Below are 72089 nucleotides of genomic sequence, written 5' to 3' on the forward strand. Positions count from 1 at the left end.
GAGAATTGAGACATCTTAATAGGCACGCATAACAGATCACCGGCTAATGCTTGCCTTGGTACCACTCGTTGATATGAAGTTTCCTTCTAAGTGCACCGATTGAACACACGTCGTTTAAAGCTCCAGAAAATATAAGCTGCACATTTTCTTCTCTCAGGAAATATTTCGTGATTCAGGCATTGGGACTTCAATTACTTCCGTTCTATATCTCCATAGATGATCAATATATTGGCATATTCGTCACTTGAATAAATCGTAAGTGTATAATAGTAAAAACAATTATGTTCGCTCTTACCGCACGTATTAATAAATAAGCTATTTAACCCGTGAGGGGTCGCGTCCGACCGTTTCAACCCTTTCTGTTTATTTTGATCAATCCTTCCGCGAACACTGTTTATTATACTTCCTAGCTCTCAGTAGCATTCAAGGGACTCGTCCACCACTTCTGTCACACCACAGTTATCCCTCTCAGCTCCTTCAGTGGGTGACAAGCTGGCTATCCGGTCGTTTTGTTCGCACGCGACTTCTAACGTTACCTGTCTCCGTTCTATTGAACCTTACGCGACTCATGGCGTAGACTTATCTATAATGTGGGAAGTTCACTGTTATCATTCATTGTTGAGAAGGAGCATTGTCTAGATGTGTGTTAGATTAAATTGTACATCATTTTAAAATTATTCTCCATAAACAGAACTTTAACAATTTTTTTCAATTTCATCAACAAAAGGCAATCACATTATTATAATTATTATGTTAAAAAGTGTTTGTCTGTGCTTAAATGGCATTATCTTATATTATTGTAACAATAAATAGCGTATTAAGTAAGCATTTAATGTTTTGTTGATTTCCTGTCGAAACGACCGTACGCGAGTCCTAACGTTAAACTCGGCACGCGACCACTCGAGCGTTAACAATGGCAGAGTTCAGGTAACATACATGCTTAAAATTACACTGTGTTATTGTCTCAAAGGAGACACTTTACCGTACATAAGTACAATGTACCTGTCAGTATATTCGTTAAGAATATGTTGAGAAGGAAGCCATGATTTCCAGTCTCGGCTTTGTTAAATGTAACTTGAAAGCTTTTCAGTCAGCCGAATACACAAGTTCAGTATACATATTACACTATAACATACCTGTAAAAACACATTATTCTTTTTAGAACGAAACATGCTATTCTTTGTTTAATAGTGTGTATGTTCATTCCTTGCTCAATAGCAGTGTTGCCAACTTATATATTCAAGATCCGCTAAATAGTACTAAAAATCCGCTAAAATTCCGCCAAGAAATCCGATCTCAAATAATGAGCAATGAAAATTAGCAATAATAATAATAATAATAATAATAATAATAATAATAATAATAATAATAATAATAATAATAATAATAATAATAATAATAATAATAATAATAATAATAACAGTACCGGGCGAGTTGGCCGTGCGCGAAGAGGCGCGCGGCTGTGAGCTTGCATCCGGGAGATAGTGGGTTCGAATCCCACTGTCGGCAGCCCTGAAGATGGTTTTCCGTGGTTTCCCATTTCCACACCAGACAAATGCTGGGGCTGTACCTTAATTAAGGCCACGGCCGCTTCCTTCCAACTCCTAGGCCTTTCCTATCCCATCGTCGCGACGGTGCGACGTAAAGCTCCCAGAAATAATAATAATAATAATAATAATAATAATAATAATAATAATAATAATAATAATAATAAAAGTAAATGTCTGCACTCACCTGATCTGTGAGTTTCACTGGGATTAACTCCCTGCCTCGAAGCCAGCGAGGTAAAACTTGTAGGCGTTTTAATTCCAGGTGCAAACTAGCTGAATCCCTTACCTCAGTTCATTAAACGGTCTTCCTTCATAGCATAAAATAAATGTTACTCTCTCACAGTTTCATTATCTATCGTCATTCGTCAACTAAGAGATAAGTAACCTTTCCCCACGCATTACAAATTTTTGGTACAATGATCTCATAACATCAGATCCAAATAACATGTTTTCCTCATGTGACTGCTAGCTCCTGACAAGAAATACGGAATAGCTCGGAGACAGACTGGAGTACAAATTAAAAAGAACGTAAAATGGACAAAACACTAAATTCCGCTGTAATAAATCTAGAATTCCGCCAAAAAATCCGCTGTCCGCTAAATGATATATTTCTCCGCCGACAGTCTTCTAATTCCGTCAAATTTAGCAGAAAATCCGCTAAGTTGGCAACACTGCTCAATAGTATGTAGCAGCCAGAGAGATGTCGACCTTAAGGATTAGGAGAGTTAGATGAGTTCTATATCGTCATGAACGATAAAGGTCTGATGGACCACTTTATATACTACCCTCTGATCCTCTTCCGGTTTGTCATGTCCATCCGCAGCTGCTGATCCATTCTATTATTCCAATACGCACGTCCCTTTTCTATTTCTTAGTAAATTTATTTCTACACTAGCTGATGTACCCCTGCTTCGCTACGGAGTTCTACAGTGTATATGAATTCTAGGTTAAGTAATGTACACGTAATTGGTAAGATTGTATTAAATTGCATACCTCTTAACGTTACCCCAGAAACGCGACGGGGAAGTCACCGTACGCTTTTTTCATGTGAAGACTGGGTTAGGGAATTTTCATTGTAATGGCAGGCCCACTTGTCTACTATCAGTCACAATCAAGTTGGGGAGTTTTCGTTATGATGGTAGGCCCATTTGCCTACTGCCAGTCACAACCGAGTTGGGCAGTTTTAATTTAAAGGCAGGCATCACTCTCTAGCTTAAGCCAGTGAGGAGGACGGACGTGTCGTGTGGCGTGCGCCTGCTGAGTGGAGTGGATTAAGAGTGAGGAAGCGGTAAGGTCAAGCAGTCGGCAAGGAGATAGATACGATGAATTGGGTAGACGTAGAGGTTATGAGGAAAGTAGTAAGAGAAGTAATACAGGAGGTATGTCCGTTTGAACAATTAAAGAAAATGCTTCAAGAACAAGGCCAGGAGCAAGAAAAGACGAGACAGTGGATCCAGGATTATATGAAGAATACGAAGGCGATGATAGAAGGCAGCGAAAAAGAACTGGTGTCACTAAGAGAGAAAATAAAAAATATGGATGAAGAGATGGTAAACCTGAAGAAAGAAATCGAATTCTGCAGACAGGAGCGCAAGAAGAAATCCATATTTATTTATGGGGTGGAGGAAGACAAGGCAGAATCTAAAGTGGACATTATTTACAAAGTGGTAGATGTTATACAAAAAAAAAAATGAAAATAAATTTCAGTGAGGTAGATATAGACAATGTGGAGAGAGTTGGCAAGGTGTGAGGGCACAGGCCCATAAAAGTGTCGCTGCTATCTTCATTGATGGCAGACATAGTGATAAGGAACGCTGGTAATCTACAGTGTGAGAACATTAGAATTAAGAGAGATTTCGGAAGAGAAGAGAGTAGAAATTTCAAAATTCTTAAGAAACAGCTTGTGAAAGCAAAAATTCAGGGATTGAAAGCGTATATTAGTGGTCAGATACTCGTGGTGAGCGACAGGAATTGGACCCGGAAGTGGACAATATCGAAACTGAAATTAATGGATGAGAGTTTGAGGCAAGAAGAAACTAGCAGGGCTGACAGTTCGAGGCAAGAAGAAACTACCAGGGCTGATGTACATACTGTAAATGAAGGAACACTGAGTAGATGGGGTTCCTGGGAAGAGATCATGAAAAGAGCTGAAGAAAAAGTAAATGCAAGAAGGATGGAAGTAGTCAGGAATTTAATGGACGAATTAGTGTCGGAAGTCTGCGCGAGGGAAGAAAAAGAACCACAGGGGAAGACAAGCGGACAGAATCGGAGCGAGAATAATGGTTTGAGGGAGGAAGCAGAAGTAAGAAGTGCCGTGATCAAAGGGAGAAGCTTGAGTTTGAAGGACCTATGGGACACAAAAGGAAAAATGGAAGGAATAATTACGAGAAGTAAAAAGTCAAGTAACAGTAGTAAGTAACATAGTTTGCCTATGATGGAGGACAGAAGCGTAGTTATGGTGGTGTTTGTATGTGTGTATTTACTCAAGTAATGGTGCCTGTATGTGTAGTAAAATTGTAATTGAAGGGATGGTGTCTTTAGGTAGAAGATGGATAGACCAAGTGTATGGTATTTATTCAAGTGATGGCATGACGGAGATCGTATTGGTGAGTGATTTATTAGTTAATGATAAGAGGTATATATGTAAGGATATGTGGTATAATGGTGTCTTGAGATATAAGATGGATGGATTGTTGAGTTCGAAGGGCATTGTAATGGTTAAAGTAAAGAAGTGATGGTATCTGCATGTGTATGGTATGATGGATGAATGATAAGAGAGGTAGCGAGGTGATAAGGTGTTTTTAAGTGTACTGTAATTGTATGGTACTTATTCAAGTAATGAGACTTGAGATATAAGATGGATAGATTGTTGAATTCGATGGATGGATGAGAAGAGGGGTAGCGAAGTCTAGATGGTATTTATTCAAGTAAAGATGTCTTAATGTGTATTATAATTGTAAAGTGAATGAGGACTGGAATTGAAGTGTTAAGTATGACGATGATGGATGAATGTTAAGAGAGGTAGCGAAGTTTAAATGGTATTGGTAAGTGATTTATTAGTTAATGGTAAATCGGCAAGCAAAGTTGGTTTTAGATGATTATTTAATTAGATTAAGCATGGTTGAATAAGATGAGCAGGAATAGGTAGGTAGTGCAGTGATAAAGTTGCAACATGAGTAGAATACGTATTAGCAGAATGTGAGTGCAACGGAAGTATGGAATCAGCAACCACGAGGGAGTCAAGTAGAGGAAATGTAGTAGGAATGGAATGTGCTAAGGTTAGCGTGTATGGGGTCTGTGACATTCATAATACCGCTGAAGCATGGAATCAGCAACCCTGAGAGAGACAAGTAGAGGAAATGTAGGAGGAATGCAATGTGCAAAGGTTTGTGTGTATGTTCAGCAGGGGCATGGTGGCGAATGGATGATAAGAAAGATAGCGAAGTTTAGTGGGTATTTATTCTAGTAAAGGTGTCTTTATGATAAGAGGTAGATATGTAATGATATGTGGCATGGAAATGAAGTGAATGATTGTTGAGTTCGATGGATGGATATTAAAAGAGATAGCGAAGTTTAGAGGGTATTTTTTCAAGTGAAGGTGTATTGGTTTTGATTTATTAGTTAATGATAAGAGGTACTAGGATAGAATTAGTATAGATTTAATGTTGTAATTAGTTATAGGCTTAATTCAGATGTAGGGGGGGCCCTAGCATGTGAGCTGGTCATCCGTCCATGTTAGAGGCAGCTTAGGATAGATTAGTATAGATTTAGAACTAGTATAGATTTAATGTTGTAATTAGTTATAGGCTTAATTTAGACGTAGGGGGTGCCCTAGCATGTGAGCTGGTCATCCGTCCATGTTAGAGGCAGCTTAAGATAGATTAGTATAGATTTAATGTTGTAATTAGTTATAGGCTTAATTTAGAGATAGGGGGTGCCCTAGCATGTGAGCCGGTCATCCGTCCATGTTAGAGGCAGCTTAACAGATTTAGCTAGGGGTGGAACCTTGCATGGTTGTCCGGTATTCCGCCTGTGTAGGGTCCACCAAGTTAGTAGTATGTAATTTGGCTTAGGCTGGACATTGTTATTTTTCTTTATAACGGATCAAATGGGTATTATTACTGTAGATCTAAAGAAAAATAATAAATCTAAATCTAAAATCTAAATCTTAACGTTACCCCAGAAACGCGACGGGGAAGTCACCGTACGCTTTTTTTCATGTGAAGACTGGGTTAGGGAATTTTCATTGTAATGGCAGGCCCACTTGTCTACTATCAGTCACAATCAAGTTGGGGAGTTTTCGTTATGATGGTAGGCCCATTTGCCTACTGCCAGTCACAACCGAGTTGGGCAGTTTTAATTTAAAGGCAGGCATCACTCTCCACCTGTCTTTTTAATCCTCAGAAAGACTGTGTTTGTGGTTTTGCCAACTGAAATATACATAGGTCATTACAATGACCTCAGTGGGAATGTCACGATTAAAAGCAATGTTATCATTTTATGAAATGAAATACCGCACATTTCTCACTTTTAACGAACAGTACTACGCTGCTGATCTACCAATCGAAAGTTCCAGAGCTAGAATGACCAGGCCGCAGAAAGCCGTGAACACCCCTCTGCTATTATGCCGTTAGTGTGCACACTATTCAATCCAATCAGCGCCTCAGAGTAGGGATCGAATAGCTGGAAGACTATGATGAACCAGTGTGTTAAGTATCTGTAGTATCAGAAAATGTATGAACCAGAGGAATGGCATGCTAAAGAAGAAAGTTAACAAATTCCCCAGCTACTTCCCGCCGATGTTCAGGCAGACTGTCATTCTCGGTACGCAACAGCAGTCCCATCTGTCCGAGATCAGTGGCAGCGGAAGAGACAAATCACTTCACAACTGTGGTCAATGTAATGTTATTGTTGATCAGTTTTATGAGCTTTCGCTGTTGTAGGCCTTCACGTTTAGTTTTCTTCCGACTCTGTGATATTAGGGCATGTAATGTACGTAAAAGGAGTCCCTTCTATCATGAGACTTATTCAAGCTATCGTTCCTTTAAGTTTTTTCTCATTTTTATAACCATGTTCACAATTTTCCTTGTCGATATGGACCGATGACTGCGTTTTCACACCTTACGACAATCATGAAAAAACTCATCGCCAGTTAACACTAACAGCAAAGCAAAGTCATCTCCGTACAGGCCATGAAGGCCCTTGGAGGGGTGGAAGGTAAAGGCTTCCACTATCCGCAACCTCGGCACTTGATGGGGTAGAGTGGTTAGCTCTACGCCCGGCCGCCTTTCTCTCCAGGAATTAACCTGGTACTCATTTTTGGTGTAGGCTGAGTGAACCTCAGGGCCATGTGCACCTCCGGAAGTAGAAATCTCATTTCTTAAATGTTACGACTTCCTGACGGGGATTCAATCCCACGTCCTTCCGGGCGAACCGAGCACGCCTTTACCGCCTCGGCCAGGCAGCCCCTCCCAGTTAACACTATTGAAGAATATTTCCATGTCAGCAATGCTCGGCGTTGGTGTGGACTAAGCAACAAACGTATAACTTTAGGTAAATTCATGAATCTCCTTACGATAGTTATCCCTCCAGTGGGTGGGGGCTGTAGAATTACACCCACGGTATCCCCTGCCTGTCGTAAGGGGCGATTAAACGGGGCCCCAGGGGAGCTATGAACTCGAGAGCGTGGGCTGGCGACCACGGCGCCCTTAGCTGAGTCATCGCATTGCTTCCACTTACTTGTGTCAGGCTCCTCACTTTCATCTATACGATCCGACCTCCCTCGGTCAACTCTTGTCCTTTTATGACGCCGACATTATTACGTATGGAGGCCTAGGGAGTCTTTCATTTTCACGCCCTTCGTGACCCTTGTTTTTCTTAGGCCGATACCTTCATTCATCGAAGTGTCAGACCCCTTCCATTTTTTATGATTAGTGTTATGTATAGGATGGTTGCCTAGTTGTATTTCCTCTTAAAACAATAATTACCATCGCCACCAGTCTTATGATAGTCGGTGCGGTAAGACCGTATAAGACATAAATGTTCGGATATTGTAATTTCTAAAACTTTTGCTGTGTAGTACTTTTCGATAGGACCAATAACATAGGTAATTAAAAATTACATTTTAGGCGTCTTCACATTAACTCCCATTTCATCAGTGTGGATAAAATTATTTATAGCGTAGACTGTAGTTCCCCGACTTTACATACCGATTTTCACACAATTGTATTACCCATTTTCTCGTGACTTGGCGTTGATATGGACTTAGCACCAACAATCGAAATTCATGAATTATATCTGTTATCATAGCCGGTCCGGTAAAAAATGTACGACATTAATGATCGGAAATTAAATATTATATCTTAAGTTATGTAGGAACTTCCATAGGAACACGAATAGCATAAATATTTGAAAATTAAGTTTTAGGCCTTCTCTAAACTACCATTTCACTCAGCGTGAATAAAATCATTTATAGCCTAGATTGTAGTCACTTATTCCCTGATTTTACATACCGATTTGCATTAAATCCTCTTCAGCCGTTTTCTCGTGATGCGCGTACAGACAGACAGACAGACAGACAGACAGACAGACAGACAGACAGACAGACAGACAGACAGACAGACAGATCGAAATTACGGAATATTAAAAAGTGCATTTCCAAGTTACTGTAGACACGACCGATACCGAAATACCATTCTTTTAAAATTCTGAGCAATGCACAGACAAAACTCTTCCTCCAGGTCTGTTACCTATGAAAGTTCGTTCGAAATACACTCATGGAGTCCTATTTTAAGCCACGCTCTTCATAATATGATCACAGCAACACCATCCTTTGAGTTCTAATGGTTCAATCATGTTCTCTTCCCAATTAAATTGCCATCGTATACTCTACTTTTTAATGTTATACAGTTTTGATTTTTAGGACAACTTCACTTTAATTAACTCAAAACGACTGTTAGCTAAATGATTCCAGGCGCGAAAGACAGGGAAGAATCGGGAAGGGCGTGAATGTGAAAGACACCCCATGCCTTGAAGACGTGATGCTTTCAGTGTTGGAAGAGAACAAGAATTTACCGAGGGAATACAGATAGATGGGGGAATGAAAATGAGTCGAGTATCATAATGAACAAATCTTTGACTCAGACAGGGGTCCAGTTGTGGTCACCACTCCACACTACCAAATTGAACCCGTGGAAGTGTCACTCCCTTTAGTAGCCTCTTACAGCAGGTTTGGGATATCGTGGATTTATATTATCCCCAACTCACAGCGAGTGATGATCTAAGTGACTTTCTCTTTAACTGAATAAAGAAACTGTCATTTAAACAACCTACCTTCAATACGCTTTTTATACGTAATTATTACTAATCATGAGTATTTATTGTTCTCGATGATGTCGCAAACTTTCAGGGTGATGGAGGACGGGAAATGGATCAATTTGAGATCAGGAACCGTAGTCCGGGAACGGTCGAGTCGAAAGTTACTCATAATCCATGTTAAAACATTTAGGCTTTTTCAATCGTGAAATTACCAGCGTTTAGCCCCAGTGTAGCAGTGGGCTCATCAGTTGGATAGCTACACCTTTCCAAGACGCTGACGGCTGGTGTGCCACTGCAAGCCTCTTATGTAGGACAATGCAGTGACGGTGGGCTAGGGGAAGCATGTGCTACCACTTGTATAAATGTCTGCCTTTGTTCTTTATATCAAAAACAAGTTTCCCAGAAGGAAACCATAATTTCTGAAATAACCCAAGTTGTTTAACGGCCGTCCGTTCTTAACAGATGCCGAGGTGTCAGAATTTCGTCCCGCAGTAGTTCTTTAACCTGCCGGAAGTCAACGACATGGGGTTGTCACCATTAAACACCCTTAAACGCCACCGACCTCAGTCTTGGGAAGAATTCTCGCTGCCTGCGACGCTGTTCAAACGACACCGGGGATATTCGGACGGGTACGACAGAACTCTTTGCGGGCGATTGAAGTTGGGGGACACCATTTTGAACATTTGTTGCAAATGGAACAGCTTGTGAAACTTGTGCAGGTAAACGGACTTAGATGTGTAGAATTTTGCTTAACTTTTGACTCGATCATTTCCAGAATATGGTTCCTTATCTCAAATTGATCCATTTGCTTTCCTCCATCATCCCTGAAACTTTGTAACATCACCACGAATACACCCTGTATAAGTTACTATTAAGTCTTTATAGATACTTAAACGCCAATATGCTATTCCTTTACTTTTAGTACTCCGGAGTTTATAGCTGTCGTAAACCAAATCTCTCTGCTCTACAGACCTCATGAGTCCTCCCTGAGCCCTATGTGATCAGCTCGGTGAATCACACAACCATTCATTTTAGTTTACTAGACAGGGATCACTTTTTGTTCGGATCAGATAGCGCATCATTGATCTTTATAAAGCTGATTGAACCTCATTCCAAACCCTTCAACTGATCTTTATCGAGAATTAAGCCAGGTATTCTTAGACTGCAGATTTCAACACCAGTCTTAAATAATATTCTACAAGTCATATTACTCAGTAGTATACCTCACTTAAATGAACAAGAATGAATAACCCAGGAGAACAGTAACATTGATAATATTAATACTCTCCAGCAGGGTTCAGCCAGCAGGGTTGAATCAGGAAGCTAACAAAGAAAGAACTGCTAAACTGCAATGGGCTTACAAAATCACGTGGAAGAGATACAACAAAAGATGTATATCAAAAAATGCAAAATTACGACACTACAATACAGTCATCAAACCAGAGGCACTGTATGCATCTGAAACACTGATCATTGGCGGCATGTCACAAATGAAAAGCATTGAGAAACAAGAGAGGAAAATTCTCAGAAATATCCTCGGACCAAAGTTCGAAAATGGAATTTGGATGAAAAAGAAACCATGCGAATTTTTTCAGTTCACAGAAAAAATCACAGATACCATCAGAAAGAGACGACTAAAATTCTACGGACACCTACACAGAATGGATAAAAACAGGCTGACAAATAAAAATTTAAATCTAGCTCTAACCCTGAAAATCCGCAACGATTGGTTAGCAGAAATTCATGAAGATCTACAAGGAATGGGTATTGAGGACGAAACCATTCAAGATAGAATGAAATTTAGAAGCTTAGTAAACAAACATAAATTTGCAGAGAAACCAAGAAGAAAAAATACAGGCTGGACAGAAACACGCAGAAAGGAACACAGTGAAAAAATGAAGAGATATTGGGAAGAAAAGAAGAAGAAACATTGTGCAAAATAAGTTCAAAGGCGCTCCACAGTTGGGCACAACGAATCAAAAAAAGAATACTCTCCAACTCTTTTCCTGGTGGTCAGCATTGCGGTATTCTCTTCAGAGAGTTCCAGGTTGGATTCCGGCAAGTTTAGGGATTTTAGGTGCATCTGATCAATTCGTGTGGTTCATGGACTGTATGTTTGTGTTTGTCTCATTACACACCCCTTCATTTACAGACGTCATTCCGAACTACTAACCACTACAGGAACACACTTAATGTGGCATACAGTACAATCGTCCACCTACGGTTTATTGATTTATTTATTATTGTCTCTTTTTTCTATAACGTGGCTGAGGCTATAGAGCCCGGTATTGTGTCCAACTATTATACACTGTTTAATTTATGTTATATTCTACAACATACTAAAATTGTGTAACTTATAGACTAACTGGAAAAGCTTATCGTCTAGTTCCTACGGTTAATATTTATATGAAAAACGTACATTATCTTAGATATGTTCTATAGCAGAGATTCCCAAACTGGGCGATGTTAGTACGCCATTGGGTGACACTGACAAAATGTGAATTCGATGGGCGATTTGAAAAAATTGATGGGCCAATTATTCAGTTTTTTACATATACAATATGACCGAGAAGTTTTTGCCCATAAAAACAAGGAATAAAATAAAATTGTAAACAAGTAATTTAATTATATCAAATAATGTTTCCTTTTTAATCTATTTACAACTACAGTAGTATATTAAATGATTGTGTTTACATTTTGTGCACAGTGCATACAATAGATTCTGAAAAACTAAATGCTTGTGTATTGTCTGCGCCTGCGCGCGGCGATTGCAGCGCTCTGCTCCGGGCGAGAATTTGTAAGTTTACTTTACTGTTCTGTTAGTCTCCTGCCGGCATTCACAGAGTTATGCTGTTTGTTATTAGTGTCGGTTATGTCTACAACTAAAAAGTGGCGTGTAGTGTACACAAATAATTGACATTTTACGTTAGAGTTTTAGTGTTCTGATTATAATGTCTATTTAAACGTCGTGTGTTGATTTGATTGAGCAACAAGGTAAATTTGTTTACACTATCTTTTTTGGTTAAGTTTGCAATTGTATACGGTGATGAATATTAATGTACCGTCCGTATAATTGTATTCATTATAATTATGTATTAAGAGCGATAGTAAATAGGCGTACCAATCTTTCGTATAATTCCTAACCTTACTTTCTTATTCGTAAGGCAATAAGAAAACGTGTTAAGTCTTAGACGGGTTAGTTTTTAACGTGTGAAGGTCACCAGGTAAGGTAAGGTAAGGTAAACAATCCTTCAAGCCTTTTAGTTATATTTTTAAAATATCGATACCCATTAGTTTTGTCCCCTAATACTCCGGTACCCACCTATGCCTTGAAGAGTTGACCCTCTGAAGATTGAAGATATATTTACAACAAACAAATGAAGGGTACCAAACGTGGTAGCCTAATATTGGTTTTTTATTTCATTTCACGTTTTAGGTTTCAGGCCCTCAGTGCAAGATAAACCATGTAACCTAGGCTTTTAATGAATTGTATCTTAACGTACTCCAAAATTTCAGTGAAATGCTAAAGGTAATTTTTATTTCTGATTTCAGGAAGCAATTTAATATGTATGAGCCAAAAAGAAAATGCGCTGTAAGACAGTATAAATTGGATTACTTAAAGTACGGAATTGTTCCATTTAAAGCTGATAAAACTAAACCAATATGCCTAATGTGTCTAAAAACCTTCACGAATGAAGCTATGAAACCATCAAAGATTGTGGACCGTTTTACCAGGACTCATAACAACATGAAAGACAAACCCCTGTCTTATTTTCAAAATCTGAATGCTCGTTATCTGAATAAGGCCACTGTGACTAGTATGTTTTCTGCGGTTCCAAAACAGAATAACGATGGCATGCGTGCATCGTACAATATTGTATTGATGATTGCTAAATCAGGGAAACCACATACGATTGGGGAAGAGTTGATTTTAACGGCTATTAAAGAAGTTTTAACAACAATGCTCCATACACCTGCCTTTGATGCTACTAAGAAATTATTTTTGAGCAATAATACAGTACAAAGAAGAGTTGACGAGATGTCAGAGAATATTGAAGAGACACTGTGTGAGCACTTGAAAACGACAAGATTCGCAATACAGCTGGACGAATCAACACAACAAAGAAACGAGTCTCTTTTGCTATCTTACATACGGTTTATAAAGGGGAAAATGCCAAGAATAATTGCTTTCTGTCAGAACATTAAAGACTGACACGAAAGGGGAACGAAAGGTAAACTATCTTTAAAACATTGGAAGATTTTGTTCCTACAAAAAGAAATACCGCTAACCAATATTTTGACTATAGCTACTGATGGTTGGCCGGTACAAAGAGCTCCTCGCATATATTCATACAATTCATTGTGTCATCAATCGACAACACCTCGTGGCAAAAATTTGAGTGAACGACTGCACAAGTCTCTACAGTTTGTTATTCAGACGGTAAATAAGATAAAGACCAGTGCTTTCAGTAGCAGGCTACTTAAACAACTCTGCATGGAGAATGAAGATTTTTCGCGCTTACTTCTTCACACTGAAGTAAGGTGGCTGTCCAGCGGAGCTTGCTTCGAGAGATTCTACTCTTTACTAAACTCCGTATTGGAATTCTAAAAAAGGAGAATGATACTGTTTTGCACGGATACATAATGAATTCGACCGGTGACATTGCGTATCTAGCAGACCTATTCAGTAAGTTCAATGAAGTAAATTTGAAGCTGCAAGGGAATGAACTCAATTTAATAAAAGCAATAGAAGCTGATGTTTTGGCAAAGAACTCTTGACCGAAACGAATTAAGCCAATTTTCTAGCCTCAAGTTAGAAACCCCGACCAAAGAAGACCTACTTGCATACTCCCAGCATTTGGAGGTGCTTCATTCAGATATGTGTACAAAGTTTATGGATATTTTATCCTTGTAAATACCCGATTGGAGGGGCTGCCTGGCGGAGGCGGTAAAGGCGTACTCGGTTCGCCCAGAAGGACGTGGGTTCGAATCCCCGTCAGGAAGTCGTAAAATTTAAGAAACGAGATTTCCACTTCCGGAGGTGCATATGGCCCTGAGGTTCATTCAGCCTACACCAAAAATGAGTACTAGGTTAATTCCTGGGGGCAAAGGCGGTCGAGCGTAGAGCTAACAACTCTACCCCATCACGTGCCGAGGTTAACAATGGTGGAAGCCTTCACCTTCCACTCCTCCAAGGGCCTTCATGGCCTGCACGGAGTTGACTTTGCTTTGCTTTTGCTTAGCTAAATACCTGATTGGATTCTTGACTCTTTCAACAGTTGTTCTTCTGAAGGTGATCGCAGCCCGACCCTTGAAGAAGAGCTGATAGAGCTTGTTGTAAATGAAGAACTAAATCCCAAGTCCAAACTGGGCTACCAAGCATTTTGGCTTCAGAAAGAATTTTTTTTTTGTAGCTTTTCATTCTTCTTACATGGTTGAGAGAGGGTTTAGTGCGGTAAATAATATTGCCACGAAGTCTAGAAATAGGTTAGAAATTGAAAAGCGAGGAGATCTTAGAATTTTTCTAACAAAGATGGCTCCTGATATCAACAATTTGATTGAAACTCATCAAATTCATCCCTCACATTAATTAGACATAGGTTTTCATGTTTTTAATTACTTCGATATAAAAATTCAGGTAGTTTTAATTTTAATTTTTCCTCTAATTCGTTTCATTGATTGCTATTCCTTTTTCAGACCTATTATTTGCAAAGTTTTAATGTCACAAGTGATCAGCTTTAACAGCTTCATTTCAAGTAATACTAATCCCGTATTGACTATAATCAATCAATGAATATTCAAGATAAATATTATAATTGAGCGGTCTGCCTATTCAATACAATATATAATTTATTAATATCTAGGACATGTTTCGTCCCCTATGGGTCATCATCAGCTAATAACAAATTAACATTAATATATCAGAAATAAATATTAAAATTGAAAGATCTTTGAAGATCTTATTTTAAATTGTCTAAAATTTTAATGTGTCTTTCCAATTTTAATATTTATTTCTGATATATTAATGTTAATTTGTTATTAGCTTATGATGTCCCTTAGGGGACGAAACATGTCCTAGATATTAATAAATTATATATTGTATTGAATAGGCGGACCGCTCAATTATAATATTTAAGTTTATCTTGAATATTAATTGATTGAAGTTTTAATGTACAAACCTAAATAAACATGGTGTACCTATTAAGAGAAAAATGCCCGCAAACGTCCTCATTTCTCAGCTTATATGTAGGTATTTGTATGTGTTAGTAATTTTATGATTTGTACGTTTTTTGAAATCAGGTGGGCGAAAAAAATTGTAAATCTCGAAAGTGAGCGATGGTCAGAAAGAGTTTGAGAAACCCTGTTCTATAGATTATGTTCTTATATGTAAGTAATGTTTGCAACACCTTATTTTGAACACCTGAGTAGAGTTTTTTCTTACAAGTTGCAGTACGCCGCACCGACACAGATAGGTCTTACGGCGACGATGGGATAGGAAAGGTATAGGAGTGGGAAGAGAGCGGCCGTGGCCTTAATTAATGTACAGCCCCAGCATTTGCCTGGTGTGACAATTGGAAACCCACGGAAAACCATATTCAGGGCTGCCGACAGCTGAGTACTAGAATGTCTCTAATTTCAGCCGGCAGGGAGTTCCACAGGTGGATACGAGTAGAAGCGGGGGTGGGTGATTCACTGTAACTAGTAGTGTGATGGGTAGAGACTCAACTTAGCAGGGAGTTAGTTAATGACCTTGTTTGGAGATCATTTCTGTATGATAGGTACTGAAAGTTATCTCTCAAGTAAACCGGTGTTTTGCTCCGTAGAACACTATGGGCCGATTGCAGAAACGGTGTTTAGACGATGTCTACGCTTAAACAACGCATATGTATGGCTGCCGCATTACAGAGACGTTATTTACTGTTTAAAACCTATGTTTAACCGGTCATGTTTGAACACTGCCGTAAGCACTGTTTAACCTCAAATGCGAGGAGTGAATCACAATCACAGGTTACGTACCATAAAACATGTAATTTGTATTATCACGTTGAGACGATTCCGGGAAGAAAGGTTAGTCCGACGGCCTCTCTGTGAGTCGTCCGCTGCTAAATCGCAGCAATTCATTTGACATGTATGGGGAGATAGATCTTAAAATCCTGTTTCGCTTTTCAAGAGACTTGTTTCTTGAGACTGACAAAAGGACAGTCCGGTAACTGTTAACTTGAATACTTCTTAGCAACCGATATATTTTATTATATATAGGGGGTAATTTCCACGGAATTATAGGTCGCTTCGACTTCATACATGTCAGAATTACTTCTCCCAATCGTCAGAGGGCGGTCACATACATCAACCGGGAGGGATTCACTTATATTTACTGCCAAGTAAACAAACATAATAGTGAAAACTAAAAAGTAGGTTGTATGTGGTTTATATATATATATATATATAATCGTATAAGTTTTCGGCAACTATCAGATAGGAAAATGAAGGTGGTGGTGGTGGTAATGTTTATTGTTTAAAGAGGAGGACTGGAGAAGAAGAGCCGTGGCCATAATAATAGCCCTAGTATTTGACTGTTATAAACATAGGGAAACTACGGAAAACAATCTTCGGGGCTGCCAATGATGCGTTTCGAACCTACGATCTCCAGAATGCACGCTACATCTATATGGCCCGTACAACACATTCGGTTACACATTACTATTACCTAATCTTCCCTTCGTCGAAGCTACCGTATTTACGAGTAGATTACACTCACTGTAACAACTCTGTATAATCAAAGCTACACTTTGCCGTAAGGTGGCGTGTCGCTTTAGTGTCGATATAATATTATGATATTTAATTTCCACCAAAAGTTTGTCAGGCCTTCAACGACTTACAAATTTACAAAATACGCTGATGAATGCTAATATTATTATTGTTATTATCATTCGGTTCATTTTGTCCTACTAGGGATCACGGGGCTCGTCTTAACTCTTGGCTAGGGTCTTCTCTTTTTTTTTTTTTGGCCCAGTACGCTTTCATTTTTTTGGCTGTATGCCTGCTTTCTTCCATCCGTCTACTTAGGTTTGGTGGTCCCTGGACTCCTTTTGCTTGTGAGGGACAGTAGTAAGACTCCCTGTAGGATGTCCTGTCGGTACTTAGATCGGATCTCTGAGGCTTCTAATGCGATCTGTAGTTCCGCTAGGTCTGATTGTACTAAGGTGATCCAATAGGTCTTGGAAGCCGTTCCCCTACTTGTCACTATGAGGATTCTGTTGGTAAGCAAGCAGGGTTTCAGGCGGGTCATGTGTCCATAGAAGGCCAGTCGCCTTTTCCTCACACATGTGACTATGACTTCCTGATTTTCGTAAAGCTCGCTGTTGTGCATGATGCTGTACCTGCCATCCTCCTCTCTTATGGGTGCTAATATCCTCCTTAAGATCTTCCTCTCTTTAAGTTCTAGATTTCTGAGCGGGCCCTTTCGATTCATCAAGAGGCACTCAGAGGCGTAGAGTACAGCGGATCTTACTTCTGAGTTATAGTGCTTCAGATGTATGTTCTTGAAGAGTTATGGGAGGTGTAGAAGCTTTTACAGGAATGATAGACCCCCTCCAACTTGGTGCACATGGTGACTAAGTACTTGACTGCAGGAATTTTACTTATGGTGTTGTTTTCTAGTGATATTGTAAAAGGAGCTTGCTTTATATTAGAGATAAACTCTGTCTTCTGTAGGTTAACCCTCAGGCTGATTTTTGCTGCAATAATATAGAGGCTCTGTAGTTGGTGAGTAGCCTCCTCCATGCCATTGGCCAGTAGGGTGAAATCATCAGCAAAGGCTAGATAGGATACACTGCGGTTGTCTTTCTTGTACCCAAGCTTCAGTTCTGCTTCTGATGATAATGTGGCAGTCCATTCCCTGATAATCTTTCCTGTACACATACACAGTTGGAGAAGATACAAGAGGGGCCATCTCCCTTTCTGAATCCTATCTGGATGGGAAAGCTCTCAGACAGCTCACCCCTGAACTTAAGTTTGGGGGTAGTGTTCGTCGAGGTAGCTTGGACCAGTCTGGTGGTCTTCTCATCAAGGCCTAGTTCCCACAGGGTCATTGAGTCATATACCGTTAGGAAATCCACCGTAAGGACTACCCAGGGGTGTCCCCCTCAGCTCTTATATGTGAGGATGGTCAAGAGGTTTTTTATCTGTTCTGTGCAGGGCCTACTGACGTGGAAACCAGCCTGGTACTCACCTAGTTAGGAGTCCAGCTGTTCGGTGACTATAGTTGTCAGGGCTGTAGAGAAGATTTCGTAGGTTACAAGCAACAGGGAGATATCTCTGCAGTTGTTGAGGTCGGTCTTACTTCCCTTCTTGTGTAGTGGATGGATCACGACATATGTCTTGGATGTTCTGGGTGATACTCTGTTAGGACTCTTCATTTGCATGCTTCCACATCTCTGCAACTATACAATCTTCTCATGGGGCCTTATTGCTCTTGAGGCCTTTGGTGATCTCCCCTATTTCTTCCCGATTGGTTGGTACAGAGTCCTGGTTCCTGAGAATGGGCTCGGTGAAGGTCAGCTCTCTTTATCTTCTACGCTGAGAAGTTTTTGTGAGTACTCTAGAAAAGTGTTCGTGCAGTATCTGTTGTTCATCTGGAGCCTCCCATCTGACTTTCGGAGATGTAGTGTGGAGGGGCCGTTGAACTGTTTCTCCTGAAGTATTCTTCTGCCTGTTGTAGTTCCTCTTAGTTTTACGGATGATGCTCACTGTTGTTTTCCTTTGCGCAATGAAAGCCTGATTGTTGGGCTCATCCTTGCGCTGGTTCCACATGATCCAGGCTCTGCGCCTTTAATCTATAGCCTGATCGCACTCTGTGGGTCACCAGGAGTGCTTGCCTTTGTTGGTGGAAGTAGGAATCGTTTCTTGAGCGGCATCAAGTAGAGCCTTTTGTAGAGTATGTCATCCGTGTTTACGTGCATTCTTCTCAAGGGTGGTCTGGAAATCACAATCCACATCGTTCAGCCATTGGCTGCTGAACCTAAGTATTTAGTTGCTTTCCTCAAGGATTGTAGATTAGTATTTACTAGGGAGAGATAATGGTAAGAGTCGAGGTTGGCTCGTCTCAAGACCTTGACGTTCTGTATTTCCATGTGGCATCTCCTGTCAATGTCGGCCCCTTGTGTAGGTGTAGCGCGCGTGCCTCTTACCTGGAGGCTCCGGCTACGTCGGGGATGTTTACCTGGATCTGAGGGCTGGTTCGAGGTCCACTCAGCCTACGTGATCAGAATTGAAGAGCTATCTGACGGTGAGATAGCGCCCCCAGTCTAGAAAGCCAAGAATAACGGCCGAGAGAATTCGTTGTGCTGACCACACGACACCTCCTAATTTGCAGGCCTTCGGGCTAAGCAGCGGTCGCTTGGTAGGCCAAGACCCTTCAGGGCTGTAGTGCCATGGGGTTAGTTAGGTTAATTATTTCCTATCAAAATAGCCACATGGTCTATCTGAAATTCACCCAGCATGTAATATGGACTCCTCCAGGCCATGGCCTTCCTAGGCAGTCGCTTGAACGTGGTTGATTTTAGGACCAGGTTGTATTTATCAAGAAGGTCTAAAAGTCGCTAGACATTTCTGTTGGACCTTTTGTGGGCTGGGTGCCTGCCTACTATCCTGCGGTATTTCTTCTCCTTGCCGACTTGTGCGTTGAAGTCGCCCATGAGTATGTTGGCGTGGTGGTTTGGAATATTGTCTGGATTCTATTCAAGAGCGTTCCAGTAGTACTCCACTGCTTCCAGACCTGTCCTATTGGTGTCGCATGTTACAATTTGCTTTACGTCGCACCGACACAGATAGGTTTTATGGTGACGATGGGATAGGAAAGGTATAGGAGTGGGAAGAAAGCGGCCGTGGCCTTAATTAAGGAACAGCTCCAGCATTTTCCTGGTGACAAAATGGGAAACCACTGAAACCCATTTTCAGGGCTGCCGACAGCGGGATTCAAACCCACTATCTCCCGGATTCAAGCTCACAGTTGCGCGCCGCTAACCGCACGGCCATCTCACCTGGTGGTGTCGTTTGTAGGTGCATGGAAGTTCACTATGGTGAAGAGGATAGTGAGGAGGTTCTGCCATTGGGCGAGATGAATTCTAATATTATGATCGACCATTCTGTAGTGTACGGCAAAGCCAGTACCCAGGTGTGGAACTGTCTTCATCACCCTCTTACACGGTTTCCCTTTATAGACCCGGTATCCTTGGGTTTCCATTGCGTCCTCATCTGGGAACCGAGTCTCTTGTAATGCTGCTATCTTGATGTTTTACTTATCCAACAAATCAAGGGTATGTTTGAGTTTGCCTACCTTTAACAGGGAATTCATGCTACTGTTACTACGTAAGTAATGTTCCTTTAATAATGTTCCTTTACCTTTTCTGTTATTGTTTATGTGAGGGCAGTAGTGCTGGAGTACATGAAGGTGCAGGCTCCCCAGAATACGTTGACTTGCTTGCCCCATCATGACTGGGGGTGGATTAGTTACCACCTGGGATAATATTTTTGTTGATATTTCTCTTCATGTTGAGTCCAACGAGTATATATGTGTGGTCACCCTTGTAGGTGATGGTTGTTAACTGTCAAGGTTGTTAGCCCTTAGGTATATTTTATCAGCCGACGGACTCGGTTTGACTCTACTCCCCGTCTCACTAAATTTACAAAAGGAGAATTTAATTACCCCACCTATACAATAATCCCGTGAGATCTCCTAAGTTAAGCAACATTGGGTGTGGTCAGGAGTTGGATGGGTTGCCACGCGCTGTGGGGGGGGGGGGGGTAAGGGAATGGAGGAGCGGAAAGGAACTGGCCACCCCACCGCTCAGGAACACCTCTGCGGAGGTTCGGACCTGCCTTCAGGCAGAATAACCCTTACTTACCTATACAATAGGTTTTCTGGCAAGTTCTCCTGTATGTGCCAGTTTAGTGGTATGGGTTTTCTTAAGTGCAGATTAGTTTGCAGATCTCTGTTGATAATTGTAGCAATTTGTCTACAGAGAGTTGCTTTTCCATTACCATTCAGATGTAACCCATGCCTACTGAACATTTGCCTGCCAAGTCCTAAAGTATCTACTACATAGACATTTCTAAAACTCTTACATAATCTCTTGATTTTTATATTTACATTATGTACAGCTTTGTTCACACACGAGTCCTCTAAAAGTTCATACCTGGGTGGCACATTATCTACTATTACTTTTGAGTCAGGTAGTTTATAAATCTTACCTCTGAGGGTCGTAATTAGTTCCTCACCTTCATTTGCAGCAATGTCATTTGTACCACTCACAATCACCACATAATTGTCCTTCTATTACACAGGTTCACAACTTGAAAGGACGTCTTCAGTTTTGGCACCTGGTTTTATTAGTCCTAAAACCTCACTTTCTGGATTCTGCAGCTCATCCTTGATGCCTTCTGCCATACCCCTCCCTTGACTGTCTGCGTAGAGATGAAATTTTGGCGATCTTGACTTTCGGTTGGTTTTCTTCTTCTGTAGGATTTAAAATTATTCAGAAAACTTAATGTGTCTTCTTCTGGAACTTGTTGTAATATTTCTTCTCCTATGTTTTCTTTATCTTCCAGTTTCATTATTCTGTCCTTTAAGCTTCCATTTTCAAGTTTTAGAGCACATAAGTCTTCTTGTAGCACTCCCAAAATCTTACGTATAGTTTCGTAAGTCTCTCTTTCTTGTTGTTCTGCCTCACTATCAGTTTGTTTACACTCGGGACACAGCCACACACTTTCTTCAATATCAGTCTTATTTACAATATTTGCACAACGAAAATGGTACCGTTCATCACACTTACGACACAGAATCCCATTTTTTACCACTCTTCTGCATTTGCCACATTTTTCACTGCATCTTACACTATTTTCCACTACGGATACCACGGACTCACACACAGTAGTCGCCATCTTGAACTCCTCCGCCCGAAGCCGTTGGTTCTCTCATAATCGAAGGGTATGGGGAAAGACAATGGTAACCCTCAAATTTGAATATTTCAAGGTAAGTAGTGTAATACAATGGTAACCCAATTCTACACTAATTGGTGCTACGAGTTCGTCTTATTGATGACAGATGGCAGCACAATATTGGTTTGTTTCTATGGGAACCCACACTCTCTAGTGAGAGACAATGGTAACCCACAAATTCAAAATGGAGGCAGCAGCTGGCAGTAGTAAGGGAAGTTGTGATATTAATGCAATTTTAAGTGAATTGTCTAGTGATTCCAGTGATTCTGACTGTTTTGATGACGACATTAATGATCCAGACTTCAGTTTACAGAAGGAGATGGAAGATTCTACTAATATTAATTCTAGTACAAGTTAGGTAAGTTTTGTTTTCCACGACATGTTGTTATTTGCTGGTTACCATTATCTTTGTGCGGGCTAGTTAAGCTGCGTTTCTATTTGGATTTTATTGGATATTGAACTATTATACGAGATCATGATACTGCGATACAGTTAATATATATTTTCATACAACTATACTGTAATATATAAATCACACGATGCTTACAAATGCAGTATACTCGTATTTGTGGATTACCGTTTTATTCATCATTTCATTGACGAGGTTACCATTTTATTGATGTAACGAACCTAATAATTTAAAATGCCTCTTTCTATACAATATCATTTTGTTACCAGAATGAAGAGGACCACAGCAGGATTGACCCTCAGAATAAATACATCCCAATGAAGACATCAAGAAAAAGGAAAAGGAAAGTGAACAAGCAACAAAGGAAGAAACTTGCAAGGAATAGTGGACTTGAGTACACTACAAAAAAAAGGTACAGTGATCCAGGTGAGAAATGTACCTGGTGCGTCTTGTAAATGTCCTAAAAAGTGTTTTGAACGGATTGGGGAGGGGCTTATACAGAGTATCGATAGAAGCTTCTATACGATCTTGATGCTGCGTTTAGAGCTGAAAGATTTCCTTAATGCTCAGAGTAACGCAGTTGACGACGAAGGATACCTGATAAGGAGTCTGGAAACGTCGTCTTGAGCACTTAATGACATTCATTTCAGCATTTATCTGTGCAGCACTCGAGAAGAGTTTCCAAAATTACGCGCTTCGTCACTGAGTTGTATTTCATTAAATTCTTAAATTACGGAGAAGCATAAAGAAAACTACCATCTCATGAAATCTTATGGCGCAACATTTTCGTCATAAAATACCGCTGATGTCTTCTAGGGAGCAAGTGGTTGGTCATAACGTGTCTTTCCCAATACTGCAAGCAGTGTGACGTCAAAATTTCGTTTATGTTAAAGGAACAGGAACCAGTCTTTAGTGGAGTGGAAGAGTGCCCGTCTCTTATTCGGAGCCCCGGATTCCGTTCCCTTGTCAATCCAGGGATGTCATGTTTTATGTTTTTTATGTTTGAATTTTATTGGTCTTACGTCGCACCCACTCAGACAAGGTTTACGGCAACAAAGGGATAGGACAGTGCCAGGACTGGGAAATAAGCGACCGTAGACTTAATTAGGGCAGAGCCCCAGACTTTCCCAGGCGTAAAAGTGGGAAACCATGGAAAGAAGACATCTTCAGGGCTGCCAAAAGTAAATCTCTCTCCTTTTTTTTAGAAGTTCCTTTACGTCGCACAGGCACAGGTAAGGACAGGAAAGGGTTAGGAGTGGGAAGGAAGCGGCCGTGGCATTAATTAAGGTGCAGCCCCAGCATTTGCATCGTGCGAAAATGGGAAACCTCGGACTGCCAACCCTGGAGTTCGAGTTGGGATTTTGGGTTGCGCCCACGGGGCCCTTAACTGAGTCCTGGTATTGTTTCCACTTACTTGTGCCAGGCTCTTAAGTTTCATCTATCCTATCCGACTTCCTTTAGTCAACTCTTGTTCTTTCCTGACCCCGATGTTGTTAGAGCATTTGAGAGCTAGGGAGTCTTTCGTCTTCACACCCTTCGCGGCCCATGCCTTACTTTGGCTGGGATACAAACATTTTTTGAAGTGCCGGTCCCATTCTATTTCCTCCTCTGATTAGTGTTACTAGAGGATGGTTGCCTAATTGTACTACCTCTTAAAACAATAATCACTACCACTACCACCACTATGGAATTAGTGGTAGATTATTACGGGTGATCAAAGAAATGTATATCGACAATCATGCTGCAGTGATTTGAAGGTAGAATCAGTTATTGGTTCAAAGTAGTTAAAGGCTATTGTCAAATCTGTCTTTCGCCTTACTTGTTCATAGTATACATGGATCACTTACTGAAAGGTTATAAAATAGGAGTGAAGAATCCAGTTTGGTGAATATATATGTATTACAAGATGCTTTATGTCGCATCAACACAGATAGATCTTACGGCGACGATGGGGCAGAAGGAAAGGCCTAGGCGTGGGAAGGAAGCGTCTGAGGCCTTAATTAATGTACAGCCCCAGCATTTACCTGATGTGAAAATGTTAAACCACGGAAAACAATATTTAGGGCTGTCGACAGTGGGGTTCGAACCCACTATCTCCCGGATAAATACTAGCCGTGCTTTAGCGACTGCAGCTATAGAGCGCGGTGGGTGGAAGTGTAGCCAACAGTTTGGCCTAGTGTATATCGATTATTTGGCCTTAATGGCAGATTGTGCCGAAAGCCTGCAGTTTGATACGTTTGAACTTGAAGAGATGTGAAGCGAGTATGGCATGAAAATCAGCGTTTTTAAAACTAATATAACGCCAGTAGGGAATAAACCTAAGAGGACTATATGTCACGTCAGAAACAGGTAGATTTCATATATCTGAAATGTGTATTCTCCCAGGTAGTCAGAATAGTATGTGAAATTGAAGCAAGGTGTAGTAAAGCTAATGATATGAGTTAACAGTTGGGACCAAGGTATTTCAGTAAGAAAGAGCCAGCTTCCTGATGAAACTAACTATCTATGGGTTCGTTTTCAGACTGACTTTGTTGTACGCGAGTGAAAGCGAGGAAGATTCAAGATATATTATTCATAATATGTTGGAAGCAACAAGCATGAAAATAGTGAGAATGATTTCTGGTACAAAAAAGTGGGAACAATTACAGCAGGATATTCGGTATGTGGAGATAAAGGCTAAGTTAGGAATAAAATCTGTAGATTGAGATGTAGGGTTTGCACCTAAACAGGTTTCGGTAGTGGGGTCATCTGAGGCGAATAGAGGAGTGTGGTTACTTAATGATATAATGGACTCTACCGTGGAGAGTAAGGCAAGTAGAGGGTGACGACCAAGACAACGGTGGTTGGAATCTTTTTAAATGATATAGGTGTGGAACTAAATGAGGATATAAAGCTAATTGTAAAGCCGTTTACGGATATGTTTAGTTCATTCACATAATCTTGCAGACTGAACGCTGAATAATATGACTTTCTCTATTTAAGATGGATAGTGTACAGTGATTCTGTATTAAAGTTGTCTTAATATTCTTGCATACATACTGTGCCCTTTTCAAGGCAACAACTGCGGTGAACTCTTCCTTCTTCTGTGCGCCAGCTGCTCCTGTAATAAATGACATGTAAATGATACTCACCGCTGCATGTAGACTCTTCTTCCTCAGTCGTGACCGTCCGCTATCCCCGGAGAGAGGCCACCCGTCGATCAAGGAGTGAGGGAATGAAAAGATGGGGTAAACTAAACTATAAATGACGGTACCCAAAGACTGAATTAAAATTTAAATAAAAGACTGATTTATTGAATAAAATGCAAAATGCCAAAAGTGAACGTAAACTGAATTGGTGAAAAATGAACACAAAATGAAGTAAATGAGATTAAGAAAAATTAAGATTGAGATCCTGCCTTACAATAACCCCACTATCTGCCTAATAAACTGACTGAAGGTCAATCACATTAATTAAAATATTCCAGACTATGTTGACACTGTCCTCAAGTTGATAACGTGAATCAATTGAAAACTCTGGTCAGAAAGACCACCTTCTTGAAATACAGAATATATTACGTAGAAAAATATCTCTCAAATAAATTGAAAGTAGTTGAAACACAATGAAGTAATTAGTTACGTCATCAAATCCACTGTCTCAGAGGAGCTATCAAAAATTAATCACATGTGGCTCATTTGGGAAAACACCCAACTTTAAAATAATCATGGACTGCACTAACCAAGTGTATCACATAAGGAATAATTCGAAGAAAACAGCCATGAACATCACACTTCATTTGCCACATAACCATTGTCTTATTCAAACACCTCATGATTAAACAAAATAAATTATTGAAACATAAATCTGAGTGTCATAACCACTCATCTAATTTTTAAACTTCACTTGCATGTCTGTGATAGACTGGACTTCTAAAAAAAATAATCCAAAAGATTAGGCCAAGTGGCTCACGTTAACATTTCAAATGACAGCGATCCTTGTACATTAAAATTTCTATTGAATTTGCCGCTAACTGCATTTCATTATCAACTCATTATTTGTGGTACCACCACTAGATGGAGGCAGATGCCATCTTGTTCACCTCATTCATTGCGGCAGTTTTTATACAATTGGTTTATTAAAGATCGCTTCATTTTCTAAATAAAATGTAGTGGATTTTAAAAGGTTTGGTAATTACTAAATGCCTGGTATGAGCATACCACTACTATGGTTTCGACTGTGACTTAATCGATGATCCATTAACCTAACATCTGAAATCTTATTTACATCATTAAATCTGTTAACGGAGAAACACTGCTCCGACAAAGAAAATACAGAAAACAAAACTAGCCTATCTACACCTATCTATTTACATCAAATCAAATATAAATAATTCACATACGCTCATGTCCTACAAACAAACGGTAATAAAGTACACTCAGAAAGAAAAACAAATAAGCAAAACTAGATCCCACCATCGCGGCCTACTGGAAATTAATAAGGATGGAATGCGCAAAATAAAATTGGAGTCTCCAGAAAAATATACCACGCTGCGAGTAGCAAAATATTGCGAATTTGACGACAATCTCTAACCTCAGACGATAAATGTCTGGACATGATACTATTTAACCTTTCTGGACAATAATTACTGTTATTTCATGTCATCCATGACTTTACATGACTATCAAAAAATACCACATTGACTCGTCGCTCTGCTCACATGTACAATGGCTAGCATATTTGCCGAGCATCTACTTTCCCTGGAATTATTTAAACAAATACAGGCTTCTGCCTACAATCATAACCCATGTCGTAACACATTTAACACTCTTGGTTAAATTATTCATTTCACAATTCTATTTACTCATTAATTCTCGACGTCATTGTTATCCATTATTCTCACAATACGGCCTCGCTCGTATCCGGCGGGCGAAATATCTGTCGTGCATATTACGATTTCTTACGACAGTTCATGACATGGTCCAAATATCACATTTCCATTATCAACGTAGATCATCAGGGATATTATTCATCTAGCTCGATCTCTCGATCATTCTCTGCTTCACATATCACAAAATATCAGAGCTGACTCATCAATGGGTTCCTGGCACTCACTGTTTCTTTAAAAAAAAAGACGAGATTGCCTCTCAAAACACAGATGTTGAAACATGTGTAACCGCAACTACACAGAAATAAATACTCGCGTCTACCAAAAATCGTCGCAAAAATACACGGGATAAGTACTACCAGAAACGGTCATCTGAAAGATGATCCCCAACATAAACAAACTGAATGCGCATAAAAGCAAAAATAAACATAAAAAACAACGAGGCGGCGTCTACAAGATCAAAACTCCAACGATCTAATAACATGAAGAATATATAATTATAAATAAATCGGCGTTACACTCATAAATCAAATATCATAGCATCCTAAACTGTCAACGTGACATACTACAAAAATAATCCATGACAACACGCAAACAACATCTACCTCAATGAAATGCACAAATAACTCTAGCTGAAAAGTGCGACATTATTATTATTATTATTATTATTATTATTATTATTATTCTTATTATATAAAAGTATTATAAAACTGTGAATTATTTACAATCCTACCTAATACTCTAAGCTACATTTGATCATCGATTAGTCACGGCCCTACATATTTATTTACATTATTTATTGATGCTCATACCTGGTGATGGAGGCATGCTGGCTCACCCTCCGGACTCGGTCATGGTGAATTAGAATACCATCTTGAAGCTGCTGTGGTATTCCAAATTTTCACACACGCAAATTTGACACATTTTTGTCATGCCGTAACACACGCTTACATAAACATAAAACACTCGCATTTCTCGCACTCCAGTGAAGGTTAGACGATAGCACTGTAGACTCCTGTCGTGAAGTTGGCCGGTCGTCTCCGCTATCTACCTGAAAATCACCTGTTGGTCTGCCTTCCGGTCTCTCAGCTTTTGTTTACCTAGAGCTTACCGAACATTAACCCCAACGGGACATAACTGTTTGCTCAAGGTCTACCACTGCGGCCTTCATTAAAGAAAAGTCATTCTCCTCCCTGTCTGCCTTTACTAGTCTCTCCCCGTAAACATCTCGCTTGCTAAACAGCTTATTAAATGGTAAAAGCAAGCTAAAATAAAGTTTCAAATGTTGTGGAGAAATTTATGCTGATAACAAGTGTGAAACTACCCTTGGGTTAGAGAGGCTTTATGTCATTGTGATGAAAACATGGACTTGTTCCTCTCGACTCGTAATGTGAGTTCATTTAAGCCAAGTGTTGAAAGTGTAGCTCTTGCCTGTTATTTCTGCATAAATAGTAGAAGTTCGTTAAAGTGTTCATTCCTGAAATGTTACTCTCCCAAGTAAAATAATACAAGGCTTTCTCAAAATGCCTACAAGTGTCTCTAATCGCTTTCTTACCAGCTAAAAGTAAAGCTGACTAACTGAATTAGCTGTCACCCCTGTCACACTGTCGCTCTGATTCACACTGTCAAACTAAATACTCGAGAATCACTGAGGAGACTGAAGAAACACACTGAGAATTCTGAAGAATCACTGCGACTACTAAGGAGTCACTGAGAATCTGAAGAAACACTGAGAATTCAACCCCCTGGTCGCTGGGTTTTGTAAAGAGTTCTCCCCCCACCATGAAAATAGTTTTGTGGAAGGGATGTGGCGTAGTGATCTAGCCCTCGGGAGCGCTTTATCGTACATCCGTAGGTTAAAGTTTTCAAAATTGATGTGCAAAACTTCCTAATTTTTGTCTGACTTACATGTAATATTGCGTCGTAGTAAATGATCACAGGTTAATCCACACGACGGCGCGCGTCACTGGTGTTATTTTCTTCCGGTGAATGGCTCCATCCCGCCATGACAGTTCATTCTTCTGGGCACTATTACCCCTCCGTGTGGAGTTAAATTCTATTAATTAGGCACTTATTAACCACAGATTCGCACTGATAAATTTCCAAATATTATAGAGAAATCAGGACACTGTTTTTCACCACCACACCGGGCTTCAGATAGCGAAATACTGACTGTAGATTCCCGCTATGACAGTTCATTCAAATTTAGAATTTTGTGATTGGCTGAGACTTTCGCGCTCTTCGTAGCGTGGATGCTTCCATTTCCTCCCCAGAGTTGGCGGGTATTGTCGTTGTCCCTTTGTCCTAGCTAAGTAGGTCAGGCCTCAACGCGTGATTTTCTCGTGAGAACCAGATAGAAAGTCGCCACTCCTAGGCGGTATCATAAAATTTATTGGAAGGAGTACTCAGGGCGGTTTACAAGTTGGTCGTGCTCTAAGAAGAGTTTCGAGGATTCTACTCGCCGTCACACTGGCGCCAGAAAGTTCCTTTGTGACTGCTAGTTTCACAGCCTCCTGTAGTATCCCATATGCGAAATATTCAACATTTAATTTGTAAATTAATTAGGTAAATTCGCTTATGGGTGCAATACATACATACATACATACATACATACATACATGCATACATACATACATACATACATACATACATACATACATAGGCCTACAAACATCTTCATTATAGACTACTATGGCTTTCAGCGTTCAGTCTGCAAGCCTCTGTGAATTTACTAAACGCCACCACAATCCTCTAAATGCAACTAGTTCTGTGACCTCGTTTGGTTCTATACCTCTTATCCTTAAATAGTTGGAAACTGAGTCTAACCACCGTCGTCTTGGTCTCCCTCTACTCCTCTTATCCTCCACGACAGAGTCTATTATTCTCCTGGGTAATCTATTCTCCTCAATTTTTCTCACATTACTCCACCGCCGAAGCGGGTTTATGCGTACAGCTTCATCCATCAAGTTCATTCCTAACCTAGCCTTTATCTCCCCATACCGAGTACCCACCTGCCACTGTTCCCACCTATTTATAGAATATCACTTTTGAATTCTTGAAGATGATATCAAGAGTTTTACTAAAACCGTATTTTGACTTACACATATATTGAATGTTGCTCTTCTTCATTATGATCTGCTTATATAGAAGATGATGAACGATGTGATCAACACAAATGTATTACCGAACTTGTACAGCTTTTGAAATTAGTATACCCGTGCCCTTTACGGTAATACCAGCACACGATGAGTTTAAAAATCCTGACATTAATTTTAAATACTTCTGCGAAGTACTTCCAGTTGCACAGATCTAAATGCTTTACTGAAAATCCAAAACCAAACCATACCGCATGACACTACAGCCCTTGAAGGGCCTTGGACTACCAAGCGACCGCTGCACAGCCCGAAGGCTTGCAGATTACGAGGTGTCGTTATTCTTGGCTTTCTAGATCGGGGCCGCTATATCACCGTCAATTCTAATCACGTAGGCTGAGTGGCTCTTGAACCAGCCCTCAGGTGGGTAAAAATCCCTCACCTGGCCGGAAATCGAACCCGGGGCCTCCGGGTAAGAGGCAGACACGCTACCCCTACACCACGGGGCCGGCTTACTGAAAATCCGATAACACATTTAATGCTGGATTTTGAGGCCTAAGTTTAATAAATAGGTTACAAGATTACATCTCGTTCCAGTGACGTGTATTTTACTTCTAAAATTAGCCCCCTACCGAGCTCGATAGATGCAGTCACTTAAGTGCGGCCAGTATCCAGCAATTGGGAGATAGTGGGTTCGAGCCTCACTGTCGGCAGCCCTGAAGATGGTTTTCCTTGGTTTCCCATTTTCACACCAAGCAAATGCCGGGGCTGTACGTTAATTAAGGCCACGGCCGCTTCCTTCCAATCCCTAGGCCTTTCCTGCCCCATCGTCGCCATAAGACCTATCTGTGTCGGTGCGATGTAAAACAAATAACAAAAAGAATTAGCCCCTTTTAGGTGCAAGATGACTATTCAAAAGCACGTACTATCGACTAATTGGAACGATCTCACATACAACAACTCTTCAAAAGGTATGAATGGATTCAAATTCCTGCTACACCATTTTTAACTGACCAGAGATAAACTATGCAATTTGAAGGTACGCCACACATGTTGCAAATATACATGCAGTTCCATGAAATCCTAATAATTATAGGCCTATTCTATTTTATTAGAAGACCGGATATTTTCACATTCCAAGAACACATCAATAATTGGCTAATAATGCAATTCCAACTGCAAAGCAATAAGAGCCTAGTTTAGATAACTGATATGGCTTTTAAAATTGATATTGGTATATACCTGTAGTTATTATTATTAGAGATCCATCATTTCCAGTATTAACCTACACCATATATGATCAACAATGCGCTATATATACAACCACATGTTTCCCTCCTCTATGAATTATAATTACTCCCTTTGCCGATCTCATTATTCGTGGCACTATCCGACAATTTGTTTCATAATGACGCTTTCATGATGGCAGTAAATAGTAAATTACATCATAATTATCTGTGATTAAATTAAATTTACAGTGATTCAGTTAATGCAAAGTGTGAAGTTTGATAAATTGTATCCAATCCCTTCATTTATGATTGGTTTGTGCGTCTAAGGAAGGATAACTAATCTGTAGTAGGAAAGGATTTCTATTTCAGCGAGAAGGAAATATTTTGTCATGAGACGGAAATCCTTCTGCTCACCATCTCATTAAATGTCAGCTAATGAGATTAATTCTGATTAATCGGTTGATTTAATATTTGATTAATTTCATCTCTAAAGATCCTTATAGTCTTCAATTCGAAATCCCGGCTCTTCGTAAATTACAATTTTCTGAAGCTTGCGCCACGTTCATTGAAGAGAAAGGCATATGGAACAGATTTTCTATTTTTCATGTTTGTGTTGATCTTTGAAAATAAAAAGGTGCTTTGAAGTTTCCTTTATCCAATACTTCAATGAATGTTAAAAAAGTCGAATCCTAACATCGGAATAAAATTCCAGCACCTCTTGTCTAGTAATTTGGCCCTCATTATGTCATATTTTCCTTAGCACGCTGTAGGATTACTGTACTGAATAGATCTGGTTAATAGACAACTGTAACACCAGCACTGTAATAGAAGAAATTAATTCAACATAATTAAAAGTAGGCGTAATATTACAATAGAACATGCTGTTGTGATCCATCCCGTGTCACTCCGTGCTCAGTATTAGCCGTCTCTTTCATTCCTTCCCGGACACCTTCCTATCCTGGTGCGATGGTTGGAAACTCGAAATTAATATTTTTGAAACCTACTAGAAACCTTCCTACCCCCACCATAGTGACACTGAATGAACCTACATCGAATCTACCTTACAAACTAATACACCACTTTCCTCAGGCAGCCTTCCCCAGGTCACTTCTGATAAACTCCTTACTTTCCGCTACAAAAACCTTACGTCAAAATTTTACCACAGACCCCGCATGGATTTGCGTGAAGACCAAACTTTACTTAACATAAATTCCTCTGAACTGTCTACGACCACTCCACCTCTTTAACATTCCTTCACTCCCTGGAATGGCGTATAGCGTGGCCAACCTTCCCTTCACTTTTTGTTTCCCTGCTTCCGAACACAATAAAAACATCGCCTTCTTTAAACTGGACATTTCCGAACTCTTCCAATTTTCCCTACAATATGATCTTGCCCTCTGACTCCTCCAAATCATACCCAAATCCCCTCGGACATTCACTTCCCCTAAAATTACATCTTGGCAATAATCAAAACCACACACTGGCTGCGATAGCACGACACAAATTTCACAAGTCTCAAACTTCTGTACGCTCGGGAGCTATTCTCTTTCTTACATGTGTATACGTCTGCCGTACGACTTCTTACTTAAATGGTCACCTCATTATCCTTCGGTTGACGATCGGAGCGGGAATTTTTTTGTGGGGTGTCACGGGTTTCATTGCTCGTCAGGTCGAGAATTTTAGCCGCGTCTTACTTATTATTCTGTGTTCGGGGACGAAAATGTCCCTCCACATAGAGATGTCGTCAGGGAGGACATACGATCGTAGAACGGGACAAATATACACGTAATGCTTACTCCAAATAATTCGGTAAAGGCCAGGAATAAGTCTATGTTTATGTTTGTTTGAATATGTAAACTGAGTGGACCCACGCTGTCAGGAAACTGGTCCAATTCCCAGGCTGCTGCACATTTTATTCCCTACTAGCAGATGTACCTGTGCTTCGCTACGGAATTCTACATTGTACACAGAATTGTAGGTTAGGTAGTGTACACGTTGTGAGCAAGATTGTATTAAATTGCATAGCACTTAACGTTACCCTAGAAACGCGACGGGGAAGTAACCAAACGTCTTTTCTCATATGAAGACTGGGTTAGGTAATTTTCTTGTAATGGTAGGACCCCTTACCTACCATCAGTCATAATCAGGCTGGGGAGTTTACATTATAATGGCAGACACTCACTCTCCACCTGCCTTTTTACATCTACAGAAAGACCGTCTTAGTAGTTTTCCCAACTGAAATGTACATAGGCCATTACAATGACGTCAGTAGGAAAAGGCCCGGTTAAAAGCAATGCTTTCATATGAAATACTCGATCAAATGAAAAACCACACATTTTGTCACTTTTAACGAACAGTACTACGCTGCCGATCTAATAGTCCAAAGTCCCAGAGCGGCAATGACCAAGCCGCAGACAGCCGCGATCCGTGAACAGACTTTGTCTTCTTTGGGCCGGGTGGGAGTGTCGAATAGTGGAGACTCCCAGGGCAAAAACTATGCCCTTTTACCAATCTGTTTCCTCCAAGCCAGAGGAGAAACCCCCTCTTCAGTGCTAATTTGGAATAAAATGAATGTAGAATTTAATACAAGTGGAGAGGAAGAAGCTTTTCTTAAGAATCAGCTATTTTCAGGGTTGAATTTTGAGTTATGAAGTGAATTGTGATGCTATAATTTGGAATAAGCCTAAATTGTAGTTCTAGACCAGATCATACTACTACTAATACTAAGTGAGCCTCTGCCTTAAGTATGCACACTGCTCATTCAAACCAGCACGTCAGAGTAGGGATCGAATAGCTGGAATACTATGATGAACCAGTCCGTTTCGTACCGGTAGTTTCAGACAATGTATGAACCAGAGGAATGGCATGCTAAAAAAAGAAAGTTTTATAACTCTCCAGCTGTTTCCCGCCAATATTCAGTCAGGCTGTTATTCTCGGTACGCAGCAGTAATCCCATCTATCTGAGTTGAGCGGCTGCATAAGAGACAAAGAACATCACAACAAGCAATGGTCAATGTAATGTTATTGTCGATCAATTTAATGCACTTTCAATATTGTAGGCCTTCACATTAATTTTCTTCCGACTCTGAAATACCACTCTTATCATAGTCGGTACGGTGAAATTGAATAAAATTGTATTCTCTATAACTTTTGTTTTGTAGTACTTTTTGATAGGACCAATAACATAGGTATTTAAAAATAAAATTTTAGGTGCCTTCCCCTAAACTACAGTTTCATCCAGGGTGAATAAAATTGCTTATAACTTAGACTGTAGTTTCTTATTCCCCGACTCTATATACCTTCATTAAATTCTGTTTACCCATTTTCTCGTGGCTCGGCGTTGATACGGACTTGGCAAGAAAAGTACAAATTCATGAATATCTGTTATCAAAACCGGTATGATAAAAATGTATGACGTAAATGATCGGAAATTTAATTCTATATAACTTTCGTTATGTAGTATTTATCGATAGGACCACTAATAATGTAAATATTTGAGAATAGAATTTTAGGCCTTCTCCTAAACTACCATTTCACTCAGCGTGAGTAAAATTATTTATAGCCTAGATTGTAGTGGCTCATCTCCCGACTTCACCTACCGATTTTCATTAAATTCTCTTCAGCCGTTTTCCCGCGATACGTGTACATACATACATACATGCATACATACATATATACATACAGATAGAGAGACAGACAGAAATTACGAAAAAGTAAAAATTGCATTTCCTTGTTACTATGGACATGATCGGTACAGAAATACCATTATTTTCAAATTGTGAGCAATTTACAGACAAAACTCTTATTATGTATATATGCCGTATAAGACGGATGTGGTATGGCCACACACCTACTTATTCCAACGAGTGAAGTTTTATTTGGTCCTGAATGGTCCGGTTCAACCACGACGTGCTGGTTTGTAGGCAGAAAGCAGGGTATTCTGCATAACCAGCCCATCATGTGCTCGAAATGTTGGTTTATACAGATTTCAGTACGACGTTGTAAATGCATTCTTGCTCGTTATATAAGGTGTGACAGCTCGGCATGCCTCGGTGATCAGTTGCTGATGATGACCAGTATTTCCAGGTTCCTGAGCATCCACTAACTGCTTCAAGTCTCCAGCAACTCTGGGAGTTCATTTTGAAGAAAATGAAGGTAGCGTGTTCCCGCTAAGTGCCTTCGAATCAATATGTCTGCACACAGTAGTTGAAGCCATATGAGTATTAGCGCGTCACTCAATATCTATAGTTTCTATTAAGGAATGTTGGTTTTTACTAAAGAGGATGAACAAAAGCAGAGTTATCCAAAATTGTTTCTCAATTTTCACCCTTGTTGATGATGAAGACGATCGATAAAGATCGTCAATTATACACCAAACCAAACTAAAACCCATGACGCAAAATCCCTAATGGGCGCTAGCCTACAAAGCGACCGATGCTCAGCCCGAAGACTTGCAGATTACGATGAGACTCATAGACCGACGAATCTTCCGGGACGCTATTGTTGGCTTTCTATACCGGGGCCACCATCTCACCGTCAGATAGCTCCTCAATTGAAATAACGCAAGAATAGTGGACCTCGAAACAGCCCTCAGATCCAGGTAAGATTCCCAGACCTGATTGGGTATCGAACCCAAAATCTCCGAGTAAGAATCTAGCATGCTACCACTTGACGGAAGGACTGGCACCAGTTATGTTCCACCATATGAAAATCGATCCCTAATCAGTGCGAATTATGATATTACAAAATTGGTTCCCCGTTTTAAACAAACTGTAAAGAAATAAGCGATCTAATGCTTCAAATTTTGGAGCAAAGCGTCTTTCATGCCATTTAGTATTCTCCACTGGAGTTCAAAGATTGGAATACTTGTCAGACATTAACTGCTAGTTTTCCAGCGGCAAAGTCCAGGTTCAATCCTCTTTTGGAAATTTTCATCTGAAAGCATACTGGGTGATTGGAAGTGGATGCAGCCTTAAACCTCTGGTCAAAAGTCCGGTACAGCAATCCCGGAAATAACAGAGACCAGGAAAAAAGCGGGTGAAAAAGTGTATTTGGCTACCTCAGTGGATCAATGTTTGTCTGTGTCTTGATCAGGGGTTACATACCGGCTGTGGAAGTCAATTTTTGAAAGGGATAAAAGTCTTGACCTTCCATGGTATTATTTCTGGCTCAGTGTCAACCGAGAGAACTTAATTAACTAAGCTGTAGGAACAATCCAGTAGAATTCCGCTTTCGTTGCTAATCAACACGACACTTGAAATGTCGAAATTTGTAGCCAGGTTTGCCAAGATGGCTTCATTTCAAAGGTCTGCGATTCGGTTTCTGAGGTCACATGATGAAAATGAAAATCCACAGCCTGTTTGCAGTCATTTGACCGGGTCAGGAATGGAATGAATGAAGCCCCCATCTAGCGGCGAGGATAGGAAATGTGCCAGCTGCCGAACCCTGTCGCACTGAGGTCACACTATTATTATTATTATTATTATTATTATTATTATTATTATTATTATTATTATGCCTATTATTATTATTATTATTATCGTCATCATCATCATCATCATCATCATCATCATCATCACAGGAGTTTGAACTCTTTATTCCCCTTCTGTCAGTCGATGTTATGCGTGTATTATGTATGCGTATATGTATGTATGTATGTAAGTTGGATGATCAACCCGACAGCTGGTTGCATCCTTAACAGCTCCGCCATAGCTGTTATAATTTACTTAGATATCACTGAAAATTCGTACAAATTAAATAAGGAGCGATGTAGTTGCCCGTTGCTTTCCTCACCGAGCCAGATCGCAACATGTAGGAAAGATCACAACATGAAGATAAAGCTGGAATTCAAGAGGACAAATTGGGGCAAATATTCATTTATAGGAAGGGGAGTTAGGGATTGGAATAACTTACCGAGTGAGATGTTCAATACATTTCCAATTTCTTTGCAACCATTTAAGAAAAGGCTAGGAAAACAACAGATAGGGCATCTGCCATCTGGGCGACTGTCCAAAATGCAGATCAGTAGTGATTGATCGATTGATTGATTGATTGATTGATTGATTGATTGATTGATTGATAGATAGATAGATAGATAGATAGATAGATAGATAGATAGATAGATAGATAGATAGATAGATAGATAGATAGATAGATAGATAGATAGATAGATAGATATTGCTATTACAAATCAGTCTGCCAAGTCGACCGTAATGTATGCACCAACCAACCCTGGGAGCGACTTTTCCACACCATTCAACACAGGCTGCACGGTATCATGACGGACTGATAAAATCTTTCCTCTTAAAAATAAAGATCATCACTACAATCACATGTGAAAGTACGTCCATTAATACACAAAGAGGAAAGTGAATCCTCACGTGTTGCAGGATAAATCATACTGCCCATCAACATACGTGATTTATGAGCTGCGTTATTAAATCCAACTCCATATTCATGAAATGTGTGGTCGGACACGTTTCACTTAGTTAATAGCATTTGCCAGCGTTGGGGCGATAGTGAACTCAGGACGTTACACTGGAAATCAGTTCCTTTAACTCTATACAGTAAGTGTCACGTGTCTGACTACGTGGTGCCAGAAGAATCGTTTCGATTTTCAGTACTATTATTTTCATCTATGATATTATGCTCGACGTCAGTAACTGACATTTAGAGAAGCAAATCTGTACATTTGAGGAAGCTGTTGGAATTTGTTGATTTAAAACTTTCCTTAGATATGTATAACAAATAGGAAAAAGTTGAAATAACTGGAAATAATATTTTGAATAATCCACCTGTGACTATTTCTTGACGGATACAGAATCTTTGCATCTGTATCTTGGCTCAGGCCACAGCAAGAAGTAGCTTCTACCGGAATTTCAGAATCATTTGTGGCTGCGATAGTATGGAGCTGCTGAGGTATGGATGACGCTGAGTAATGACATTCAGACCATAACAAAAGCGTCTGGACATTACGAAAGATGCTTTTTTCTTTTTTTGCTAGGGGCTTTACGTCGCACCGACACAGATAGGTCTTATGGCGACGATGGGATAGGAAATGCCTAGGAGTTGGAAGGAAGCGGCCGTGGCCTTAATTAAGGTACAGCCCCAGCATTTGCCTGGTGTGAAAATGGGAAACCACGGAAAACCATCTTCAGGGCTGCCGATAGTGGGACGAAAGATGCTACACACAGGTCCAGTCAAGATTATTTCCAATAGTATCAGACCTTAATACAAAATCAACATGACTGACCATTCGGTTAAGTGTAAAGAAGCCTGTGATACATGCACATGACCTTCTGATTATCGTATTTAATTGCTTAATTCTCATTAATAACGTACAAATTTAAATATCATCACATTAAGTTCAAATAACAAAATGAGGAGGTCCATCTGAAAATATAGAGCATTTTAGATATACCCCGCGATGTAGAGGTAGCGGCCCCGGTCTAGAAAGTCAGGAATAACGGCTGAGAGGATTCGTCATGCTGACCACACGACACCTCGTAATCTGCAGGCCTTCCTGCTGATCAGTAGTCGCTTGGTAGGACATGGCCCTTCAGGGCTGTTGCGCCATGGGATTTGGTTTATTTCAAACTAAATGTGGATACTAGACACATGTAACGCAGAAGCTTATTTGTAAGAAACATATTTGTGCACAACGACATCGACACATCACCGATATTGTACCACCAGGGTTGTCTCAAGCTGATGAATTAAATGTAAAACGTCAATTATGAGGTAATATAGTATATAACAGATTGAAACTATTTTAGCAGGGAAGGTAAATACAACTATTACACTAATTTACTGGATATGATATTGAAGAAATTAAAACTGACGTCTCCTCTATGTTCTACCATACGCAGGACGTTTAATCCTTTGCAGGCCATACCCCACTACATTCCCGATTCTTAAAAATGTTTACTATTTTCATTCAAGAATCCTTCACTTGGGGTAATAGAAAAAAATGCTGTCTAGACATATATTTTAGATAAGCAATATGTGGAAAATTAAAAACATAAGTACATTGTATGAACTAGTATAGTCCAGGAAATGGGTAAAATGGAACTGCATTCTAAAATGCGGTAACAGTTCTCTCACTCGAAGTAAAGCTGTCGCAATGCTATGTCCTTTCCTGAGGGCGAATTGAAGGGCGTTGAGGAGGGAAGCTTGATAAGGTATTCAGTAACTTGTGTGTGAACTAGACGTTCAAGCACCTTGGATATGTGTAGTAAGATGGATAATGGACGATAATCTGAAGGAGAATGTAACTTGGAGCTCTTCGAGGCGGGTGTAATTAGTGCACCTTTCCAAATATATGGGAACACTCCGTTTGTCAGGTACTAGTTAAATATATGAGTTAGCATTGGAAGAACAGCTCCTATGATATCCTTATTCAGCGACATAGGAATGTCATCAGTACCTGTGGCATTGTATGTGATAGAGTACTGCACCCTTTAGCCGCTCAATCCGATGGGTGCAGTATTGAACCATGTCATATATTGCTTCAATTTATCATTTACAACACTGTGGCATAATTTTATTCAAGCGCTTAATATAGTCGCGGTGAATGAAGGAAAGAACCCTCGACGCCCGTGCCATAGGCTGTGAGAACCCCGTATTGCTCCGGTAGGAACGAATTCCTCTAGTTGGACCTGAGCAACAAGCCGTGATTTCGATCATGAAGACCGCATAGCCGCGTCCCCACACGAACAGCAAACTTTGGAAGGGATGAGATTTGAACGGCGGGATGCACCGAACATTTGCCACAGGTTGACAAACTTCATTTTTCCAGGACTGGAATCACCTGAATTCTAATCAATTAATCCATCACTAAGCTGAATTCTACAGATCTGACACCACACGTACTTAAGATGATAATTATAGAGTAACAGGAGCTGATAAAACCATTCACTTGTGCCATGCAGATATATATGCTTATTAACGTGAGCAGCCGTTAGCATTTGGCGAGCTCTCACAAAGGAAGAGGGCTTGTTTGACGTTACTTACCCTTGGAGCCGGAGACTTTTTGAGACTATAAAGTCTGGGTAGACAAGGGAAGCGCTCTCCTTTTGCATTTTGAACCGAGACAGTGAAACATCGTGACCGCGAGCAGATAAGACAATAACTTTGTGAAGTTTATATTAGACTTGAACTTGTGATTTAGCTTACAAGAGCTGGTGACGGTCTACATATATAAATAATATATGGAGCGTAGGCGAAGTATGAAATTAACGTGTACGATTCATTAATATATAACCGCTAACAAAGACAGATAGCAACCGGGTCCACTTCCCTTAATTTAGTGCTGTATAGACCGGACTTACATCTCAGCGGTGGCTATAGTAAAATTATTAGCCAATGCTAATGTAGCGATCGAGCTTTCGAGCACACTACGCAGAGAAGTAGATGGTTAATTTAATTAAACAGTTCCAGACACAGCCCCACATCAAAGAGACAGTAGCCATGAACTACCCAGGAGTCGACACGATGACCTTCATCTCTGTGTTGTGTGTCGTATTCATGGGCTGAGACCGCATGGCATAGTGGCGTATGATTCGCCCCTGATGGAAAGGTTCCCATCAAGTTAAGTCCTTAGGTTCTTTAAGCATGTGAAATAATAGCTAGATTCACTAGCAGAGACCATTTTAAATAAGTAAATGAACTTATGGCATTTACATTGCTCATTTCAAAAATGTAATTACGTTTAGGGCTGCTTGGATGCTAACTACCCGAGCTATGTATTGTAAATATTTAGATGGGTAATAATGGAAAGAATAGGTTAGATATAGGTGTGTGTTATTGTTATTTGTATTTTTTTCAGTTTATTTGAGTTAAGATAGAGTCGTATGGGTAGGTACTTCATGAAAATTCTAGTGGAATGTACGCCACCAGTGTCGAAACGGGAGAGAGGATTAGACTGGAGACAGTATATACTAGGATCTTTTGTTGCACGTTGCATGAACTTCAGCTGTGAGAAGGCAAAATGGGAGACTTTTCAAAGTGGAAAGTACAGTAGGGTCTTGAAGTGTAGTGGCAGGCAAATTCATGGATATGTAATGGTCGCCGAACCGAGGTTTATTTATATGTGACGCTAGAGAAACGCCTGTGGATATTTACTGGGGATGAGATCCTAAGATATAGGCTACGAAAGCCGTGATGTTATGTTTGGAGCTGTGGTGATGAGATAATGTACCGGCCTGTTAAATGTGAAAGTATGTAAGGCTGTGAGTTGTATTTACTGGCCAGATGTGTGTGCACATCTGTAGCACTGGAGATGTTGTCAAGGCCGGATAGGCCATTTATTCTTGCCGCAGGTAGTTGAAGATCCTCGACGTAGTGTACGTTGGTTAGAGAAGGGTAGTGAGATTTATAAATAATCACGTTACGTTTGTGAACTGCCTATGCCACAAAGACCTGCTACTGCTATACTGCATCTACATGAAATATGCGACGACCAGTGCCCGGATATGTTAGGTTCTTGACCCGACAGCTCCATCAACTTTAGGGTATATATTTTGTGTGCTCCATTTTCCAGGTTTTGTTTATTTCATTTGTGTTTTTGTATGTTGTGTCCAGTATGTTATTTCACTGTTGTGACGTTGTCATTTCTTCGATAATGGGGAGACATAGCCCGATGGTTATTTTTGGGAAGAGAGGTTATGACCTCTGTGATCATGGGTTCGGACTCATACGGTAGAGTCTGTGGCCATTTTGGAAGGGTGATTTAGATGCAGTTCTGAAAAAAATATTTTATATCGCATATCATGAACGGTTTGGAAATCGAGCCCTCGGGCAAAGATCTAGGGACTTAACAAAGCGCGCAACTTTGAATTATCCCATGCAACGAGAAGCTCTCTTAACATCTCAGGTTCGTTACCTGCATCATTTGTAAACGATTCGTTTTGTAATTGTAATTTATGTAAAAATTCATGTGATTTTTCTTTGATTGACACAACCAGTGATCGGTTGTTTTACATGATTTTTTGTTTAGAATGGTTTCCTAATTTAGGAATGAACTCGATGGATGAAGCTGTACGCATAAACCGGCTTCGGTGGTGGGGTCATGTGAGGCGAATAGAGGAGGATAGGTTACCTAGGAGAATAATGGACTCTCCTATGGAGGGTAAGAGAAGTAGAGGTAGACCAAGACGACGATGGCTAGACTCGGTTTGTAACGATTTAAAGATAAGAGGTATAGAACTAAATGAGGCCACAACACTAGTTGAAAATCGAGGATTGTAGCGACGTTTAGTAAATTAACAGAGGCTTGCAGACTGAACGCTGAAAGGCATAACAGTCTACAGTGATAATGTATGTATGTAACGGTTTCCTTTCATGTTTTTAATTTAATAAATCCATTTTACCCGATTTCTCAAGTTCTCATTCACTAGATTTATATGTACGTATTACATATCCATGTACTTTGGTGTATTTCATAAGGTCGAATTTCTTTTATGTGTTGCTATTGACCCTATTCGAACTCACCACGCGCTTCTAACCCTAAGCTAGTCCTAAATTAGGACAGGGTACGGTACAGTATATCATACCTTTAACTTCATTCGAGCTGACATTTTAAAAATACTGTTGTCGAAACAAGTGTTGCGAATTTGTAGGGAAGGAGGTAGAGGCTATTCTTGGCCCTATGAAATGATCATTTAAGGCCTCTAGTGATATGCATAGTACCTGTTGTTCTATGACTTTACCTATACCTAACGTACGTAATTTTTCTTCCTTTTTGTCTCGGCCTGTTATTGTTCGTAAATTCCTAAGAGTATTTATATTCAGAATTCCTAATTAACTGCGTGTTTCAGTTTCTCAGAATCCCGTACCGCTCGAAATTATATGTGTCATACATCTGTCTGTATTTTCTGTACAGTTTACCACGACTGGCCATAGCAGATCTTTTGTCTTCCAGTTCTCTTCCATGTTTCATTGACTTTCATGAACGCTTGTCTTATACCGTTTATAATTATGGCTTCTTGTGTACCAACGAGCCATAAAACGTTGAATTTTACTTTCTTGTAATTATTTCCTTCCGGAATTTTTTCCATGTTCTCTCCATATATCGAAAAACTTAACACTTGACAAAATCCATGAGGTCTCCGACAATAATTAAAGAACCCTTATGCACATTCATGTGCAATAAATTCTTTCAAGATGCGAAATATAGGTAAAATTTCCTATGAGCGTAAATCCGAAGGCCTTACAAAGCAGTACTCATTCAATAGTTTCCCAGTAAAATCTACAAGCACCCTCTTTCTACTTAATATAAAGTGTTTATAACTCTGTCTGCATGACTAAATTAATTACTAATGCTCATATGGAATGAAAATACCCTACATCGTACATTTGGTGGATGATCCCATCACGATACGATAGGTTTTGTGTAGACTGTGGGTCTATCTTTGCACTAACCAATCCCTTGAATCTCGTCGTCCTGGATTTCTCTGCAACAAAACATTGTGCGCTGCAACGTTCCTTGACTCAAATCCCGGCGTAGTCAAGTTCTATTTTGAGTGCTGATTTCCATAGGATAATTCTAATTTCACATAAGGAAAACGATACAGAATAATTCAATTTAAGTCAAGACTCGCCTGTCAAAAGCCCCCTGACAGCGGCTCAAAACGTGTGAGCTGGACTGGCAGTCATAGGACGAAAGTTCAGTTTACAGTGTTCCTGCTTACTTCTTTTCTTCTTCCCTTATTCGATCTCAGTTTTAATTACTGCGTTGATGGGGTGAAAGTTCCTTTTGGGGATCATTGTAAGTATCTAGGTGTTAATATAAGGAAAGATCTTCACTGGGGTAATCACATAAATGGGATTGTAAATAAAGTGTACCGATCTCTGCACATGGTTATGAGGGTGTTTAAGGGTTGTAGTAAGGATGTAAAGGAGAGTGCATATAAGTCTCTGGTAAGACCCCAACTAGAGTATGGTTCCAGTGTATGGGACCCTCACCAGGATTACCTGATTCAAGAACTGGAAAAAATCCAAAGAAAAGCAGCTCGATTTGTTCTGGGTGATTTCCGAGAAAAGAGTAGCGTTACAAAAATGTTGCAATGTTTGGGTTGGGAAGAATTGAGAGAAAGAAGAAGAGCTGCTCGACTAAGTGGTATGTTCCGAGCTGTCAGCGGAGAGATGGCCTGGAATGAAATTAGAAGACGAATAGGTTTGAATGGCGTCTATAAAAGTAGGAAAGATCACAATATGAAGATAAAGTTGGAATTCAAGAGGACAAACTGGGGCAAATATTCATTTATAGGAAGGGGAGTTAGGGATTGGAATAACTTACCAAGGGAGATGTTCAATAAATTTCCAATTTCTTTGAAATCATTTCGGAAAAGGCTAGGAAAGCAACAGATAGGGAATCTGCCACCTGGGCGACTGCCCTAAATGCAGATTAGTATTGATTGATTGACCACCTCACGTCCTCGTTTGTATTCGATTGTGTTAGACTTGCGAGAATGAAGGAATACTTCATTTCTTACGCCTTTTAAGGTCCATCCCATTCTGTAGCCGAAGTTTCCATTTTCGAATAGTCGGACGTATTCCCCCTCGCCATCTCCCTATGATTAATCATGGAAGGGGTAGATGATCAGGTTGTTTTAGACCCTTTTGCAGGTACCTCCCATTTTTTCAGTGGGTGATACGAGTTCTATACAGTGACTAAGCAACAACGACGACAACTCATAAAAACACCTTGTGGTTGAAAAATCGCTCTTCAAGTGGATAGTAGGAAATATTTACTGTTACTGAGCAAAAACGACGTCAAATTTTTAAATCGCTCCTTCTATGGATGGAGATCCTTACAATGGCTAAGTGAAAATGAAAACCTACAACCTGTTTACCAGTCATTGACCGGGTCAGGAATGTAATGAATGAAACATATATAGGCTGTTAGTACGATGGGGTCGCCACTCCTAAAGTGATATATTAATGAGTGATAGTTGCTATGAAATGAGAATGGAGAGTGTTGCTGGAATGAAAGATGACAGGGAAAACCGGAGTGCCCGGAGAAAAACCTGTCCCGCCTCCGCTTTGTCCAGCACAAATCTCACATGGAGTGACCGGGATTTGAACCACGGTATCTAGCGGTGAAAGGCCGACGCACTGCCGTCTGAGACACGGAGGCTTACAATGGCTAAGTATTTTTTAACGTTATTTTTTCTTTAAATGGATGAGAGCGTGGAGGTTTATTTAGAGGTTTACTAGTAGCTAAGGCTCTTCCTCTCTCGTTGGCCTGGATTGCAGGATTTTCCTGCATCGTCAGGAGGTCACAGTAAAGAAAGTTTAGTAGTATAGCCGCTGATCTAATGGGCCGAGTAGCTGCATCCAAGAAGTTTTAATAGAAACCCTAGGGGAAAACAAAACGTAGTACAGTATAGCAGCATGTGAAAGTTAGAAGTCTGTTGTCCAAATTGAACTTAAATTTACCAGTTTTCCCAAGAGGAAGTACTGTAGCTGTTTCCTGCAATCCCCGTCAGGCCCAGTCCATTATGTACTCTTCCGTTCAGCTGCACAGCCAGCACCAATTATAGTCAGTAATTTTCTACTCGAGTGAGCACGGCTTGCGCGCTTACTGTCTGTTGGCTCTCTGTTCTGTTTGGAACTAGCTTTGGCAATCACAAGCTGTATCTTAATTGGGTGAATATTATACAGTTGAATACTGGAGATGTCAGCATCAGGTTTTTAATTACGTAACTTCCATTTACAAGCAGATGATGAAATTCGACTTCTTTATCATAGAGAAATGTAATTGACCAGTACGCTACTTTGGAATTAAATAAACATTAGAAAAATTATCTTACCTAGAGGATCTCATAGAGTATGAGTTATGTGTCGGTTCCACGAGACACCAGACTAGTTGAAAAATAATTAGCATCGCTGTAACATTGTTCAAACAAATCAGAGCAAAGCTTATAAACACGTATGTTTATTTCTACAGTCAGCACCTGATTTTCGGTTGATGTTAGACGGTACACTGAGGAAATACCGAACCCTTCTCAGATGCCCAGTGAAAAGAATCCGAAATATAGTTAGGGCCACACAAACGCATACACTAAGGGTACAACCTTACTCTTTTTTCCCTGGAAATATTGAAGGTTACCGAGCTCGATAGCTGCAGTCGCTTAAGTGCGGTCAGTACCCAGTATTCGGGAGATAGTACTGTAGTTTCGAACTCCACTGTCGGCAGCCCTGAAGATGTTTTTCCGTGGTTTCCCATTTTCACACCAGCCAAATGCTGGGTCTGTACCTTAATTAAGGCCACGGCCGCTTTCTTTCCAGTCCTAGCCCTTTCCTGTCCCATCGTTGCCACAAGACATATCTGTGTCGATGCGACGTAAAGCCAAAAGCAAGAATATACATATATATGTATTGAAGGTAGCAATTTATTTATTTTCTAACTTGCTGATAGTCATAAGATGTCTTACAGTTACTGTTGATCTAACGTGTCGGCGCCATATAGTCATGATTTTTTCTTGACTTGCGAGATTATACGCATTGCTACTGCCGTATTGTGAAAATCACTAGTGTTATATTTGCGGGTATAAGTAGAGAATATTTTCTTTTTCTGTGGGATTGTAAATCTGTTTGGGCAATACCGGGTATGTAGAATTGTGACATGTGCGAGTACTGCATTTACTGTAATAACGTAGGAAGTATGAAGTGACGAACGTGGCATTTTATTAATACTTTCTTATTTCGTCCAATGCTTACGTATATGACTTTGATAAAGAAACCTCCATTATTGAGACTCACATTGAGGTTAGTTTGTTGACGCTTATTTCTGGTGATTTCAGTATGTAACTAGTCAAGTTGGCAGCAGTGAGGAAGCATTAAAAAAGGGGAATATGGCAGCGATATTTGTTTTTTAGTGTATACGCTTACGTACCGAGTACTATACAAACATACGTTTGTCAGCTTAGTGGTTGTTATGGGATGTAACAGTTCAGTAGTGTAAAGTTAAGTTTAGACCTGCAACGCCCAAACTAATGTTATTAAAATTTGACTTTCATAAAAAAACAATGCTTGTTATATTCTCAGCTTATAATCGTATATTCAATCTGCACACTTCCAGTTGTTTCAAATTTGTGACAATGGCTAATGATTGGCAAAGGAGGAAGTTAATGTATCTAATATCAGAGTGAAATCTAGGCATTTTCTTAATATCTTTGCGTCTCAAAAGTAGGCCTTTGCTGTGTACCGTAAAATAAAGTGTGATAAAGGAAATTTCACCACACACTTCGTAGCCTTCTATACCATATCGATACCTTCACATTGTACCTTCATCACGAAGCTAATGATAATCTCACGTTCCAATACGAAGAGAAGTTAACACGTAATAATATGTAGACTATATACAAAATAGCATGTTCTGACTGACTGACTGACTGACTGACTCATCATCGCCGAGCTAAAACTACAGGACATAAAGAAATAAAATTTTGAGGATACACTTATATTGCAATGTAGGTGCTCACTAAGGAAGGATTTTTGGATATTCTATAGCTAAAGAAGTGAAAAGGGGGGGGGTGAATATTTAAAATAAGTGTATCTATACCGCAACAGTTTAAAGAGGTGAAAATTGGTATTTGGAATCTCCTTTAAAAATAAGGAAACACATATTTTGTTTTCGGAAAATCCTCTTAAGGGTAGTGAAAAAGGTGAAACAGGGGTTGGATACCTTTTATGTGGATACTTATATCTCAAAAACGGAAGATGTTACAGTCATGAAAATTGGTATTTGGAATCTCCTTCAAAAATAAAGAAATGCGTATTTTTCCTTTTTCAAAAATCTACTTAAGAGGGTGTAAACAAAAGTGACAAATCGGGGTTAATTTTTAAAATGAGTAATGCCACAATATATCTCAAAAACGTAACATGTTACAGGTGTGGAAACTGGTATTTGAATTCTCCTGTAAACGTAAAGGAACATACATATTTTGTTTTCTGAAAATCCACTTAAGGGGAAGTGTTAAAGGGGGTGAATTTTTAAAAGCATATCTGCAGTAGATCTCCAAAACCTGATATATTACAGACTTGAAAAATGGTAATTTTAATCCCTTTTAAAAATAAAGTGTCGGTAACACGTATTTTTTATTTCGAAAAAAACCTTAAACGAGGGGGTGGTTAAAAAGGTAATATGGGGTTGAATTATTTTTATTAGGGTACTGGTATCTCCTAAGCTGAAGATAATACAGACGTGAAAATTAGTGTTTTAAATCTCTTTTAAAAAGAAAGTAACGCGTATTTTTTTGTTTCCGAAGAAACCCTTAATGTGTGGATGTTGTAAAAAGGACTGACATAGCGGATGAATTCTCTTTATGAGGATACTTATATATAAAAAGCTGAAGTTGTTAAAGGCATGAATATTTGTATTTGGAATCTCCTTTGAAAATAAAGAAACACGTATTCTTTTGTTTCTGGAAAATCCAATTAAGTTGGGGAGGAATAAAAGAATTAAAAAAAAAGAGTTGAATTCTTTGTTTGAGGATACGAAGGATGTTACGGACGAGAAAAATGGTATTTGGAATCTCCTTTAAAAACAAAGGCACACGTATTTTGTGGCGGGGGAGGCGGCTGGAATCAACTTAATGGGTGCGTAAAGGGAGTGGAACTTTTTATGAGGATACAAATAAAAAGCGGACTTAAAACAATAAACCCTCACGGGGTTTTGACTGGGAGTGAGGAATGAAGAGAAATATACGCATTTATATGAATCCGTTTGAATTATGAAGTCAAAATTTTAAATGATATCCTAGGTGTTAAATAACAGAAGGTTTGAAACAAATGTAACCGCTCAGAGAGTTAAATGGGGGCTAAGATCCGAAAACAAATATATTCATTCCTTCCTCCGAAACGGTTTACCGTACGAAGACAAAATTCCAAATAGCGGTATATATTTTAAATCCTAGGTGTGAAATAGGAAATATTTTTTCACGCTCCACCCCTAAAATATTAAATGAGGTTAGCTCCGTAAACGAAATTATTCATCCCTCCAAAACCGTTTGACGTACAAAGTTGTAACTTTACGATAAGGGACTTCTATTATGCCCATTGTGTAAAATATCATACTTCAAAATATTTCTCCCCTAAGGGATTTAGATGCTGGTTGACTCTCAAAAACCCAATACGCATTCTACCGAAACCATTTCAGACACGAACTTTTTTTTTTAATGAAGGGTGGTCTTCTATAACCTAGATGTTAATAAATATTTAAAAACATCCACCCCTTAAAAAGTATTCCTTACTCCATTACTGTTTGACGTACAAAATCAAACTTTCGCAGGTTGGTCGCTTTTATATCCTATATGTTAAATAAGATAAGGTTTCAAACATTCAAATTATTCCCTATGACGTTCGAATCAGTGTTAGATCAGAAGGTGAATAACCATTCTCCCAAACCGTTTAACATACGAACTGAGGGCGTATTTTACAGGCCCAGCTGACAGTGAACTCTCCAAAATGTAATACTTTGAACAACAACTTTCAGTTTAAAACCGTAGCGGAGCAGGTTTATCTTATTAGTGATATATACAACCTGTGTCTAAAAAGTTCAGTGAAGGGTCTCATGAAGTAAAGACAACGTAATTTACACACAAAGCTCCTTTACTGGCCTTCAAAGTAATCTCCGTTAGCTACAACACACTTTTGATATCGACTGTAAAGTTGCTGGAAGCTGGCAGCAAACGCTTCGTTTGGAATCTCCCGGAGAACCCTTGTCGCGCGTTTTTGGATACCTGTTACACTGTCGAACTGGTGGCCTTTCAGAGCTAATTTAAGACGGGGGAAAAAATCCTGCCGGCGCCAAATCCGGAGAATACGGAAGGTGTGGAAAACAGTCGCCTGGCGTTCAGCGAGAAACTGGGTCACGCGGATCACGGTATGCGGACGGGCATTGTCGTGGACGAGCTTCCACTGTCCTCTCCGGTACAGTTCAGGCCGAACCCGTCTGATACGTTGCAGTAGCCGTTTAAAAACTCCCTCGTAGAATTCCGCGTTGAGAAGTGTACCCTGCGGTACAAATTCATGATGGATGACGCCATTGCTGTCGAAAAAGGCGATCAGCATTGTCTTAATCTTGGACTTTGTATGCCAACTTTCCTTGGGAGGCGGAAAAGACGCTGAACACCACGCCATTGACTGTCTCTTGATCTCCAGATCATACTGGTAGAACCAAGACTCGTCTCCCGTATTGATGGTTTTCAACACCTCCGGATTTTGGTCACAAATGTCAATGAAATCTGCCAAAGTTTCCATCCGAGTTTGCTTCTGCTCGTCTGTCAGGTTGTGTGATACAAACCGGGCATAAATCTTCCGCTCTTTCAAATGTTCGTGAACAATGCTCCTTACACTGTCCTTCCCTACACCCACTTCATCTGTTATTATTCGTAAGGACAATCGCCGATCATTCGCAAGCTTCTGTCGCACTCGTTCGATGTTGTCTGGAGATGTGCTTGTGGTTGGTCAACCCGAACACGCCTCGTCCTCAACACCTTCCTTTCCATCTCGAAAGCGTTTGAAACAGTCAAAAACGCACTTTTTATTCACTGCTTGAACGTGGTAAACTTGCACTTACATTGCGTGTATTTCCATTGCTGTTTTGCCTAGGTGGAAGCAAAACTTCATGTTAACGCGTTGCTCCGTTTTGCACTCCATTGTGCAATGACACGAGTCCTCACACTGACTCCGTGCGATGTGTTGCAGCGTTCAACTCCGTTTAACTGTGTTGAGGTGACCGATCGGGGGCACTTGGTGTCATGTCTCGCAATACGTATGAGCTAGTGCATCGTCCGAACTAGCACGGTGTACAACCTAGGCGACCATTCGCCGAACTTTTCAGACACAGGTTGTATTTCATTGCTATAAAATGAAGATATTTCAACAACGTTATTATATTTTATACATAACATTATCCACTTCATTTTAGGGAGGCCTATGCACAGAAGAAATGAACAATTCGATGTAACACAATGTAGTACTTAATATTATTGCAGGTTAAGTTATACTTTCAATTGCATGATTCCCGTCAGGCTGTAAGAAAAGACGAAGTAAGTAACTGATTGGGAATCCGCCATATGAGAGGCAGCCCTAAATGCATATCATTGATTGATTGATTGATTGATTGATTGATTGATTGATTGATTGAAGATGTAGGAATATGGACGATCGTTCTTCATATTAACACCTCGGTACTTACAGTTATCCCCGTGATGTATTTTCACACCGTTAACACACAGTTAACTCAGAGGAGTTTTCCTCTTGGTGAAACTCACAACCTGAGTTTTCATCCCGTTTATCTTCTACTGCCGACCACCTCATACCATTCCGAGGTACTTTTTCAGTCGCTCACAATCCTGTCACTTATTTACTTGCTATACATTATAACGTCATCCGCAAAAAACTTTATCTGTGATTGAAGAATATATACTAGCAAATGTACCCGTGCTTCGCTACGGTATTCTACATTGTATACGGATATCGAAATGAAGTACTGTACATGCAGTGAATTTTAAAAACAAAATAGCATATCTCTTAGCGTTGTCCTAGAAACAGCATAGGGAGGTCCACAGATGTTGTTTCCAATGTAAAGTGCGAGTTGCGGAGTTGTGATGATAACAGCAGCTCCACTTGTCTAATGTCATTCACAATCGAGTTGTGTATTTTCATTTAATGGCAGGCCCCATTGCCTACTGCGAGGTCACAATCGATTTTGGAAGTTTTCGTTACAATAGCAGGCTATATTTCCTACTTCCAGACAGATTAAAGTTGAGGAATGTTTATTATAATAGCAGGCACCTTCCCTACTGCCAGCGAAAATCGAGCTGTATTTTTATCATTATCATGACATACTCTTTTCCTAAAGCCATTCACCTTACTGCCGGTCACACCGAGTTTGTGAGTTTCCATTATAATAGCAGGCCACTGTGCCTAAGGCGGGTCACATTTTAGATGAGTAAATTTGTTTATAATGGCGAGAACCCTCGCCTACTGCCAAACAGAGTCGGGTTAAGAAGATTTTAAAAAATGGAAAGGAAGTTATTCATTACAATGGAACACAGGAGTTGGAGAAGGACCCCATTCCTACTGCCAGTCAAAGTCGATGTGGGGAGTACTGATTAGAATAGCAGACGCCTTCGTGCTGACAGTCACTATCAATTTATAAAGTATTAATTACAATGGCGAACATCCCCTTTCTATATCGCTGCAAATCGACTTCAGTGAATAAATATAGATCGACATACGAAAGTATATGCATGTCTACCTTCATGTACAGATTATCTGCTGCTAAACGGTGCGTCATATCGACAAACCGATTGTACGATAAGACGCTTATGGCCTCACTTAGCAGTCTAAATGGCTTGTCCTATGATATTTTCTCGTATCACACCTATTCATAGGTCAGGATGAATTGGAAATGTTGAATAGAGTGAAATTTGAGAAACATTGTCTCACAGTGCATTACTTTTCGGATAATTATTTGACAGCTAAAAACATAGCATTTGGCTCATATATGGTCCCTGGATGGGCGATTGTTCGTGTAGAAATTGATGATTCTACCTTTCCTATAAATTATTCAAACTATGAATTTTGAGTGTTAAATGTGAATAATTTAATTACAATCGAGAAGTAGAGACAAATCTAACGGATAAGGGATAGAGATACGACAAAAAGTCATAAGAACAAAGTTGTACATCACTCCATATTGAACCGAGCTACTGCCATCCGTTTCGTGATACGACTTACCGTTTAGCCACCAAATACCTCAAAATGAAGGTCTTCACTGTCATTAAAATTGCCTCCATATTTCGCTATTTTTCGGGGATAAAAATAAAAATTTAAAACCTCTCGTAATTTTTTCGTTGGTTACAGGCTAAAAGCTATAATTTTGCCAAATTTCAATTTTCCAGTTCATCTAGCAGATTGTGCTGCCATCTTGATATGGGGACGGGGTTAAACATTAGGATTTTCAGGAAACTTTTAAGCCCATGAAACTTATAGGTTATCGTTTTGGATAAGTATATCCGACTGCGTTCTTATGCAAATATGGAACTCCCAGCGTGGGCCCTTTAGGGAATTTTGGGCATTTTCAATTTTTCTAGCGATCCTGAAGTCATCAGATTCTCTGTTTTAAGTTTCTAAGATGTCTGGAAGTACCTCATTAATTCAAGTCTATTTTCATTTTACACCTTACATACGTCCATTATCTCGGTCATTTTTCCACTGTTCATATCAGTGACCCCGAAAACTGTGGATTCGACACTATTTTCGATTATTTTTATATATAACTCCCCTCTGACTCCCACCCCAAAGGGCGCTAGGGATGGCTTACCCCCGCAGTGCTTGTCTCCAGATTGTAAGTCATAAGTATACCAAGTTTGGTTGAAATTGCTCCAGTGGTTTAGGAGGAGATGTGTAATTTACACACACACACACATGCATCCATTTTTATATATAGTAAGATATGGTAGCACGGGGGAGGAGGGGTGTGCAATAGTGCAATACCCGGACACTCGTAACCATATGACAGCACCCTCTTGCAGTAGAGTGAAACAGACGTGAATGGCACGACTCGCACGGTTCTTGCTCCTTACAGTATCGAAAGCAACGCGGTAAGATGCGCCTCCTATACTTTTCCTTGACTGTATATTTATTCTGATCTTTCATTTAACTTAAATTGAGAAAATATACAACCTGAAAGTAAGAGAATCTGTAGTATTGAAGATGAAAGGTTTAACCAGTCAGTGTGTGGGTGGTAATATGTAGGTTACGGCACGCGTAACCATGGCGCGAAATTTGAACGGTGGACAGACTTGTCCCTATTTCCCGACGCTCGATTGTTCCCGATTCTAGACTCCAGTACATACCAACAATATATTCAAAGCGGATTAATTGTACAGGTTAAAGAGACCACCGACATATATAAAGATATAATTATAAAATGTTATTACTATTTTACGTTTGATAACTTTGATTCTCAAACTATCAGTTCAACATAGAGGGGTACCCAAGATAAAGGGGTCTGACTTCATCTTCACATATCAGTAGACTAGTGCTGTAGAGACATTCTGAGTTGATGAAATTACACGGTAAACTCAAAATACTATCTGCATCTGACGGGAAGTCACAGCAGTTTGTAGTGCGACAGGAGTAACAGATACTATACCCATTTCAAACATTAGTCACGACAGAAAAATCAGATCCATGTTCATTATTAAGCTGTTCATTGTGCAATACTTATAATCATAGTAAGTGTATGACTAAAGCACAATTGTACTACCACTTTAAAGCTTCACAACACCTCAGTTCGCAAGAGTCACCGTGGATGGAACAGGTGTTTATTGTCGAGCCTTGAGACTTGAGATAGGCACATGCGTGGCAGCAGTGCTTACCTCTGGCACTCCTTACCCTGCAAACATACGACCTTCTCTCACATGCTTCTCATTCGGATGCCAGGTGGAATGAGGAAGATACAGTTACTGAGAAAACACACCCTCAAAATATATTTCTCTAAGCCCATTGTGTATTGCGTTCATGATGAGTGATCCCTTATCAGTAGAGCCCGGATATTTTAAAAATGCATATGCGCATATGCAAATGCATATTTTGAATGTTAGTGCATATTTTGAACATTTGTGCATATTCAGGTATATTTTCTCTTATGTGTGATCGATTATTTAAGATTTCTGAATGAAATGAAAAACCTAATGAATTCTATATGTTGTATATCCCTTGGCAACACGAGAAGACTTTCCCTCATCAAGGAAAGGGCTTTCAGAGTCGCAATACAACCAGGTAGACGGATAATGATCCATTTCACAACAGCTATTTCCTTCTTTCTGACATTCCTTTCTCCTTACAGTGGCCTACCAAGGTTTGATTAAACAAGTGCGTCATCTGTAACCTTGCCGTCTATTGCAGTGTTTTATCAGATTAAACTGTAAAAGTACCTGAAGATAACAGCTCCAGGTCTTTTTTTAATTAAACAGTGCATATCAGGCAATAGTGACTATACATGTCACGGTCATGTAGTATAGCCTACTGTCAAGTGTGCAACAAGAGTGTAAAATGTGATAAAAGATCGAACAGCATTCTACAACAACTCCACATCTCAACAGAGCAGAGTAAGAATAAGCAACAGCTACTTTTAATCGACGTGGAAACACGGTGCAAAGTTAGTAAATTTTCCGTTGATATTTGTAAAGCTTTTGTTTGCAGCAACATTCCGCTGCATAAATTGAATAATCCACATCTACACTCGTTCTTGAAAAGTATTGTGCTAGTCAAAGGATACCGGATGAATCTACCTTTGGGAAGAACTATTTACTTTCATTGCACCCTTCTGTCGTTGGTTCGATACGGTCTGACATAGGAGGGAACTGTGTCTGGATATCGGTAGATGAAACAACATATTCGTGTGTTCGATACATGGCAAACTTCATAGTGGGTAAATTATGTCCAGATGAACCCGGCAAACCTCATTTACTTTCGTGCAAAGTGTTAGAAAAACCAACCACGCTACGGTTGCAAGATTTGTTAACGATTCCCTGCGACTTCTGTGACCTAGTAATTAATTTCGAGTGGCTATTTCTAACCGGGTGCAGCCCTTATGTGGCCTAGTGATTCGGAGAGTGATTGTTACAAAGTGCACCTTTTAGTCACAGATGCAGATTTGTATATGTTGAAAGATTGTCAGTGTCTTCGAGTGTTGTTTCTAAATCTCATCCATGTCACATGTTTGACCCATGGATTGCATCGTATTGCAGAAGAGATATGTACCCACCTTCCATCAGTCAACAAATTAATTTCGAGTGGGGAAAAACTTATACTGATGAGCTATAGTGCATGCCTGGTGGGATTCAGCATTAAACGTGAGGAAGTTCCTCACGTTTAATGGGGGAAAACTACTCCTAAAAGCAGTTGTACAAAACTCATCTGCGTCAGGTTTCTCTCCCGCCGCAATCTGTTCTCACAAGATGGGGGGAACTTGGTTATCCGCAGTATCGTTCTACCAGGAGAACGTTAACGAAGTAAAAGGTGTAGTTAAAGGTATTGATGATAGTCATACAGCGTGTGTTCGTGAAGCAAAGTGCACATTTTAATCTGAAACTGTATGTAAAGATATCGGTTTCATCCATGTGCATTAATCGTCACTTTCGAAGGCTATTAAACTCGTGGTGTACACTTACACGAGGCAGTCTTTACCAGGAGAATGTTCCGAGCAGTCAGTGCCAGTCTACAAGTATTGTCCAGTTACGTCCGTACCGGGCGAGTTGGCCTTGCGCGTAGAGGCGCGTGGCTGTGAGCTTGCATCCGGGAGATAGTAGGTTCGAATCCCACTATCGGCAGCCCTGAAGATAGTTTTCCGTGGTTTCCCATTTTCACACCAGGCAAATGCTGGGGCTGTACCTTAATTAAGGCCACGGCCGCTTCCTTCCAACTCCTAGGCCTTTCCTATCCCATCGTCGCCATAAGACCTATCTGTGTCGGTGCGACGTAAAGCCGCTAGCAAAAAAAATGTTACGTCCGTCGATGTAGAACGATCATCCTCAGCGTATAAATTAATTCTGTCCGACAACAGAAAGTCATTGACCTCTGAAAACATTGAAAACCTCTCGATAACCTACTGCGATGCATCAAGGAATGAAACATGTTTGTCAGTTTAACACTGAGTTAAAACTAAGTAATACGTTTGGTAAGTGTATTTTGTTTTATTTTAGTGCATATTTTCGTGCATATTTTAAACATTTTTAGTGCATATCTGTATGCACATTTTTGGAGATTTTAGTGCATATGAATGCGGGAACTACTTATCAGGTACTCTTATCAGGCAATGTAGCACTTTTAACAGGAGAGACTTGATATGACCCTCAGGGCTGACCAGCTTCGGTTATAGGGGATGTCCAAGATAGAGAGGAAATGAGACTCTACCTCAACGCCGTCCAGAAAAATTGTAAAAAATGACAAGGACAATACATGCTTATGAGCTTTACGTCGCACCGACACAGATAGGTCTTATGGCGACACTGGGATAGGAAAAGGCTAGGGGATGGAAGGAATCGGCCGTGGCCTTAATTAAGGTACAGCATTTGGCTGGTGTGAGAGTGGGAAACCACAGAAAACCATCTTCGGGGCTGCCGACAGCGGGATTCGAACCCACTATCTCCTGAATGCAAGCTCACAGCCGCGCGTCCCTAACCGCACGGCCAACTCGCCCGGTGATTTCGTCATTTAAAGTCGGATGACGAGTAGCGGAAATTCATAGAAGACTTTCAGCATAATAGGCACCTCGGCCAGGCAGCCCCTATTGTGTTGAAAGTCTTCTATGAATTTTCGCTCCTGGTATGCCCTCAGACCACCAAAAAAAAAAAAAACGGATTACGGATTCGTGTAAACAGAGAGTTGCGCGGCCAACTTTACGTCGTAACAGCGCAAGCTGTACTGATCTGATAACGCTGAGACCTGCCACAGACAAGGTCTGTCTAGGGAGGTCAAGTCACGACTGCTACTTATGGAGTCGCCATATCGGGTCTTTAAGCGAGCGTAATCAAAGACAAGTGTATTCGAATTTAGAGGATTTCGGTACCGTACATTGAAACAAAGAGAAAGTACCAACTATTTTTCATAAAGAATTTAATTGGGGATCTACCGTTCATGTATATATAATTGTATAACACATTATGATATGAATACATTCACAGCTATTTGAATACGAAGATAACTAACAGAGCCTTTTTTTTAAAACAAGAATCAACAGGAAAGCTCATGTCGTACTCTTTTACTTCTTTACAACTTGGCCTTACTGTCTTTCTTTTTTTTTTTGCTATTTGCTTTACGTCTCACCGACACAGATATGTCTTATGGCAACGATGGGATATGAAGGGCCTAGGAAGTGGAAGGAAGCGGCCGTGGCCTTCAATAAGGTACAGCCCCGGCATTTGCCTGGTGTGAAAATGGCAAACCATGGAAAACCATCTTCAGGGCTGCCGACAGTGGAGCTCGAACCCACTATCTCCCGATAACTGAATACTGGCCGCACTTAAGCGACTGCAGCTATCGAGCTCGGTACTGTGTTTCTTATTAATATCATCTGTCAAATACGTGATCTTATTGACAGAAACGTAGGAATCTGTAGAGTACCTGTGTCATATTACGATTACCGGTACATGAAATACTGAACTTGAAGTACTGTGCTTAAAGTACTAAAAGATAGTTGTAATAAATTACCTTCAGTGTTTTCTTTATTAAGAAAGTAATTTCCGATACTGCGTTTCTAAAAGGTTTCCCCAGTATGTTGACAAACACTGAATGCTTCTTGAGTTGAGTGCATTAAATTACGTATGGTAACTGTTGTTATCCATTCATGTGGTATTGGGTTCTAAGGCAAAAATACTCTGCACATATGCAACAAGAGTGATGTTCTTAGCTACTCTTAACTAATTTATTGATAACCTATGCAGCTATATAGTACAAAGTGGTGGTGGTGATTATTATTTCAAGAGGAAGTACAACTGGGCAACCATCCTCTATAAACACTAATCAGAAGAAAACAAATGGAAGGGGCCCAATACTTCGAAAAATGAAGGTATCGGAAAAAGAAAGATGAAGGCCACAAAGTGGAAATGAAAAACTTCCCAGGCCTAGAATGCGCTGATGCCGTCGCGGTCGGAAAAGAACATGTGTTGGCCAGAGGAGGTCGGATGGGCTAGAATAGGTGAGAGCCTGACACAAGTAAATGAAAGTAATGTCAAGACTCAGCTAACGGCCTCAAAGTCACAACCCAAAATAGATTTCCCCCTGTGGGTGGGGGCAATAGAATTAACACCCACGGTATCCCCTGCCTGCCATAAGAGGTGACTGAAAGGGGCGTTAAGAGCTCATAACTAGGGAGCGTGGGTTGGCGACCACGAGGCTCTTAGCTGAGTTCAAACATTCATGCATATAACAATAATAATAGGAAATTAAAGCCACTGGTAGACACGATTCCATAAGAAATTGAGTCACTATTAATTTGAGTTAACCTAGGTTAGGCTACGGTACGTTAAATTTCAGTACCGTAGTTGGTTAGTGCGAGTGAAGCGAGTGTTGTGATCTTTAAGTATTTGTCCAGCCATATAATGTACTCTAGAGAACATTTAAGATGAAATATAGCTGTAAATAATAACTACAGTACCGTGGTACCGTATAAGACTGCTATTAACAATTGTTGTAATGATGGCAAGCTGGACACAAATTGTTGGTTTGAAGTTGTTTGTTGTGATTGTAATCGGTAAATGAACAGAAACAAATATCTGTGAGACATTTCTACATTGCATGTAGGGTTAGAAAGACGGAAAGGTTACGTTCGGCTCGCCAGGTCTTTTGATTTGACTCCCTAAGGCGTCCTGCGCGTCGTGATGATGATGATGATATGATGATGAACACGACACACACACCCAGCCCTCGTGACAGCGAAATTAACCAATTATGGTTAAAATTTCTGACCCTGCTGGGAATCGAACCCCGGACCCCTGTGACCAAAGGCTAGCACGCTAACCATTGAGCCATGGAGCTGGACACATGAAAAGGAAATTTTCATAAACATCAATACTACTATTACACATTTCCTGTTACTTTTCTTGCTTGTTTTGAAAGACAATTCTCTTTCTTTGGGAGGTTTCCTATTATATGTCAAAGACTTGGGTGGATTAGGAACGTTGAAAATTGCTGGGATGGAATTCCGCTTGAGTAGTTTCCGCCCATCTGCCCTCTTTAGTTCAAATTGCGATTCTTCAAAATGCTGCTAGGAGAAAATACATAATACCTATAAATATAAAACATCGTTCATATAAACATAATTACTATTCAGGAATAATACGAATGTATAACATCACTAACCTCGCACAAGACAGAATTATCTGTAGGTTGCCATCTGTCACACGTACAGTTTTGAACCCACTGAGCTCTGCTTTGTTTATCACTCGGGAAGCGAAAGACTCTAATTCCGTCAGTTGTCTTATTTTGACAATTTGGTGTGGCACAGTATCCCATTTTCATTCAAAATACAAGTAATAACTCACATCATTACATCGGGCACGCCCACATACCAACGATATTTAAGACCCAATATGGCCGCCACCGCAAAGGATTGTGGTAGCGTGACCAGACCTCCCTCGACAGACCTTGGCCACAGACGTAGACAACGGTGCCATCTAGCGGCTGGTGAGCATACAACACCATAGAGCCAACCTAAAGAAAATCAGAGCAACATCAGAGGTTCTTATTGACTTGCCTATGTACATACATACAATATATCACTTCTGGACTGACAGTCGTCTCTCACAAATAAGATCCAACTAGGCTGTGTCGGGTTCACAGTTGCAAGTTTTGACCTGAAATAGTACCCCGAAATACTGTAGGTATTGCTGGAGGAAAGTATCTAGTCAGCAGGTTACAGGTTTGAAATTTTATTATTGATATTTATTAATTCTAAACAAATTGACACATCTCCTATAGACCGTTAGTTCCATATCTTTTCTCTCTCCCCCTCACTGGGTCAGTAGATGTGCTCGGCTGGAGCTCCGGGAGCACGAAACTCGCCTGACAGTGCTGGACCGCCATAACATTGAGACATTCCATATAAGGCACTTCACACTTGATATTGGTGATTCTAGACTTCTCGGAATTCTATCAAGCCACTTCATTGTCTTAAGTGCATTTTATATATATTTAAAGCCTTTTACTTGGTTTATTTTTATCATATACTTGTAAACCTCACTTGTCAAATGACTCTTCACATGGCGTGCTACTTCGCCGGAGTCCAGAGATATGCTATAACTGCGCGGCACTGATTTTAGTATCTCAAGTTTGCAGCAACTCCATGCCCAAGTCATGCCCTTATTTATAGATATACTGGTCTTTCTTCTTTACAATGAGATATCGAATACTGTCGTCACAAGGGTTTTAATTATTTAGAAATTATGTTGACTATCAATCAGTCAAGCAATCAATGATCTGCATTTAAGGCTGTCACCCAGGTGGCAGATCCACTACCAATATTATTTATCTAATTTTAAACGTTTTCAAAGAACTTGAAAATTTATCAAACATTTCCCGTGATAATTTATTCCAATCCCTTACTCCTAGCCCTGTGTTGTATGTTGGGTATTCAGCCCGAAGGCTGGTTTGATCCTCCACAGTTCCGCCAACAGCTGTCATAGATAGCCTAGGAGTCACTGAAGAGGCATACTATGGAAATGAGGAGTGAGGTAGTTTGCCATTGCTTTCCTCACTGAGAGAGAAGTTGCTATTACGTATCACTTTGCCAAGCCCACTGAAATGCATGCACCAACCGACCCTATGAGCGATATGTTCATACCATTCATAACAGGGACTGGCTGCGTAAGGAATGGTATTCCCAGCATGGCTCATACCTCGGTCACCTTCATTTTGTCAAAGCCAAGGATGAGACTAAGACAGGTCAATGAAAGTAACAAATTTATTCTAGCCCATACCAGGAGACATAGAGCACTGTAAACACTACATCTCGCCAACAAAGGCATACTCTTAGTCCTATAAATGAATATTTTTCCCAATTTTTCCCATTGAATTCCAATTTCACCTTCATATTATGATCTTTCCTACTTCTAAAAGTTCACCTCAAGCTTATTCGTCTACTAATGTTATTCCACACCATCTCTCCACTGACAGCTCGAAACATACCACATTGTCGAGCATCTTGTCTCCTTACTCCAAGTCTTCCCAGCCCAAAGTTTTTCCAACATTTTTGTAACGTTACTTCTTTGTCGGAAATTACTCAGAAAAATCGTGCTGCTTTCCTTCGGATCTTTTACAGTTCTCGAATCAACTAGGCCTTGCACTGGTGTGGGTCCCATGCATTAGAACCTTACTGTAATTGGGATCTGACCAGAGACTTACACGCTCTCTCCTTTACATCCTTGCTATAATCCTTAAATATTCTCATAACCATGTAAAGAGATCTGTAACCTTTCTTCTTAACAACCTCGTTAATATAATGATCCCAATGATAATCAATCTTTAAAAATAAGAGGACATTTCCTCTTGGTGAAACTTAATTTTCATCCCATTTAACATCATTCCATTATCCGCGGTTCAACTCACCACATTGGCTAGGGGTAGGTACCCCTTTACAGACATATTCTATATCAAAATGAATACCAGGTTGATTCCTTGAGACAAAGGTGACGGGACATAAAGCTAATCACTCTATCCCACTTAGTTCCAATGTTACAGATAGTAAAATCCATTGCTCTGTGGTACTTCAGAGTCTGCGCTTTGCTTTTATCCTACGAAGCATGTTAAGAGGCTAAGACTTCTGTACTCCTATACTGTACTTTCACGCCATCTAGGCTTTCCTAATACATTTATTACCTCACGGAGAATAATTGTATTGGAAGTTTTCTCTTTCAGTAACTTTATTACAAAAATTAAATGTGCAGTATTCCGTTCATTATTGTGAACTCCGTATTCAAATATAAACACTCCGATTAAAACTGTAGCATACCGCAAAACAACGAAGCGAATTCACTGTTTCCCGGCTTCATACAATGGACTCTCCTGTGTATTCCCAATTATTTCTTAATACACCATTGCTCTAAGAGAGGTAGAGGGTGTGATATGGTCATTGAACCATTAGGATACTGCACATGTTCACCGCACGCTAACTAGCAATCAGGAAATGGTTCACTGATTACCTGACCACCCGCACGGGACAGCCACCGTGACGTAACCACCTAGTCTAGATAAATCGAGGAGATGAGCTGGAATAGCTAAAGCATCTATAAGGGGATAATACGAGAAATAATTCACTTTTCCCTAAAAAAAACATCAAATACTCATTGTTATTGAAAGTGGAAAATATTAGTTATACCTCTTCCCGTATGGATGAATTTCATTTTAAGACTCTTCAAAATTAATCTGTAGGATGTAATTTTACATACTATTACAGAAATCAGGAAATTCTAGCAAAAGGAGAGGAAAGCAATCTCCGAACAATCCATCAAAGCTCTTAAAGGAGCAAAACGAATTTATCTCGGCACAAACTGGGCTAGTGTGGTTCCACTATGTCCGGCCGCCTTGACCCACAGGAAATGGATCTGGCTCTCATTTTTTGGTGTAGGCTGTGTGAACATTGGAACCTTTCTGAAGTGGAAATTTCGTTCCCAAAGTTTTCGAATTCTTGAGGAGAATCAAACCCACATTCCTCTGGGTGCATCGAACACCCTTTTACAGCCTCGGCTAAGTAACCTCTCAGAGAATTATGGAGATCATTATAAAAATCTGCTTAACTGATCCAGGATAAGTATTCAGAATAATTAAACATAAGTCTAAACGAAAAATTCAAATATCTCCTCTATTTTAAATGGGAGAGGCTGAGCTATTTCAGGTAATAATGAAAACGATTTCCTATTCCATGATTTGGAATAGTGAAGGTAGAGTGAATGGAGGTTTTACAGACATTCACTGAGAAGCAGTTTGATAGTAATATATTTTACCTTACCTCATTTGCAGAATGTAAGTAGAGGGCATGTTGTTGTTGTATGTATGTATGTATGTATGTATGTATGTATGTAATAATGTTATTTACTTTACGTCCCACTAACTACTTTCAAGGTTTTCGGAGAAGTCGAGGTGCCGGAATTTAGTCCTGCAGGAGTTCTTTTACGTGCCAGTAAATCTACCGACACGAGGCTGACGTATTTGAGCACCTTCAAATACCACCGGACTGAGCCAGGATCGAACCTACCAAGTTGGGGTCAGAAGGCCAGCGCCTCAACCGTCTGAGTCACTCAGCCCGGCATGTTTGTATGTATGTATGTATGTATGTATTAATGCCAATCCTAGTCTATTAAGAACCGAATGAGTTGGCCGTGCGGTTAGCGTTGCGCAGCTCCGAGCTTGCATTCGGGAGATAGTGGGTGTTCGAACCTCACTGTCGGCAGCCCTGAAGAGGGTTTTCCGTTGTTTCCCATTTTCACACCAGGCAAATCCTGGTTAATTAAGACCACGGCCGCTTCCTTCCCACTCCAAGTCCTTTTCTATCCGATCGTCGCTATATGACGTATCTGTATCGGTGCGACGTAGAGCAAATTGTAAAAAGAAAAAAAAAGAAAAAGTATATTAAGGAAATGGAACAGACTCGGAGGATGCTAATCGCTTTTTCTGACAAGAAAACGGTGCAATGTGGCGTATCCACTTTAATACACAACATTTTGCAGGTAAATAGACCCTCGATATTCGGTGGATATAAGATGCACTAGCACATAATGTACGAGAATTTTGAGGTTGGACCAGATGTATTTCGATTAGATCGACTCAAAATACAACATGTGGGAGTTATACTCTACAAATACTCGTAACACTGTCGACAGTTTACCAACATTGTAGGACATATCTTCGGCGTTTCGAGGACTGTATACATCAAGGAGTAGGTTGAATTCTAAGAAACACTATAAATTCACAAGTAGCAAAAAGTGTAATAGTCAGTGAATCTCCCTTTATAATTGTATGTTACAGTTTCTTCAAACGAATCTAGATGTTCCTCTAGGTATTATTTTAACGATATTCCTTGATCATAAATATTTATATTTTTAGTGAAGAAAGGTTTGAAGCTTTAGAAAGTAATCTTTATGGCTGGGGTAATTCCGCAGTAGTCCGTGAATTCATTGCAATAACAGCACATGTGATACTATTTGAATGTAATAAAAATGTTGTAGAAGTACTCGCGTTTGAGAAGTCTTTCTAAAAAACACAATAAACAGATGATGATGGTTCTTGTTGTTTAAAGGGGCCTAACAACTAGGTCATCGCCCTGACACAATACACAGGATAAGAACCGAAGTTTCTTGATGCGACCACCAAAGGGTGCACATTTCACAATTTTTACCCTCAGAATGCAACATGTTTAGAGGACGTAATGAGATGATCAGACCTTCTCCTCGCACTGGAGTAAAGCCACTGTAAGCTTATATTTCAGTTACTGCGGAATTATCTGTACTGCAAAGTTAGTTGGGTTCCCGTACTGACTGACGAAGTAACACAGAAAGCACGTAGAAAATTTTCTAAACTAACATTCAAGTCTCCTCTGTTCACCAGAAGGCTAACATTTGATTATGTTTGTTCTATAATTTTAATCTGTATCATTTTCTTCGTCATCATCAATATCATTACCATCACAATTATCATTCAGTGATCACCAGTCCTGAATACCATACCCCACCTTAACAAGTTGTCTCAATATCTACCAGTATATTACTTCCCTTTTCCACTCTCCTGTTGTAAACTCATCCTGCCATCAGCCTTGACCTACCAAGCAGATGCATTTTTTGAGGTAGGCCTATTCCATTTATATCAGCTCTGGGTGATGCTTTTTCTACCATCCTTGCTCCATGACCAACCCACTTTGTCCGTCTAGTCCATCTGCTATTCAGGACGTGTTTGTCATTTGGTATCCATCCATCGCACTATAGAATGATCTCTTTTATTTGGCCTCAGTCTCAACTCTCCTTCTTTGATAGATTTTATGACCACGTTCGAGTGTTCGATCCCGGCTCATTCCGGTCTTATTCAAAATTTCAAAGTGCTCAGGTCCTTCAGCCTCATGACGGTATGTTTACAGAAACGCAACGAAATCCTTTTCGAAAAAATACCGGTACTTCATCGTGTCCGAAAACCTTATAAGTAGTTAGCGAGTTGTAAAACCAGTCACTTCATAATAATTGTTAAGTTTTTTGGCCAGCTATGGACTACGTAAATAACTCCTTATAATTTTAGTTTTCTTTGGCGCCAGTATTCCTTCATTCGCTTCCTTACAGCTCCTTTCTTTTCATCCATCCGAAGTTGTTTGCTCTTGGTATGTTTCTAGTTCCTGGAATCCCTCAAATGTCAATATTTTATTTCTGAATGTGGTTCTGTGATGGATGTCTTTTTCCATTATATTAATTTCTTGTCGGTCCTCTTTGGTATTAACAAACCATCTTTCAAGTGAGTTGCCTTTTCTCTTGGATTTGTTAAACTAGTTGACAATTCATTTAGTGAGCCTGACGTCACTCATTCTCGAAATGTATCCAATTATTATTATTATTATGATTATTATTATTATTATTATTATTATTATTATTATTATTATTATTATTATTATTATTATTATTATAAAATAGGATATGGAAGTTTTGGAACAACCCTCGTGTGTACGCCTGATCTCGTCTTGTATCTGCTATGTTGTTCCTAACAGTGAAAGCCCTATCATCTACATATGGCAGAAATATAGCGGTTTCCTCTCATCAAGTCAACTTGTTGCCTCTCAAGCCCTTTTCGTCGTACCTGCGTGACGTAAACTAAGAGAGTTCATCCTCCTCCAGTCTGTTTGTGACAAGGATGTATCTGTTGCCCTCATTAAGTACAAATTAGGTACGGTTCCCTGCCGTTCTCGTAACAAGTACGTATTGCGCATAGAGACGGCTAAAGAGAACACGTCGAGTGGAGGAAGATTCATATAATTCAGGAAATATCTTTACAGACTCAGTTAAGTTTCGGAAGGTGTAATTTCATTTGCAGGAACTTGTCTGAATTCTCGACGCTGTAGCATTATGCTTTTCATGTTTAATTTTAGCAATGTGCTTATTATACAGGCGTACTGAGTGATAATTTAGAATTCATTGACAGACATCCCCAGCAGACTGTGCTGTGTAAAGTAGATGTTGTTATTAGTATTGCTAATTAACTTATTCATCTGGTTATCTATACGTCACAATCTGCATTCACGACAGAATTTGAAAACATAACTTTCAATGTTTTATGAAACTCCCATTAAATACCTGTGAAAAAACATATTATTAATAACAGAATGACGTGTTTCCTTCAATGAGAACATACTCGTATTCTGTCTAATCACGTTTTAAATATGAAGAAACTGAAATATTCACTTACCATCACAGCACATGTTGGAAATGACCTCCATATATCTGCAGACACAACCGTTCCCATCGCTTCATACTTATGGCAGTTTGCTGCAACATTTCCTCGTCTCTTCCAATGATTTCAGTCATGACGCTGGTCTTCATATCTTCACTTGTTCGTGGTAGATTTCGATATGCTTTATCCTTGATATAACCCGACAGTAAACAATGTGGTGTTAAATCCGTTGATCTTAGTGGCCACAAATTCTTAGAGATCACTCGGTCCTGCTTACCAGAACGGGAGACTCAGTTGACGTGTGGCATGTCGCGCTATCTTACCGAAAATGACCATGAGTTAGCTCAATGTCGTCTAGTTGCTCGATAAATTGCAGGAAAATGCCCTTGTACTGGTTTATGTTCATCGTATCCGAGAAGAAGAACGGACGTACTATTCGGTTTGCAGACACTGCACATCAAACTCCAACCTTCTGTAGGTGCAGGGCTCTTTTATGAATACCGTGTGGGTTACGTGTGGCCGACATACGGGTATTTTGAGAAGTCACCTAACCAATCGGATGGAAGCAGGCCTCATCTGTAAACCCCGTGACGTTCAAAATTTCCAGCAGCCGTACAGTAAAATCCAGGAACTATGTGCAGTTATGGACGCATTTTTCATTACCCGGCTCCTGCAACTCGGGAATGTCTCTTTACCTTGGTCGCTCTTGACATATAGAGTACGAATATACGCCTCCTGAGATAAACGACGAAATTTTTTCCTAGAAGTCCGAAGCAAGCGAATCTGAATATCTTCTGCCATGTCTACCAACCCAGATGTGCGATGCTTTCCAGACTCACTTAACAAAACCCAGTTTTTCCAACTTTCTCACTATAAACAGGATCATGTCTCTCTTTAGGAGGATCGCACACAACATACTCTCATCTGAACGCCAGTTACGTGGCTATGATGGACTTTGTAAAAAAAAATTACACTTGTTCGTTATATGTTTAGTTATAATGTTTGTAAATGTAATATTGTGACGTACCCACTCGGCCCACAGATGTTCGACAAAATTATAACGTGGCGGGTCACTTTCATATTAAAATAAATAAATGATATCTCATTGTTTCTCCATAAACAATATCCCATGGGCGCCAGCCTTCAAGCTTATGGCTTGAAAACGAAAGTTGATAATTAATAATAATAATAATAATAATAATAATAATAATAATAATAATAATAATAATAATAATACGTAATGAGACTCAAAAAACTCCCAAGGGTAGGGTGATGGGACACAAATCATTAAGTACACTGACTTGGAATTTAAGGATCATTAATAATAATTTCAGAACATACAAATTAAAACAACTATTTATTAGGATGAAAAACGTGACGTAACGGCGTATTAACGAAATCTGAACTTACGGAAGCAAAAGAAAAATTGAATGAAATTAACTTTAAGAAAATGAACTGTTGTGCAAAGACTTGCAGTAACTTATGCCATAAGCTCACCATATGTAGACTCTGTTGTCTAGAAGCTGATGATGGGTGGATCTCTCGTACTGGCTGCCTCATCTGTTGTTGGATTCCAGTCCTACTTATGCTTTTCCTGCCTTTAACACTTCCTACTTTACTCCTTACATAAAGTCGTAATGAGTCCTACTTTTATGTGCAAAACCACCATGGGTTATGTTCATGGAGAGAATACACTTGTATTCTTCCGTATTGCGGAACAGTAGCGTACCTAAACTCATATTAAAAGCTCTCCTCCCCTATACTAGTCAAAGCCGGTCTCCCGTTGACTACCTCTCGTCATTGATATAACAAGTCCCAATGAGAGTAACTTTTGAGTAGTATATACTTAGATGCGAAGTGAACTAAGTTAAAATCTTCTCCGATGTGCAGACGTAGAATCGTAGTAAGAGTGTCTTCCAAGAGTCAGCATAAGAATGTCCTCTCCAGCTCTTGTCTTCGAAGTATACCCGTTCAAAAGTCTCCGTCCATCAGCCATATCACATAGTCCAGTAAGATTCGAGGTCTCATCCCTTCTCTTATGTATTGCTGTGAATCCATCACGTTGCTTCATTACGTTCATTCACATAGGCTGAACTTTCCCGCTGAAATAAAGCGTCAGGTAGCGAAGTTCGAAAAGTGGGCGTTTATAATGTATCAACTGTCTCTTCATGAGGTAGAGAGGGCGAGGTCTCTCGTAACCTAGATGACGTACTTTTCCTGGAAATGGGCTGAAATCAGCCTGCTGACTCTGGTCACTTCACAACGGCTATTGGAAAATTTACTGCAAGTTATTAATATGAATGATGTTGAAATACTTTACCCAATAACTTGTTCGTTCAGAATACGTTATAGCCGCGATACAAAGAAATGAAATGATGATTGAAATGGGTGATAAAAACCCTATATATATACATATTAATTTAAACATGACCTATCAGTGATTAAATATATACATCATATCAATTAATTGTATAGTGCAATAATTGAAAACACGCAGTGATGTCCCAAACATCACAATATTAAGTATAATGGTTAGATGCTAGAGCCTCTCCTCCGAGCCATATAATCTTGCCGCGGTGGGAAAGTGTGTGCATCTCATTGACGAGAAGCAGGTGCAACCATATCCGACGGGTATCTGCCGAGAGACCAGACTTCCAATGGTCCCCCGAAAGGGGGGCTAGTAGCTTTTCAAAAATTGCAAGAGTTGCAGTCTAGATGATTGACTGATTTGGCCTGATTTAACAAGACTTACCTGTCTTGATACTGCTTTACGGCTGAAAACAACGGGAAACTACAGCTGTAACTAACTCCCGAGGTCATAAACTCGCTTTTTATGAATGATGTACTGATGTGGTTTCCTCCCGAGTAAAATATTCCGGAGGTAATTCGGATCTCCGGATGGGGATTACACGAGAAGGGGCAATCATTAGGAAGATGGATACTGACATTCGTTGAGTGACCTCAACTTGTTGGTCATGAAATGCCGTTTGAAGCTGAAGAAAGTTAAGAAAGGAAGGAATGAAAGGGGATAGGATCTAGACAAACTGAAAGAAAACAGTGTGAGGCATTGTTTCAAGGAAGAAAAGGCTGAAGGAAACAAACTAGAGGAAAAATGGACAGTTGTGAATAATGAGGTCAGTATGGCTGCTGAAGAAAGGTTAGGAAGAAAGGAAATATCAAGTAAGAATCAATGGATAGCTCAGGAGGTACTAAATCTGATCGACGAACGACGGAAGTAAAAGAACGCAAAAATTAAGGAGGGGAGAAGAGAATGTAGGCGATTAAAGAACGAAGGAAGAATGGCTGAAAGAGAACTGGAAGGATGTTGAAGCTTGTATGGTCCTAAGAAGGTTAAGTGCGGCATACAGTTATATCAAGGAAGCCTTTGGAGAAAGAAAAACTAGTTGTGTGGATATTAAGAGTTCAGATGGAAAACCACTTCTAGGGAAAGAAGGCTGAAAGAATGTAGGAACATACCCAACAGTTGTATCAAGGTAAGGAAATAGATGAAATGGTTCTGGGAGAAGAAGAGGCTGTTGATGCTGATGAAATGGGAGACCGAATTTTGAGGTAAGAATTTGAAAGAGCTTTGAGAGATCTAAATAGGAGCAAGGCACCTGGAATTGATGACCTCTCTGAATTACTGACTGCCTTAGGAGAAACCAACAATGCGAAGTTGTCTATTTAGTGATTAAAATATATGATACAGGAGACGTGCTATCCGATTTTCGGCAGAATGTTGTTATTCGGAAGAAAGTCGGTGCTGTCAAGTATGAAAATTACCGTACCTCAGGATCGTGAGGGAATGCTGAGTATGAGGAGTGGGAACAAGGAACAAACCCAGCCCGATAATCCAACCCACAAAAAAGAGCTAGAAATCTACACAACCCAAACCACGCGGTAGGGGAAATGGTTGATCCGTAGGAGAGTAAGCGTGCTGGATTGAAACCCCGTAGCTATGCTTCGGTCCACCTGGCTGACAAAGTTTTAAGAGCAATAAAGTCTCTATGGTTCATTCCACGTTAAGAAAACAGTATTGCTCTTATGACAATAGGGTTGCCATATCGAACGGCTCTGCGCAACACAATCACGGGGAATTTGTATGAACTAAAGGGGACGGGGAGTTTACAGGGGCTATTTTTGGTTTGTACAGAATCAGAGGTAAACTACGGCACATAAAAAAACCTCAGCATTGAAATGTATGGTAAATTAGCGAAGAAAATAGACAAATAATATTTTTATGGGCTCGAAGGGTGACGGATGCATTTAATCAATTTCTCCAGACGGGCTGAGTGGCTCAGACTGTTGAGGCGCTGGCCTTCTGACACCAACTTGGCAGGTTCGATCCTGGCTCAGTTCGGTGCTATATGAAGACGGTAGATTTACTGGCACGTAACAACTCCTGTGGGACAAAATTCCGGCACCTCGGCGTCTCCGAAATCCGTAAAAGTAGTTAATGGGACGTAAAACTATTATTATTACGGTATTATTATTATTATTATTATTATTATTATTATTATTATTATTATTAAATTTCATCAGGCAATGCGGGGTGCCACTGCGCTGTCGTATCGCTTAACAAAAGACAATAGTAAATATTAAATGTGGTCTTAAAGAAAACAGCGGTAATTAAAATACGCTTAAGAAAGAACTGCTAAATAACAGAGGGGGTATGTTCACTCGTTGTAG

Source organism: Anabrus simplex, chromosome 3 (assembly GCF_040414725.1).
Source record: "Anabrus simplex isolate iqAnaSimp1 chromosome 3, ASM4041472v1, whole genome shotgun sequence".
Lineage (NCBI taxonomy): Eukaryota > Metazoa > Arthropoda > Insecta > Orthoptera > Tettigoniidae > Anabrus > Anabrus simplex.